The sequence below is a fragment of the Musca domestica genome, unplaced genomic scaffold (genome assembly GCF_030504385.1).
Source record: "Musca domestica strain aabys unplaced genomic scaffold, Musca_domestica.polishedcontigs.V.1.1 270, whole genome shotgun sequence".
NCBI lineage: Eukaryota > Metazoa > Arthropoda > Insecta > Diptera > Muscidae > Musca > Musca domestica.
The window spans coordinates 21,525-93,613 of record NW_026712287.1 but is presented as its reverse complement, the minus strand read 5'-3'; the positions used below and the strand labels follow the sequence as shown (position 1 = coordinate 93,613).

Genomic DNA, 72,089 nt, shown 5'->3' with positions numbered 1-72,089 from the left:
GCCTGTTAACTTAATTATTGGTAACTAACATTCATTTGAAGTAGTTTTCCCGTTCATTCATTCACCGTGGCCCTGTAATACCCATCGGCATAATTGCCCAGTAACTTCTCTTGAGGATTTGAATGACATCGAGCAATATATGGTGAAATGGAGCAGGAGAGCAGACCGATTTTGAGGTATATGGAATAACCTGTAACTTAAGTGTTAAAGTGTATATCTCTCTCTTTCTTTTTATCTTTTACAGGACTTTTGAGTCATTCCGGTTGTAACTCCTTGAATTACTCATGTCAGATTTTGATGATGTTGTAATCACGCTATCTTTCGAAGGAATTGAGATAGAAGGCTAAAATGTTGACACATGTGTTTTTTGCCAGTAGGTTCGTCAATGGGTCATATCGGTCCAGATTTTCGAACAGCCCCACATAACGGTGTCTTTCAATGTTCCGTATTTTGATGATTTTATCGACATTATAGATCGGAATTGTTTCAAATTTCGTATTGGAAGATGTTAGAAGGTACAACAACCAATGATAAAAAAAATGTTTTTACAGTTTAAAAGTTCGGCCTGGCGGAACTTAATTACGTTTTTGCTTGTATTATGAGGCTAAATTCGTCCCAAAATAATATCTGTCCAGATTGGATGAAATCTGGATATTGCAAAAGCTGAAAGAAGTATTTTCCAAAAAGCATGGTAGAATTAAGAAGATAAAGTCATGCAATCATATTTTTTCTTTTTTTTTCAAAATTGTCATTTGACAACATCTCATTGTCAAAATGCGTTGTATCCAGTGAAATTTTTATTTGAAATGACTTAACCTTCTTAATCTTATCATGATTTGCAATTGGTAAGAATATATATTTGGAAGAATACCATTATTTGGTTAAATGTTGGGTTAGCTTAAAGATATGGAGAAATTTAGATCGAGTTTGGACATGTTCAATATCGATCTACTCCTTCTGGTCAAAGCTTAGATGGGGGATGCGGAAACCACTCATAGCTAGGGAAACAAGATGATTATTATTATTAGATGATGTTTGAAATTGGAATACTTTTTCAGGCACCTTCCAAGTTCAAGAGTTCAAGTAAAGAAAGAAGACGATTTAGTCCAAACCTTCCATATTGTAATACTCATATCAAACATGGGCCACTTACGAAATGTTGAGACTAGCGATCTGTAACGAATAGCCTAATCGACTCAGCTCCTCGAGGCATCGTTCACCAAGTTGGGTATACGACCATTATATCTCTGTGTTAAAAAAAAACCGTTGAGCAGAAACCAATTTATACTACACGCCTCATAGTTGTGTGGGCCATGTTCGGTTATACATATGTCGACATTGTTTGTTCGCGCCGTGTCACTTTGGCGGTGCCACAAAAAAGACATTTTTGGTTGGTCATGCATACAACAAGAACAAATGCAAACAATATTTAAACCTAATACGATTTGCATAATTATGACGCATTTCCATTCCTCATTCCCACCATTCGCGACGGTTTGTGGCTAGCACAAGCATTAAATTATACGCGACGCTCTTTATGCAAATAATCAGCGAGTGTTCGAGCTCCATTGGAGGAGGAGTGCAGGGGTGTGTAGCAAAAATAACGCTGCGAAAGCGGAAGAGCTTTCGCTACCACTCCGAGCCTTATCCGCAGTGAATGGAAAATATGTTGGCAGCCAAACTAACAAAAATGACAGTCTGGTCGTGTTTGCTTGCACTCGTACTCACTCGTGATCCCATGTCTCGTGACACCAATGTGGCAGTCTGTGCTGCAGGATGTGTGTGTGTGTTTGTGTGCGAGAGTTTGTGCGGGTGTAAGCCGATATCCCATCGCTTACACACTTTGAGCATGAATGCATGCATAATAATAAAAAGGATAACAATATAATCAGCTTAATGAGTGCGTTTTAAGTCAGCTTTACACTTCCACCACACAACACAGACGCAGACACAGACACACACCCATACACACATGCACACACGCACACTCGTTCAAAAGTGTGAGCACACTCATGTCACTACGGTTTTTGTTGGTGTTGACGGTTTCGTGGTGAGCTTAACGATATCAACTTCAAAGTCTTACAATGAATGAATACTTTTGAACCCGCTGGATATTTGGCCGTACGTCTGTCTGTTTGTCTCCTGCAGTTCTTTGATGTTGGCACATTGTATGTTCATGTTTTGGTGCGAGTGCTGAAGCACGTTGCTGTGTGTGTGTGTTAGTACATGGGAAAATAATTCTGAGAGAACACATATGCTTTTGTTGCAACAAATCATTTAAAGAGCTGCACGTGATGAGAACTCCCTGTGAGCGATTGTTCATACCATTCATCTGGCTACGAAAGAAAAGCGACTTTCAATCAAAAGCGTTAAAATTAATTTCGATGGCATTTTGCATTTGCTATCAATACGAAATCGTTCAACTAACAAACAGTTTAAAAAACAAGCAACCAAAATGTGTTTAGCCACAACACTGTAACAGCAATACAGCCCCCAGTGGGCCGTTACGTGAATTGACATCACGTGCCTGCCCACTTCAAGTCAAATAATAAAGCACCTGTTTTCCAAAGAGACTAATAAAGATTAGATCGCGCTGATTAAAAACTACATTTTCTGTTGCTTTAGAAATAGGTGAATAACAACTAGGTTTTTGGCGGAAAGCAGACATTTATCAATTTGGAATGTCGAGCCGATATCATGTGTGCATTTGGGCAAATATAATTCACCTGGCCAGGCTGATAAGAATCACCACAGTATGAAGTTATTCCGAGTCTATGCAAAATAAGTCTCAAAATACTTTTGTCTTTATCGTGGACTTCAATGTCAAAATGAATGTGGTGTTTATCCCACTCTCAAGTATTTTCATAGACGACAAATAGACGAAAAAGGAGATTGACAACTCAACAAAATCAGACGTCGAAATTCAAATTGCAAAGCAAGAGAGAAGGACCAAAAAAGCAAGAGCGAAGGACAACAGAGAGGATATGGCGAAGATAATCAAATCAGAATTGAAAAACAATGCCAAATGTCATGGTGAGCACTGTCGGGCTGTTGCACGAATTCCCGGGTATTGAGTTTCAATGCAAGCGAAGAAAAAATCCACTCCCACCACAAAAAAAGGAATAAAGTCTCCTGTCGAAAATGACAGCCTCCGTCTGGTTAATGCATTCACAGTCAGTAACGAGCGTAAATATTAGACACTGCGTTGGGTGGGAATGGTTTGTTATAACAAGAACAACAACAAGGTCACTGTTATTTGACGTCTAGCCATGGCTGAGACGGGGTGTAAGATTGAATTGCATTTGTGCTGCGAATTTATGTGGTCCATAGGGCCGAGGAGTCTGTTCATTGTTAAACATTCTTTTTTTTGTTTTTGTAGTTTACCGGTGTCATCCTTGTACGCGCTCCGTTTTTTGTTGAGCTTTGTTGCTTAAAATCAATTTAAGTTGATTCTTTTGTTTCCAGTTTCGAGCTTCGATACACCCCGATACGCTCGACTTGGAAGGCATCTCGAAGATGCCAATCTAACCGATATACCAACAAGGCGCAAACAGCTCGGCATGCTATTAACATGGCAAGTAGATAGTTCGCTGTCTTCCGCTGTAGTTGTCGTCACCAGCAGTTCTCTTGATTTCATGTGCCCGCTCCTTCCATACTCACATATATTTGTGTGTAGTAGTAGTAGATGTCCTGTTGTGGAATTTTTATGAGCTGACATTGCAGCACTAGTCGCTACTTTAAATATGATGCCAAACACTCTTTCATTTGTCTCGTTGACATCACTCTGCCACCTACCTCATCCTAACATCAGCTGGCAGAATGTCCTTGGCATCACTACTTCAGGAGTTGACTAAGGACACCGATGTGTGTTTGTACCGATGTGCATAGAGCACAAAGAAAATATTACTCTTGCTTAGACAAGCGGCAGAGGCCAACAATTCCAAGCCCAGTACCGGCTGTTGCAACACTGAGTATCGTGATAGTCGCGTCGACACAACGCTCACTTTTACTCACAAACGTGGGGCAATACAAAAGGGTCCACTGGAAGGAATTTCATTACAACATACCGGACTAGAAGTAGGAACGAACAAGGGTAGCCGAGACAGTTATCCGGCTAGGAGTTCAGGTTAAATTGGAAAATTCCATTACATTCGTCCAAACATCCATCAACCCATTCTCTGTGCTGCTCTGGACGAAGGTTGTTTACACTGTCTTAACGCTTGCCGTCAACCACCAGGTATTAGTCACACAAATCAGGTGTGTCGACTCATCAACAAGCCAGACGAGTTTTTCACGACCAGCATAGAATGGATACCCCGCCTGATATCGTATCGATAACGAGCAATTATGGCCTGATAAGAACCCAGTTGGATAGATCGGTGGATGCCGTTTCGATTCAGCCAGTAAGTCCCTCCGTGTCAGTCTTATTTCAGTTCTGCACAAAAGGGCTGCAATAGCAAGCGATATCGGTAAGATGACAAACAGTGGAAATGTTTTCGCAATTTTGCTGTTTGTAGGCATTTTGGCTAATGGACAGGCTGCTGTACGCTGGAGTTGCGAGGCGAACGCCACTGGGCAGGCAATCGATGTGGAACAGGTAAATGTGGCAATAACTGACTCGACAGAGTCAAGTCTCTCTATTGAAGCGTCTTCGTGAATTTTAGTTGTCCGGTTCCTGGTACGAGGTTGCACGACTACCGCACAGCGATATTCCCGCCTGTGTGGAAGTTATTGCTCCCACTTCCATTGAGAAAGATATGTACACCTTGAAATTGGATTACATCAACAACGTGAACAAGGGTTGGAAACGGGTGCAGGAAAACATTGAATTTCCCTGGGACGCTAATACACAGAAAGGAAAGCTGAACCTAACGTACACTGGCGATGACACAAACGTCACGGTCAACTTCGTTTACATGGGCACCTTAAACAATCTGACATTGGTTTGTGGCTACGCTGGTTTAGCTCCAAGTGTCTCCTTGCTTCGAGTCTTAAGCAGAAATAGGACAGTGGAGTCCAGTATGCAGAGGGAACTGGAGACGTTAATGGCTGATTTCGGTGTTGATGCAGCTGAAATAACCTGGGTGGAACAGGGGTCAAAGTAAGTGAGGGGTCCTGCAACCCATTTCATTTTAGTGTAACCACTGCTTCCCCCATTTCCCCTTTTAGATGTAACAGTGGTCCCTCAGTGTCATCGTCCATTTTCGTTGTACTGCTGACAGCTGTGATGGTTTCCATGGAGAAAGTGCTCAACATCGACCATTAGACGGAGTAGAAACCATTTTAGTTGTAAGCCAACCTAAGTCGCAATTATGAGAAAATACTACGCCGGTGACTACGATAACGTTATCGATTACAATGTATGTAGGTATATAAGTCCCGCTATCATAGGAGTAAATCGCAGACACACTCAGACATCCATGCGAACAGCCAACCGCCCACCCATCCATCCCCATAACACGAACAACACAATAAAATGAAAATACAACAATACATTGAATGAATGAATGAATGTTTATTTGGATATCGTGAATAATGTTTGGAAGTAACAGCAGTACCAATAGATATCACCTGTGGCACGGTGAAGGCAGTGAAGGTTACCCACCAATTTGACATAGTTTCTCGAACATGAGCAGAGAACATCCCAACCGATGTACTCCCGCTACATATGGATAGAAAGAGTAGTGATACATGTTTACACCCATCTATGTATGGGGTCGAACATAATTCGGCAGGGAAATGTGACAAGAACAGTGATACCGGACTGTAGTTCATTCAGTTTAAAAATAGACACGGCGGTACTGCGGCATTTCCGAAAGATTTCTACGCATATGGGTCAGCTTTCGGAACAGCCTTTTACGCTTGTAAATACGTCTGTGATGAATGGCGCCACATGGGGAGCATGCGAAAACGTAGATAATTAAGTTTATGTGCCTTTGGTACATGAAGCACTATGTTACTGACATTTCGGGGGGTGTGAGTTCGCCGATATGGCGGCCAATAAACCGATACTAGCGTATGGAATTGTCGGGGTTCGAGATCTACAGAACAGTTTTAGAGCCGAAAATATTTGTTGCGCAAAGACGAATAATAATGAATATGAATATTGGACAACACAACATGTATACAGGCGATATTCAATATCAACTTGTTTTATTTTAAAAGACTCTGGCGGCCTGAATACATTTTTCAAAACAATTCTTTTGGTGGACAGCTAATCATGAGGTTGCGATCGTTGCCTTATCGGAGTTAAATGTTGTTGCTTAAGCCTTAAAAAATGCCGACATTTAATGGAACCCCATAAAAGGCATACCAGGTATTAAACCTGACCATTTTAAAACAACAAAATAAATATTGAATCGTAACAAATAAAAATCCAAAAACTGCTCTATTAGTTTTTATTTATGTATTTCTACCAATACTCGGCGTTATTAACAATTTAGAACAACTTATGTATGCGGCCAAGAATAAAGACGATTAATAGATAATATTTTAATGAATGTTTTTCCCACTTTGGCTCCCTAAAACGATTTGGTTGATTCCGAGGTGATTTTATGGCATCTGAGTAGCTTCATTTTGGAATACATTTTTCAATAACATTTTGTATATAAATGTAGCCAATATTGTTAAAAAATCATAATCATCATTGATCTATTCAAAGATTTCAGGACCCCATGAGACTTTGTCTGAGGAAAATTAAAGAAAAGTAACGCATTTTCATTTTTACAAATGTTTGTCGGTGGCAACCATGGTTAATTAAATGCAAACGCTTAAATGGAAAGAACGCAAAAACCATTGGTTAGAAGCTAAATGCGGATGTAGATTGCTAGAGTGTTTTATTTTTTAAATACCTTCACGAAATTTTCATTTTACTTTGAAACTATTTTGATTTAACAAAAACACCTATAAATTAAAAAAATATCAACTTATTAATAGCCGCTGATTGGGTTTATATGCCCACATTAAATGTCCTGATATCGCGATAAACGAATTCTGATAAGAATATTTCAACTATTTCCACTCCAAGAATAAAATCGGATAAAAGAGACGACGAAGTCTGTCAACAAAAAAACATCTGGGCAATCGAAAAACACAAAGTCTGCCGTCAGACGTGCGTTACAAGTGAGCGTGAAGACTCGAATACGAATGATTTTGTCGATGTAGCCGATTGCACTGGCCGAAATTATATTTTGATTGGCAACGCAAAAAACCATAGCAGTCGGCAACGTGTCATTGGGAGAATTTCAAATTCTCTCATTCGGCCGAATTTTAATGAATTCAAATTTAGAGAGAGAGAGAGGGAGCAATGGAAATGAATCGAAATGTTGCAATGAATTTGTGGGCCCTGCAACATGTTGAAATGGATACAAGTTGCCGATGTGGGATGCCGGAAATACCAATAGCGTTGAATTTATTAAAACATAAATAATAAGTGTATCTATCAAATAAAAGAAAATCATTTTCTTTTCGATCCATTTATTGTTGTTCCAAAACATTTTGAGCTGGGAAATAGAGGCATTTGCACACAATTTCTATATAATCAAATTTATCAATTCGACCGTTTCGACAAACATTTATTCAAAATTGTCCAAAGATTTTCTTTGCGCGTGTTATATGAGGGGACATACTCACAATTTTTTTCTGAGGGCACGGTACCCCTTACGAATTTGAATTGTCAATTTTAGACCAATTATGTTGAACCTGTGGCTGGGTATATTAGACAATTTTTATTTAGTTTAAATGTGTTCCAAAATGTATATCAAATAATTTCAACATGTTACGATCATTGATTTCAATACCTCAATTTCGATATTTTGTAATTGTGTAATCTCTCTCTAGTTTCTTTTGAAACTGTAAATTTCACAAACAATATTTCCGACGAAACAATCACATTTTATGGAATAACTTTTCAGAACTGCAAACGTGAGGCGAAAACAGAGAGTCCGTAATAAACCAGAGTCTGTAATCAGCACTGGATTTAATAGTTTAAAAACAAAGCGAAAACTACCGTGTATTCTTCAATATAATTGAGTGTTCAATGAAAATTTAGGTATCCATTCGAAATATTTCGGGATTTAATATTGGACATTATTTATGGATTTTAGCAAAGTTTTCTAAAAAATTGTTCAATTCCTTATCAAGAGTTCGTAATGGGTGGCACATCACTGTTTATATAGACCCCATAAACCGGTACCTCCAGATATTCAGTACTCTTATGATTTCGAAGGAAAGAATTCCCAACTGGGTACTTTATATTCGCGGTAAACACCATCTCGTGAAACAGAGCATAGCCTATATAGGTGTACATTGTCCTATTCCCTATAATGGTACTTCTTATTGTTTTTAGCCACCTTTTCCAATATAGTTATTTCAAATTTTGCATAGCATGGTCTGGAGATGAGGCTAAACTTATCTATTCTAAACCTATATATTGTTTTAAATTATAATTCATATAAGAAAAATATAGAGAAAATCTTTGTCAATTATTACCCATGGAGATAAAAGTAACCAAATCATTTTCACGATGTCGAGGATTAAGTATACAATAAATAATGTTTCATCATGCACAGTTAGGTATTGAAAGATGTGTCGCATAATCTCGACCTTAATATACGACATTTTTCCATCAAAAGATTGATGTGTGTTTTTTCTGCGACATCAAATTTTTTATCTTATGACATTGGTTGAGTTAATCAACGACGATATGATCTCATGTGACAGTCCCGCCATATTGGTAAAGTCTCTCTTATATGTATATCCTAATCTGGTTGTTCATATTCCCAGTCACCCCTTCGCATCCTCCGATAATGCCACATAATAACTTTTTGTATGTTCTAGTTACAATTAACGAATTCAACCCGGCCAACAACTTTTACTTCATCCTAAAAGTATACCATGTTTTGGTGCAAAGTAAGCAATAGCCGGATTACTTGTCTCATCTTGCCGCTGCACTGGTGCAATCGAAACCTAGAAGTCAACATAGTTTCACGGCTATGCGAGGCATGAATGCAACGCATTCATAAACAAAAACGCCTTTATAAGCAGCTTCCATGCCATAACGGCAGCCTGATGGAGGGTGTGAGGGAGGGTGCCAGTCCGTGCCAAAACAAAGGAAAACAACCGAAAAGAGCTAAACATTCCTGGGCGTTCTTGTTTTTCTTTGTACTAGTGCTGTACTCTCAATTCCTCAGTTGTTTTTTCGCTTGTCTTCTTGTTAAGCTTGAGATGTTGATAAGTTTTGCTAATTAACAAAAATTTCGTTCGCTAATTAAATTCTTCACTGAGTATAATGAGTGAACGGCGAGCAGGAATGGGCGTAGCGGTCGCAAGGCGAATCGAATCGCCCACGGCCAAGAAATGACTAGTGGCGAACACGGAACATGTCATGCTGACACAAACGGACACAGAAATATGGCAAGCTTCGAGAGGCAGCTGATGCTTTATCCTATCACTTGACTTAGTGTTGAGTAGCGGAGTGGAGTCGAGTCGAGCTGACTCAAAGAAGCAAACAAACAACGGCAACACCAAAATAACCGCCGCCCGCTTTCGCGTTGTTGCTTCATAAATCATATCCCTGCTTCCAGGGCGAGTTGTGCGGCATGGTCTTGGCTGGGCTGAGACGGATACTAACTGGAGAGCATTTCGTTTAATTATCAATTCAATTTGTACGGCTTTGTGCAAATGCGAAAGAGCAAACAAGCCATCCATCCAGCAAACAAACTTGGCAACAAAGTTTCCTTATTTTACAATTCTCAGCTACGTTTTTTCGTCCTCGTTGGCCTCGCAATAAGCTTTAAGTATTTTGCAAGCAATTCATTTGATGCCCCAAACACCAACCTCTCGTTTTCCGCCATTATCTTGGCCATTGAGATCCATTCATTGCTGCTAAGTTCCTCCTGCGAAACATTCTAAAACGAACTCGAAGCAGGGTAGGAAGAAAGCACAAAACGAAAGGAAAACGCACGAAATGAAAAACATTTCAACAACAATGCCCAAATTGCATTGTGCCCGCACCGAAATAAGGAAGCCAACCGACAATGCAATATTTGTGGCGATTGCAACAGGACCCTTGCAAATCCTTTAAATAACTTATCATCTAGAAGGGAACTAGCACTCGTAAATTGGCCAGCGTTTCCACCATTGCAACGGCAATAAATGCGAGCTGAGGCAAAACTATAAAAGATGGGTGGAAGCGTTATAGGCCAGAGGGAGAGAACGTTAACAATTTGCCACAAATCCTGCAACATTGACTGCAAGGACAACACGAGTTGTGCTGCTATGCCATTCACTTGGCTATTCTAACACATTGCAATACACAATCGATACAATACACAATAAAACATATTTTGTAATAAACTCTTCGAAATGAAAAGTGTCAGTGTTCAAAATAGGTGTCGCTGCCTTGAAACAAATTATTTAGGTGCATATGCGAACCTTTTGTATACCCTCAGACATATAGCTACAGTGGGTATATATACTATTTTATGAGGCAAAACGTTAATCGACAAAATAACGGGTTGGGCCCGGTGTCCCTTTGGACCAAATCCGTTCCAGACATTTCAAGTCGATCTAGCGGTGTCCGTCCGTCCGTCTGTCTGGCTGGTGCACACGATAACTCACCGATTCTCTCCCATTTACACACAACCCAATATTTCTACTAATACAAGACCTGGCGTGAATATAGAATATATCGGGGCACTCTTTCTGGTACCTCCCCCACAAAGGGTCAACATTTTTTATAACCAAAACCCTTATAAATGCGAATTAAGCATCTAATTCCCTGCAAATATAGAATTAATCGGTTCACCCCTTCTGGTAACTTCCCAACAAAAGATTTACATTTTGATTATTTATTCGCATAAAATTGGAGAAAGATGAAGTAGAGTACTTCGATAAAATATCAGAAATCAGGAGGAGCTATTATATGATAAGAATATCAAGGTTCGAAAATGAATATGATGATTCGATTACTCTCTTTACATTGAATACAGAAAATAAGTATGAACTAGAGATTGCAAAGACAATTGGGGGGAAAACTCAAATTTGGGTTCGTGCGAATTGCGGTATGATCGGTTATCTGAATCAATACCCAGAGAGAGATTAACATCACTTCTAGAAACTAACACTGCCCATGTAAACGCGCAAATAATGTAAAAGAAATCTTATTTTGTGTTGATAAAACTGGGCGACACCTTCGTCCTTCTTCACTACATACCACAGGTCTGGTAAAGCTCAACTTGAAAAGAAATAAACAATGAATAGTATGTATGTAGTCCCAATTAAGTGCGTAAAGATAAACGGAGGAAAACAATGTACTTTTCGGAGAGGGAGAGAGAGCGAAGGAAATATGATTTTTACCACATTCAACTTTCTTCTTTTCGTTAACTTTCCCCACCTGTTCATGGGCCCGTATATTGCATGCACAAAATTTGGTGGTTCACAAAAATACCAAGGGAGAAACATTTTCGTCGTAGCTGCCTTACGCACTTATACACTTCATACCGAAATACAATAAATCTAGGAGAAATTATAATCAAAATACTGAAATTCCAAATTAATTTCCATCCTTCCGAATGAAGATAAATTCTAATAAATGATCCTGTTGGGAGGCACACCATATTATGAAATCTCCCAACAGGTATGTTCATACACACACCCTCACACCCACACGACCATACATATCCAACACGAGTTTGCATTTATGCGCCATTAAATGAATATTAGATACGAACAACACTTAGCTTATCCAGTGAAAGCTAATGAAATAATTATTTGGAGATACGTTTGTGTGCTTTATGCACAGCAGATGGGGTAGGGGCATGAAGGGGATGCAAGTTCGAAAGGTAAACTTCGATCTGACTTACTTTGCCTCGGACAGTCGTAATCTTTGCATCATCCATCTCCAATCATACCTAAATGACCGAATCCACGTAATGTGTGCCCATTTAGGGTATTGGCAGGGGAGTACATCGGCCCATGTTTCGTTGTAGCCTCAATAAATGGATCCTGTACTATTGTTTGGTATCTGTAAAGTCCCAGAAAAAATTAGCAACCTATTTGGCCCTAAACTGACATGAAGACTTACTGAGAGTCTGACATACCGCATTTTGGCATTTTTTACAGCCGATTTGATTTAATATGGTGTGTTTCTGATATTTAGAAATTGTCAGCGCCATTTCTATGCTATTAATTGCAATTCGAATTCTAGTTCAAGTTCGTAATGCACGCTCACATCTCTTGCAAAAAAATCTACATAGGCACACGTTTGGGTATAGCATCCACATAATAATTCAGGGCGATCAAAATGTTGCTTATGGGGCGGAGGGGTATAAATATAAATATATTTACGCTTACTTATTCATAACAACTTGCAATGCCGGGTCCACTCTAATCAGTTATTATATTGGGTCTAGTTCAATGAAACCTCTACCCCTGAAAAGATGTGAAATATATTTTTTGGTACTTGGCTTCCTGGTCAGTTTTGACAATATTGTTCATGACGGAAGGAGGTTGTAATTAGTCGTGCATTAGAAATATTCGTTTGAAATAAGATGATATGGAGCCAGAAGGAATTTGACGGACACTAGCAATTAAATCGACAAACTTGGCTATGAGGGAATTCCTTGCCTAGTAGCCCTGCGCCCACAACATACCAACACATATACACTAGCTCACATTCACGGGCGCATCAATGGTACTCTTTAACGTGTACCAGGACTGAAAAATGTACGCATATTAAGTGATTAATGATACATTATCTCTGCCACTCTAGGAGCTGTTCGTGGTTATTATCCCACACAAGTGTGTGGCCTGTGGGTGGGTGGATGGGGGCCCGGTTGTGCGCGAGGGTGTGTGTGTATTCAACAAAGATGTACAGCTCAGTCCGTTGGCTTTGGAGGATTGTAATTATCCTTGATTAATTGTTTAACGACTGCGACGACGGTGGTTTAGGAGACAATCACCAGTTGAAATGGGCCGAACGCAGCTAAACGAGGCCATTGAATCGGGCGCCGTTGAAGCATGAAATAAATTAAACTCTGCCGAATATGGGCCACACATGGAATACTATTACATCACCCGCAGTGTAAATGGCAGCGTGAATGTGCATGTCTGTGGGAATTTTAACCAAAATTAATTGAGTCTCGTTCCGTGAAAGCAAAACAAATGTCAGCGGAATTTTAATAAACAGATGTTTTTTATCTTCCACCTAGACCTTGTCAACATGCCAGAAGTTGAGAGGACGAATGTCCTTATCAAAGAAAAAACCGCTCGAACTCATTGCAGAGCCCTGCTTTCGCACCTGCCATGCCGAGAAAAAGCACCTTGTTCAATTATTGTGCCGTTAATGGGGACCCATTCCCAACAACAAAACTTTCACACCTTCAACTCTGCAAATTCAATTGCGAGACGATAGCACAATCATCCGCACATTTCACAAAAACTCATTTCAGTTAACGGCCACACTAACCCACCAGACATTCGAAGAAAACAAATCAAAGATCCAGATTCTGAATCTGATTGAAAAAGTTTATTTAATTTTGAAAACAAACAAATAACCAGACGACAAAGCCAGCACCGCCATTTGGCCGCAAACAAATAATGAATTCGTTAAAAAAGAGAACTTCCGCCAAAGATGGGCTCACCGATAAAACAGACACATCTCTCGGTATTGCCCTGGATTTGTTTCGTAGGTGTGAAATCCCAATTGGGATCCTGAGGCACGAGGAATGTGCTGCTGCAACACAGCCAATCACATCACACAGGCAGTATGTCAATAGGGGACCGATTCCTTTGGCATTTGAAAATAAAATATATTTAAAATTAGTATTGGAGGCCTGACTTTAAGGCACTGTTTCTGTTCAAGGATAAGCAAGCAACAAGAAAATGGGGCAAGGTATAGCCACATTTTTTCTCCTAACCATGTTGGAAGCGAGAACATGTTTTCACCGCTTACAACATATGTAAATACGCTCACACCAAAGGCAGTATCCATAAAACCTCTTCTTGCAGTTACGTTTCGATGTGAATTGAGTCCCTGCCCTCACACTTTGCGAATGATCCGCCTGTTGGCCGCAAGAAGGTAAAATGAAGGAGGAAACAAATGAATTGAAAATAAATTCCAATTTGTTGGTTTTGGCCATAATAATTGCCACGCCTGAGGCATTCGTGGAGATGAACAACTGGATTCGTGATTCCATCTGCGTAGCTCCAAGCCATGGGAAGACGCAACAACGCAATTGAGTTGTTGGTCAGCTAACTGCTTGCCGCAGATTCACAGAAGGAAAAACCGTTTTCTTGACTGCTTTCGGGAGGCATGTACAGACGAAGCTCCTTCAATACTTTATCAGCCATCTCATATCCTCTCGAGGCAGATCAATTGTTTTGTGTGACATTGCACCATGCAAAGTGCCAAGAAAAAGCATTATTACGAGAAAGTACTTAGGCATTTTGATATGATTTATTATATATCGAAGGATACGACATGGTAACAAATCATTATGCTACGCTATATATATATGCTAGATTAATAATAATAACAATAATTAAGGAATAGGTAGGTGTTTGTCCAAAATTGTTTCAAATTATTGATATTGGAAAGGAATATTGATGCTGCTAAAAAGTTACTACTTCATTTAACAACTGGAATCAGAAAAGCATCTTTAACTCTGTTTACACACATTGAATATACTCACGTCACTCCTGTTTGGGGCGGCTAATCGAACAGCCGTACAGCGCAGGCTACATCAAGTTAAAATTCAAAAAGATATTTTCCGGAGATTAGCTCTGAGACAATTACTGCCCAAAATTGACACAAATCTGAAATGAAAACACTCCGAAAACACAAATCAAAACTGCTCTTATCTTGCTTAAATTAACTTAAGCTAAACGAAAAATAAAGTAAGCCTGGGAAACGCTTAGTGGGCATAATGCTTGCTTACTATCTCGGAGTAGTAGAGTAGACAACACACCTCAATAAAGTGAGAGTGTAAAGTTTCATACTGAAGGTATGGTAACATGACTAAAATCATACTATTAGTTGGATACAGAAGGTATACCAACTTGGGCAAATGTGTCCATCAGTTGCAGAACACACTGCAAATCGTCCTCTCCTATTTTAAAAGTAAATAACATATTTAAATTCGATTAAACAGAGGGGAGCATGGATGGATATCGTTTGCCCAGAAATAAAAACTTTGGACAAATAGAAAGCCTGTGGGGACCTATTGTCATCCCGAATGTACATGAAAATTTATGATATCAGATAAAAATGTTTCCCCGTGACACCTATTTAAAATTAACACCAGGATATCTAAATCTCAAATAAATCGATCACTTCCCTGTTTTGCTTCATAAGGAGGAAAATGCAGGCTAAATTGTGACTGTGTTATAAATCTAATTTCGATATATTTTCGGTGGCACTTCTCTTTGCATGTCACCGTCATTGGTGACGCACATTTTGCAACGTCATGGATGAGGCGGATTGGAAAACAAATGTGTAAATTCGATATGGGAATGTCATCCTAGTACCTTCTTATATTCGGTATTTTGACGAGTTTAGGTACAATACCCACCGAAATTGTTTGAGATGTCGCAATTTAAGTTCGTAATGGATACTACAGCCTATGACAGAAAATTATCTATGCTGGTCCAGGTCTTCGCACAGCTCCGATATAACGGTACCTCCGATACGATATTTTGATTATTTTAGTTACATTATTCACTGTTTATTTCAAGTTTCGAATTTGAATATGGTAATGGCTCATGACAAACAATGCCTATGTAGGTCCACGTCGTATAGACCCCAACAAAACAGCTATATTCGGTATTTTTAAAATTTTAACGGCATTTTTTTAAGGATTTAATTTTTTGAAAATCGTTTCAAATGGTGGAGGGTATTCAAAGTTCGACCCGGCCGAACTTACTGCTCTTGAACTTGTTTAATGTGTATTTGAATATGGTAATGGCTCATGACAAACAATGCCTATGTAGGTCCACGTCGTATAGACCCCAACAAAACAGCTATATTCGGTATTTTTAAAATTTGAACGGCATTTTTTAGGATTTTATTTTTTGAAAATCGTTTCAAATGGTGAAGGGTATTAGAACTTGTTTAATGTGTATTTGCTCCTGTGATAACCTATGAATTCACTGCACTCAAACACCAGCAGCAAGCTAAACCACGTTCGTAGCAAAAACAAACATGACCCATGAGCAGTGAAGGGAAATTATTATTGGAACAGTAAATGCCATGTTCAGTATTTGCCATTACAGCCCACCTAGTTGGAAGCCCGGCACCAATCTCAGAACAGAACTCTTGAGGGATGCGGGCCACCACACATTCCTCGGATCGTTGTGTTTCTTTTCAAATTCAGCTTCGTTTAGATGTGGCGGAAAATATATGGGATAAAGTTTTAATTACCCATAAAGATTCTCTTTGTTGCGAACTGCCATTTCGTGGCAACTTTGTCGACTGCAGTGTCGAAAGTGTTGTCGATAAAGGCACCAGCGGCAACAACAATTGCAACAGTAACAACAGCAGCAATGGCCAAAATGTTCACAAATATTTTTATCGGAAATTGAAACAAAGCGTGTGGGGTGGGCCTGCTCCCATGCACAGGTCGTGATGGCAACAAGCGCTTTCCATTGCATTCTGGCACTGCTGTGTTACCCGTTCCACTGTCTGTGGTTTCGCAAGTGGAAGTAGCAATGGGAAAAAGAATGTCTATGGCTGCAATCATTACCGAACCTTAAATGTGTTGTAATCAGAGCGCACGTACCCTCATTGATTTGAACCGGGGGTTTTGCATGTCCCTACAGGCAAGGTACAGTGTATTATGACACGTTATTATGCCCTCAGCCATATGGCCGCAGAGGTTATATATCATTTGACACGGCCAAAACGTGCCTCATCGAAATAACGTTTTAAGACTCCAGGTCCCTTTGAACGAAATCCATTTCAGGATATTTGAAGTCGACCTAGGGATGTCCGTCCGTATGTCTGTCTGTCCGTTTGGCGGGTGCACACGATAACTCTCAACGGGAACAACCGATTTGATCCAAACTTCGTACATCGTCATGTCACTGTCAAACTTTGATCGAGTTCGCAGATGGGCAATATCGGTTCACTCTTTCTAGTTCCTGCCCCACAAAACGTCAACATTTTGCAAATTATAACTCTTATAATATACGATTTTTAAACATTACAACATTTTTGACATAAAATATGGTGTGAAGATGGGATAACGGGTCAAAATTTTGAATAATTATCGAACATACCAAATCGAACAATATCCGATTTAGGTCCATATAGTACTTTTCGTACTATTTTACTACAAATTGTCACATGAACCTCATTATCTCTAACCCTGAAGTTCAAAATCCAAGTTTCGGTCGTCTAATACGAATGCTACTAACAATCCAGTGCTGCACAAGATTTAATATCATCTTTTGGTTTTAGTACACCCATATAAGGAATTTTGAAGACCAGCTGCCTTATTCAAGACCAACAAAGACCAACAAAAACCACACATCAAACTTCAAAATTGTTGAGCCATTATTCCGCCAAAAACTGATGGTACCAAATTTAATATAATTTGTGGCAAATTTCGTATAATTTGTGGCAATGGTATTGCGGATTTTGAAAGTTACCCTTTTTCCCAATAAAATGCAAATGCCTGCCTTGATGCATTCTTCATTGTTGGCACTTCTCCACTTTTTCAAAATCCTTCTGTACACCATTAAGGCTTTGCCATCATAGGCACGTACAAAAACTCGGAACAACAGCTCTTCCCTTCCCCTAATAATAATTGGAATCTTGTGCTTCTTTTCGTATCTTTTATATCGAAATTCACAAGAGTCTTAAGGCAGTTCTAAGATACGACTCAGACTTTGGCTCTTCGTTATCTTCCACGGCCAATAGTACAATATTTAGTATATTGAAGTCGTTTTTGTACCCCTCGAGTTTGAAATACCTAAAACTCCTTCTGTACTACTTTATTTTTGTGACAGACTCTGGCTGCTCCATCTTGATTGCCATTTAGGACAAGAGAATCGAATGCCGGTTAATATTCAATACTTATTGTCTCAATAGCTTGACCTGTTGTCACTTTATTTTTGGCTTTCGCATTTCGCCTTTGCAAAGCTGAAGTTTTTTGTCCATTCTGTTGAAGGAAATCCTTTTTGGAGTAAAATATATATTTCATTCGGAATTTATTGTTCTCGAAATAGTTGTTCAATCGAAATGAAACACAAAACATTCCACAAGTATCGCCTCCGCCCACCGCTCGTAAAGATAAGACTTCATGGCCCAAATCTTAAGCTTTATTGATGCCATGGCTTGCCCGGGACAACGCGATAGTGGCATTCAATTGGATGTGAAATATGACATTCCACATAAGAATTAAGGGCTCATAAGCTTGTAACATAGCTTGTGAATATCTATATCAATAATCTATAAGCTCGACACACGAACTTTGTGAATTGTAACATTCTACATAATCGTAAACTTAAAGACGTTTTTTTCGTACCTCCCATGGAAGTCTTAAGATGTAGGCAAGATGTGTTTACATCATTAGCCGTTTAGACCCAATGTTTCTGTGAACAAAATCTCTTCCAGGATTTGGCCAAAAGCCACTGTACCACTTGGGGTCCCATGGTATGGTCTGCTATCCAAAACGTATTAAATCGAAATATGCTTAGATGAAATCTCTTTCAGAACATTTTGGTACAGACATATCGTCGGCATATACTGCCACTTTCGAAGGAATTTCGCAATTCCGTCGATAAGTTACCGTCGATATTATACAAAGCGATCAGTATCCCAGTTTTGGTCCAAACTTACGTTTATTTCAAATACGGACCACATCTACCAGCTCGTTGTAGTACGAAAACAAATCTCTTACAAAGTAAAAAACGAACCGGCCGAAACGATCCTTAAATTGTTATGCATGTGGCCACTGTAAAACGAACCTCCCGTTTCCCTTTTCTGCCATTGGAGTCGTGATCACAGGACTCTAAAATTAATAAAACTTTAGTTTTTTTTTCGTATTAGGACATGTTGTGTCCCGTGTAAATCACCCTCTCTGTTTTGTCCAATTTTTAACGTCGGCAATTTTGTCATTAAAATCAATGAGTGTCAAAATTATTGAAATTCCTTGCGCGCCACAACCTCTACAGCGGATGATGGCTACTCAATAAGTTGGTTCCAATGGGTGGAATCGACTTCATCCACGGCATCCAAGATGGACTAAACATATCATTGTTTGTGCTTGAGACGCATTCGGTTGAACACAAAATCAAGATTGTTACAATGGCTGCCCACACCCATTGGCGAGCGGAAACTCAACTTGTGGCCCATAAAAAATCAAACGAACGGAAACCTGTGTATACGGCATCTGGTCTTCCGTTCGGATGTAGAAATTCCAATTGCAACACCCACATGCACACTTGGCTGGCCCGTATCCAAACGGAGTGGCTGCAAACTTTATCCAGTTGCAGATACCAAATCGGGGGCTTTCTTGTCAGGAGTAAGTGGTGAATTGTTGCTACATTATTCTGAGAAGTGAACATGCCGAAAAGTTCGACCATGAAACCGGAAACGAAAGGTAAGACTAAAAGTTTCCTCGACCGGATAGAACTCCTTCGATTGTCGAACGGGTGTGTATATGTGTGTGTGTGTATGTATGCAGGAAAAACGCATAGACTTTTTGCTATCAGTCTTTGGGTCGGTATTGAGACTCTGACAAAAATGGTTTCCTATCCATTTCGAATTGTGGTATTTGGGTACATCGGTACAAAGTATATTACAACGGGAGTTTGCAAATGCATAACAATGTTTGTGCGTGTGTGTGTGTATGACGGTCGGGTTCTTTGTGGTAATCTATAACTGAATTTTTCCATTTCATGAAATACATTCATTCACTAAACAACACACACACAGCCAAACACACGACAAACTCACACACAATGTGTCATAGCCAAATTCGCAGATGCATTGGTAACAGAGAGAGAGAGAGGGGGGGAGCCCTTGTCATTTTTTCAACTATATTTGGCTTCCAAAACTTTAGTTTTCGGCACAGAGAAAGCCTTTGATGAAATGTAAAAACTGTTCGAAAAAGTCAATGGATACTCCTCGGCTGACAGGAGTGGTGGCATTGGTGAAATGCTTGTGGTGTGATAGTTGGCCACAGGGTGGCAAGTCATGCTGCACATCCAGCATCCCATACGCCGGCAGCAAAATGCACCAATTGAATTTGAACAAATTCTGTTACTGGCTTTCAGAAACGAAACTGGAGGACTCTGTGCAAAGGGGCGTGAAGACTGAGGCAACCACAACGAATAGATTCTATCATTTTTTCAATATGGGTATATGCCACATAGCTTGGGAATGAACGTAGCTAATATAAAAAAATAAAATCGGAAACAGATCAATTTCCAATGAACAAATTGACAATGGCTTTTGTGTTTTTGGTTATGATGTGTAGCATGTATGTGTGCGTGTGTGTGTAAGTACGTATCTATGCATGCAAAAAAGTGCATTTTTGTATTACTTGATTTCCGATTTTAAAATCAAACAAAATGTTGTTATGGCAATAAAAAACGGTGAATATAGATTTCGAATTAATTTCAATAATTCGCTACTCCGTTTGAAAATCTTTTCCAGCAGTCATTGTCTTTTCTTTCTTGCCAAAGTCATCTTCAACGTAAAACAAACTTTCTTGCGTTTGGGCAACGTTCACATTTAAGCCCTCTCTGAATATAAACGCTAAAATCACGTGAGCCGAATAAACCATTATTAAAGATAAACAACTTCGCATGACAAAAATTACAAAATTAGGAATATTCAGTATCGATAAACGGCAAAAAATGTATGCATGTCCATCCGACAGTCTATCCATGTATTTCTATAAACAAAGTACAGGTTACATTTGTTTCGTCCAAGGATAAACCATAGAATCGGTCAAAATTTGGATATGGCTCCCATATTTATCTTCATCCGATTTGCCTTTCATTGCGCACCAAATGTATAATATTAGTCCAAATTGGATAAAATTTGGCACATATGACCAAATTAAGCCTAGAAACAAGTATAGCTATAGCCACCATATATAATATTCATCCGATTTGTTATTTTTGTCCTCCACAGTCGTAACATGCACTCCGTGACAACGATAATCCGGGAAAAAATATCAAATACAGCTCAGAAATACTTTTGCCAAATTTTATTGAAATCGGTTCAGTTTTGGTTATAGAGCCCATTCATATACATATATGTACTCGATTTCAAGTTTATCGCGCACCAAATGGTTATTTTATGGCCGAATTGAATGGATTTGGACACATACGAAGGAATTCAGCCTGGAAGAATATTTATCAACTTTGGTGAAAATCGGTTAAGATATAGCTATAGGTCCCATCTATATGTTTCATCCTATTTTGTATTTATGTCCCTCAAACCCATTAAATGCTCTCCACAACAAAAATATTTGGTCCCATCTATCAGATACCGTATATAAATACCTCTGCTAAATTTTATAGAGATCGTTTCATATTTGGATACAGCTCAAATACACCCATCAAAAGATACGGATTTACATCAATTTTGGTTCAGTGCATTAAATTTAGTGGAAATCGATTAAAAGGAGGATATAGTAAATTATATTGTGGGTAGCTCCAATAAATATGCAAATTGGTGTAGGGTGTCATAAAGTCATGACATACTCGTTCGGTACTGTTATGCTTTGTGAACGTTTTGTAACAAAAATGGCTATTTATAGCTCCCCTTGCTACAAGTGCCCTTCGTTTGGTTTGTGTCGATCCTCGCTCCCTGCCAGAAGATTCTCGATTTGTGCCCTTAATGCCACGATTAATATTCGTTCGGATATTATTTTCTATTAGAAAATTAGGCAAATCCCCGGCGAAGTTCGTACAACTTCACAGATATTCATATTTGTGTATCTAATCGTGCCGACTGCCTCAACTAACCTCGTCAGTAAATTGTCTTGGGCAATTCTCCACTCAATCGAAAGTGAGCGATGGCCTCCTGATAATTAATGAAACTTAAACCCCAACCCTCTAGCATTGCAGAGACTGCTTTAGGCCATAATTGTGCCCGGACCATTACCGCCATCGCCGTCGCCACCATCTTTTCCAGTCACAAACATCTTTTGCTAATCATTATAAATGAAAATTGATTGAATTCCATTAGGAATGCGAAATCTGTAATTGTCTCGAGTCCGATGATGTTATGTGCAAGTGGCAGTACTCGAACGCACACGCACGCACACCAAACCCGCCGTACAACAATACCAAGTGCAACTCCAATCCGCCCACTATTCGGAGAAGTTCGAAGAAGTTCTGCAGGTTTTATTCCAATTAGGCTACGCAATGACCTGCCATTGAGGAGAGAGAGAGAGCATCACGACATCATCTGGACTTGTCTTAATTTAGTCTTCACAGATTTGATATCCACAACACTTCCATCTGGCGTTGGCCAAAACTAAAGCTGTGGTCAATTGCGAAAGGGGTCGTTGAGTGCGACAATGCCGAGAACAAGATGAACGACTGGCATGGCCATGACAAATGTTTTTTAATTTCGGTGTTTCTTTTTTCCTTCTTCATCTTCTTTTCCTTGTTTATTATTATTAAAATGAACACGCTGCTCATGTTAAGTTATCAATCATGTCCTTTCCGCCTCTGCCGCTCCACGAAACAACCAACTTAATACGATTTGAATGGGATACATTTTGTCATATGCGTTGAAAACCACCGAAACTCACCGACACACCTTTGCCGTGGCATTTGAAAGGGCATAGAAATCAAGGTTACAACAGAGAAATCCGGGCTAAGGTAAACAAGCCTATTTGTTAAAGAATTCCCTAAAAGGTTCCAGCTCATTTCCTTTGACACACACACACACACACACATCTCCAACAACACACTGCCACCGAAAACAAACTGCGCGGAAGAACACAAGACAAATTGCACTTTGGTGGAGTGCTGGGAATGGAATTTCGCACCTACTTTTGGTCTAAACCACACAGACACACGTCGACTTACTGGCGAGTAGCGAGCGGCAGAGTGAGTCTGTTGCTGTAACCACGCAAAGTAGCTTATTTGTATTGACTTGGCTGGATGGTTGTGGCAAACGCACAACAAAGGCCATACAAAAGCCCCCAAAAGCAGAGCTGGATGGTGGGAGGGGAGAGGGTAGACCGAAGGAATGAATGAATGGATACGGAGTTTAGCCCTTGATACGTTGTAAAATTAAATGCCTAACATTGAACAAATCACCGGCAATCAATTCTAAATGAAGACCGAGTTTTGTTTCCCTGTCAGTATGGTAGTGTAAGTGTGTATGTGTGCGTATCCGTGTTTTTGATTGAAAGTATAACAACGTCTACATGAGTAGGTCCGGAGGCGAAATGTTTGGCTACTACTTCTACAGCTGCCAACACAGAAAATGGGTCCTATTGTGAATGCAGCAGCAAAAGGACGACAACCAACAATAAAACAAGAACGTGCCTTCGCCCGGACAACATTAATACGGCCCATCCCAGCCACTTGTCGTCTAAGGAAACGAAACCGAAACAATAATGTTTTGCTTGTAATGGAAAAATGATTGAATTTGTCATTGAATGAGTTCGGTAAACAACAGCTTCTTCACACCCGCAGAGCAATCGGAGGGGGTTGGGGGGAGCGGGGGAACACCCAGTAACGCCCTTCTCGTATTCGTATGAGAGAAAGTCAATTGGAGATTGTATCACAGTAGAAGATATGGCATCCGAAAATATTGAACGAAAACGGTACAATAGACTGTAATATCGAAAAATCTAGAGACCTTGGTGTTGGTGCGAACCACAAATTATTTGGGCATTTACTTTTTTTATACCCTCCACCGTACTATGGAGGATATATTGACTTTGTCATTCCGTTTGTAACTCCTTGGAAAGGTTCGTAAATGGGTCATGTCCGTCTACGTTTATATAGCCCCCTGCTCTTTTTCCGTATATCGCATGATATTAGCGACATTATTCAACGCAATTGTTTCAAATTTGGTATTTAAAGTTCGCAATGGGTATGACAAAAAATTACTTATGCAGACCCACGTCTTCATATAGCCCCTATATAACGGTTACTCCCAACGACACCTAATTTGTGAATTGAAGCCATGTAGCCAGGGCATTTAAAACACTTAAAAGAGGCCGTTAGGTGAATCTACATTGATATGTTTGCAGTGAGTGTTTACTCTAATTTAGAAATTACTATCGAGGACGAAAAATCAAAAATATATATGCCAGTGTATATGCCTTAACAAAGAAAATACGAATAAGCTTAAACAGTGGAAACTGGCAAATTTGTAGATTGACTGCCGTTGTAAGCCAACATCATTATCAATGTTTGGGCTTTTTCAAAGAGAAAAGGTAAACGTTTACAACTTATAGTATGTTCCCAAAAATATATAAAAAACACAAATACCCAGCAGCCAGCACCAGCAACGCGGTGCGGGTCAGCTAGTACTATACAGCATTTTTTGCTTACCTGCACAATCAAAAATTGCACGACATCTTGTGCAGCAATGCCCAAAATGCAGGTAGCCTCATTGAATTTATCTGCACAATGAAGCAGGTATCTTTAATTTTACTTACGTGCACAAAAAGTGCAGGTATCTTTAATTTTCTATTCGTGTACAACAAAGCAGCAATCTTTATTTTACTTACGTACGGTTAATAGCCATATGTATTTGAGCATCAGTGGTGTTTTATACAGCATAACCATCTTTTAGTGTGGGAGAGGAAGCGAGAATATGTTTTTAATGCATGCTCTTTTCTTGTGTTGTTATTGTTTTTGCGAATACAAAAACAAAAACGAAGTGGTAGTTTTTAGTGTCTTTTGCAATAAATTTTCTTGTGCAGATAAATACAACTCTTGTAACCAAATTAAAAAAAATTACCAAATTTTCGAGGCAGGAATGTCCAATGTGCAGCTATCGATTGGGCACTTAAACACAATTCAAATAAAGGGATTCAGAAAAAATGGCATAAAAAAAGTTTTTTGGTCCGCAAAGGCCAATGCGCAGCTAGTGTTGATGCAGGTAAATAGAAACCACTGTATATAAACCAATATTGTTACAAAATAACGAAAAAAAAAACTGAATTAGTTTTTCTCGAAAATAGTTTAGTACTTACCCAAATATTTAAAGGACTACTTTCAATGGCTGAATTCATTTTAAAAGGAGGTCAAGTAACCTAAATTTGTTCAAACTCAGCTTTTGTGTACATTCCCGGGGTACTTACCCTTTTAATCCAATTTACCTGGTATTTCCTCAACGGCTATTTCATAGCAACAGCTCAGGTTTTGGGCCCTTTAATTTGGTGCTGGCTTATTGACGTGCACCTATTCTTGAAAATTATCACCAAAAAAATACGTTCAACGGTGTCAAATCACAGGTCTCGGACATTGAACCATTGTTTCGTTAGCTATGTGACAGGTGCCTTGTGATTTGACATTTACTACAGACCCGGTTTACTAATCTAAGTTAGTGATATAACGACGTATTAATTAAAGATACTTTTCTAACGAAAACCTAAATAATTCAAAACAAGCTCCTCACACCCAGACACACTTTTTTGATACGAAATATACTGAACTTTTCCGATTGAGAAAACCCTATTAAAATAATATCGACTTTGTTTTTAACCTAACCCAATGTGAATGTTCCAATGAACTTCCTTCGATTATCACAATGGAATATTCCCCCTCCAATCTACGTTTGTCATAGCAATGACATACATACAGACATACAGAGTTCTACGTCAGCTGGCGGGGTGGTACTCTGGCGAGGGTGTTGGAATAAGTAATTTATTTGTAAAATTAGGTAATTCTCTATCACAAAATAACAAATAACGGTATAGATAGCGTTAATAGCTTCGAGTCGACGGCAACTCCACTCCACTCCGTCTCTCCGTACTGTCACAGCATCCAGGGGCTGGGAACTCAATCACGCACTGCCAGGTAAATGAATCTGATTCCCCGCCATGGAATATGAAATTAATATTTGCGAATCGCTCTTCCGTCAACATAATAAACAGGTTGTTTGTGTAACGCAAAGCAGTTGTAATTTATAAAAATGAAATATATTTTCAATTTTCCAGGCACAAAGAGCGACAGGCGAAATGGAAATGATGCCAGATTTATCAACAGCAGCGGCAACGGCGACAACGCAACACAAATGCGAAATCACTTTGGTGGGAAAATGAACAGATTTGTTTGCCACGTTTACAACATTGGTTGGGTGGCATTTAATCTTAGTTCTGAATGGTTGGATCGACCCTGTTCCCCAGCTCCTCCCGAATGGATTTTCACTTTCACTACTGCGGCTTGGTGTGATTCATGGAGAAGGATTTGTTCATCTACAATTCAATTCTGTTGAGCGCCCTCAACATTAGCTTTTAAATCGTCGTTTCGTCCTGAAATATGCGTGCGTGTGTGTGTCGGTATGAATGTATGAGGTGGCACGATTCACACTTGCCTGTACTTTGCGGAGGGGAAACTGAAGCAGGAGTGAGGTGCTGCAGCCGCTGCTATTTGCATTTGAACTCTAAAGAGATTTGTTGACAAAGAAATTTTAATAAATTCACCCTACAACATGAAGAAATGATTTCCCATTTCGTCCTGGCAAGAGTGGGTGCGTCTAAGCCCCGGGGAATGCGAGGAACATGTGGCAGAAATAAATGGAATAATTTTGGAAATTTAAATAAGTTTGAAGTTGTTTTTTTTTCTCTTACTCTCTCTCTCTCTCTCTCTCCCCCTCCAATAAATCGCTTGACTTGTGATTTATAAACCGCTTTCATAGGTAAACACCAAAGACTAGAGGCCTTGCTGCAATTCCAAACCTAAAAATGTGACGCGAAATCGTATTCATTAACTGCTCAGTGGAGCAAGAGGAAGTGTATTTGGCCACCAGATGTTGTATTTTGATGTATTACCGAATGAGCTTGATGATACAAATCAATAGCATTTGTTAACAAAAGTCCTTCATTAAAAAAAAGTGGCGACCATGCAACATAAAATTCAAATCCAACGTTTTCTATACATGCATCCAAAGGCCAAAGGTCTTTCAGGAAAGACTGAAAAAATCAATTTGCCAAAAAGAAAACGTTTTATAAAGTACCTGTCGGTTATGTCGACAGATATTTCGAAATATATCCCTTTATTGGGATGGTAGGTAGTGGGCCAATATTTTTCTATTTCATATATGATCTAAGTTGGATATAATTATGGCAACGTGCCATAATCGACTGCTTCCTCCCTTCATTTGAAATACTTCCACATATTTTTGGAAAATTTTGAGCTTTTTGGGGGATATTGGAGAAAGATTCGATCTATTAAAATTGAATACCCTCCACCATTTGGTACAAATTAAAAAAAATTTAAAAAAAAATGATAAAATCCATTAAAAATTCTTTTAAAATATTTAAAATATCTAATAAAGGAAGGTGCCGATATATGGGGGGATATACGATATTGTGGACCTATAAAGACAAATCTATGTCTGCGTGTAAAGTACTTACAAGGAACTCCTTGTTTGGTTTTTTAGATAATTCCATTGGAAAAAGTGGCTAAAATCATCAAAATACCGAATATAGGGGAGTACCGTTATATGGGGGATATACAATATTGCGGACCTATATAGACAATTCCGTTTCAGGGGTAAAGTGCTCACAAAGAACTCCGTGTGTGTATTTTTTGACAATACGATTGGAAAATGTGGCTCAAATTATCAAAATACCGAATATCGCGGGGTACTGTTATATGGGAGCTATACGTTATCGTTAACCTATATAGAGAATTCTCTGCCGGGGGGTAAAGTGCTCACAAAGAACCCCTTGTGTACAAAGAAACCCTTGTGACCATTCCTTTGAAAAATATGGCTAAAAACATCAAAATACCGAATATCGGGGGTACCGTTATATGAGGACTATAAGATATCGTGGACCTATATAGATAATTCTCTGCCGAGGTATAACGTACCCACAAGGTACACCTTGTGTGGATTTTCAGACAATTCCGATGGAAAAATGTGGGTAAAATCATAAAAATACCGAATATCGGGGGGTACCGTTATATGGGGGATATACGATATCGTGGACCTGTATAGACAATTCTCTCTCAGGGGGTAAAGCCCTCACAAGGAACTACTTGTGTCGATTTTAAAACAATTCCATTGAAAAATGTGGGTAAAATCATAAAAATACCGAATACCGTGGGGTACCGTTATATGGGCGCTATACGATATCGTGGACCTATATAGATAATTCTCTGCCGAGGTATAAAGTACCCACAAGGAACTCCTTGTGTGGATTTTCAGACAATTGCGTTGAAAAATGTGGCTAACATCATCCAAATACCGAATATCGGGGGTACCGTTATATGGGGGCTATACTATATCGTGGGCCGATATAGCCCATCTTCGAACTTGACCTGCCTGCAGACAAAAGAGAGATCTGTGCAAAATTTTAGCTTCCTATCTTAATTCGTTTAGACTGTAGCGTTATTACAACAGACGGACAGACGGACGAACGGACGGACAGGGCTAAATCGTCTTAGAATTTTACGCTGATCAAGAATATATATACTTTGTTGGGTCTAAAATGATTATTTCGATGAGTTACAAACGGAATGACGAACTTAATATACACTCCATACTTTTTTGGTGGAGGGTATAAAAATATTAGGATGTGCATTAATTTCTTATATCTACTTTTGAGGGATTAATATCGGTCCACTCTTTCTATATTTACATTACACCTTTCTATATTTACATTACACCTATCACAACTGAAAATGAGAGAATAGCCTTAAACAGCAACAGCAGAAACTGCAATCCTGCGTCCTCTTCCCCCTAAACGTTGGCTTGCGTAATGTCCTTTGGCCGAAGCAGATAATGATAAATTCGTTGGAAAGTTATTTCATTTCTTTGGAGCACTTTTTACGCTTGCCCAGAGCATTTAGTCGGTACTTAGCGAAATGAAAAATGAAGTTTAGTTAAATAATTTATTTTAGTGCAGTTTATTTGCGTCCATTTTGCAACATTCATTCCGGGCACCGAACGCAACTCCCAAAAACTAACCCAGCCACCCTGCTGCAAATGGCGCGCTCCGCTTGCAGCTGCACAAATAATTTGCACCGAAAATGTTATAAAATTTAATTACAGCATGTTGATGCGAAACGTATAATTGCTTTGCAAATCCACGGAGCAATGTGGCTGGCTCCATTGGCTGGAGCTCAGGTAAGCAGAGACAGGAAAAGCGTCGCGTTCGAATGAGCATTCGTTTCCTCTTTTTTCACTTTTAGGCTAACACCACCAGAGCAAATAAAGAACGACCAACAAATTTTATTGCCCAGCATTTAATACAATTTTTGTGGTCGACTTTTTTGGCGAACTTAGACGGCGAAGCAAATGAGGTTGCTGGGGAAGGCAATCGGAAGGCAGAGATCCTTGTTTGTTTTGCTCAAAACAGTTAACGTCACAATTTCTTTTGCTTATGCATATGTACGTACGTACGTACGCAAAGACATTTTCGAGTGCCCCCAACACGATCCATGCACAACGTGGTCATCTTTTTGCTCGGATAAATTCAATGGACCCTTTATTTCTTTAATTTTAAAGGATATGTCACTATTTGCATAGATTTTAGTTCAGTCTCGTATCCATGCAGTGGCTGCGTCCTTTTCTAGCCGGCACCCAGATGTTTTCGTCCACAACATGCCAACAACAACAACAACGGCAACAATTCATATTTATGTATTTTATGCTGCTACACCAGTTTGTTCTGATGTGCCTTTCGTTATTGTCATGGAAATTTCGGTTATAATTAAATTTTTATTCCATCCTTTGCTTTTCCGTTTCCTCGGTATTCGTTTTATTTTTTCTTCATTATTTACAAAGGATTTCTTCAAATAAAATCCTTTAATGTATTAAAGGATATATCCTTAAAACAGCCTCCGACAGTCTTATTCCAATACTCGAGTTTGTCCAATTTTCACGCTTTCCACCTTGACACAGTGTAGGAATTGGAAGAAAATAAAGTGGAAAACAATGCAATGGTGTAAAAACACTCATAAAAAATTGGGAATTAATCTTTTGAACGCAAAAGCGAATTTCACATAAAACTTATAACATTAAGTTCCATTCTGAAAGGTTTCGGCGAACAACCATCTTCCAGTGAGGACTAAGTGGTAGCTGTAGAGACCAAACATACGACCAGTAACTGATTAAATAGAAGTGTTAGAGATAGGACCTTATGGCTCCTACATGGTGCGTAAGTTTCGATCATTTTAAGTATTTCTTGTTCTCACAAAACTCAGGATAATTGTTATTTAAAAGACTGCTGAGGCAGTAACGACATCGTTATTTCCACTTTGAAACTACAGCATTTAATTGAAAACTTCCACACAGTGTTGAGAAGTTGATGGCAAGAGGGAATATACGATTGTCTGTCCGGTTGGCATTGAAGCGAGAAAGATATAAATAAAAAACGGACTTTCAACATCTAACCGCAAAAAAAAAAAACGGAAAAAAACATTAGATTTGTCGTTGGCTGTTTGTTTTGCTTTGCTTTTTTATTTTCTTTTTTTGTATTGTTTTGTGTTTTTTTTTTTTGGACTTGGCAAAAAGGATTTCTTCCATTGTTATTGCTGGTTGGTGTTTCAATTTTTAATTCAATTTTCGGACGAAAAGTATTGCGAACACAAAGGGAAGTCGCACAAACAACGAAACACACACACAAGTGAAAGTAAAACGAATTGAAGTGTGAAGCATCCGAAAAAGATAACACGGGAACAGAGTGTAAATTTGATTTGGATTTGATTAAAACTTCAAAAGGATTTTGAATAAATAAGGACATCATCATAACCAAACAGGAAACAAAGGAATCAAAAAAAAAACTGCACGGATTTGCTTTGGCAACACACAACCTTCAAAGCGCTTCAATGATTGAGGTTGATACGACCAAGTGTAGGAGGCGTCAATTTATCAAACCTTCAGAAAATTGGATTGGAATCCTCCGCAGCAGCTAGCAGCGATGGAAATTTGCATGGCAAAACAAAATTTAACACAGAACAATCTGTGATTGAAAACAGCTTTCTTTCGTTCGGTATTGGAGATGTTTTTTCTGTTGCGATCAGGTCTGAGTCTGAGTATAAACTGAAAGAAATCTTGTCTTAATATATATTCATAGACCAACACACATAAAACTTGGCGCAAAACCCGCTAGGGTTCAATACAAACTTTATCATGTCTCGTAAAAAACTTATGATAAAAGTATCCACCTACAAAAAAGTCGAGATAGAACTTTGAACTTCAAAGGAGACAACATTTCCGAACATCAGAGGGAATAAAAGTTTATAGTCAGAATCAAGAGAGGCGGTATCAGAGTTGTAGCTACGAAAAAGGAAAGAAGCCCCAAGCCAATTTCGACAATTATTTTAACACCCTACAAAGCTGCCCCGCGGCAAAAGGGATTAAATGTGTCTTCATGTAGTTGTTTTGTAGCACGAAAACAAAGGCGACAAAGGTCCATAGTTACCTTTTTTATGGCCTCCAGAGCAGTCGCCTAATGCATGTCCCTCTGTCGATGTGTTCTTTAATCCAAGGTCCGTCTGGCAATTCACGTTCACTAAGGATAACATTTGTTTGGAACAAGGATGAACTCTATTATCTCGCTTACTGGAGCCTATCTTCAAGTGTATCAAAGAGTCGGCCTAGGGCGACATTATTTGGAAGAAGTCATAGCCTTTGTAGAGAACCGCATCAGTTGCAAGTCTATTCGCATTCGAAAATAAGCAGCATGTTCATCGATACTCAAAGTCGGTCCATATAACCCACTGCCCATAGGACTTAATTGATTGGTTGGCAAAAAAAAAACATTTATCTTACTCCGACTCAACTGAAACACAGGGTCATTAGATATCAGTTTGTCTTTCTTCAAATTCGTTGCACAATAGCAACGTCACATTGGAACAAGAACAAAAAACAGGTAAACTTTCTTCCTTCAGTTCTCGTTTAATCTATTCTGCGAGTAAATACTGCATATCTGGTCAGTGTCCATTAATTTTATTCGTAAGAGTCCGAAATACAGCAAAAGGGAGGACTGACTACGGCTATTTGCTTGTAGCCGTAATTGATAATGGCACCAGATACAAAATAATACACTAGAAGCGACCGGCTCTGAGACAGATAGCAGCCACATTGACCCCTGTCACCATTTAGCAGCAGACGTCCGTTCCAAAGTCAAAAGGTTGAAAAGGAATTTGTCTTAATTTAGGATTTTATTACTTTGCCACTCCAGCATTCTTTGGTCGTTGTCGCTTTACGCTTCACTTTGTTGTGAACTCGTCACCTCTGCTCCCCATTTGCTACTCGGCCCATCAGGCCTGGACATCCAGCAATGCCAACCAACAAAATAGTTGACAACTGATATTGCTCCGACGACTGCAAACCAAGGAAAACAACAAAAAACTATTTCCCAACCAAAAAGAAAAAGGGGAAAACTTTGATAAATTGAATGATGTACTGAAGTTAAAAAGCTGATGATACTCCTCTTCCCCTGTTGCATCCGGAAGAGATAGTCACCGAAGTTGGTCAGGCTGTTAAGGCAGTTCCCTACCGGCGAATTGCTATAAATGTTTGACTTCAAAGTCACCACACACACGCACGCACACACACACACTCACACTGGCACAGAAGCTCCCACCTTCTGAAGTTCCCACGTCGACTGTTCAGTGTGGAGAACGTCCGAAAGTTTTCTGAGGTTATTTTGGAGTTTTCTTTATGGTCCTGTCATTTTAATCAGTTTGGCCGGCCCTTCCGAACCAAATCAAAATGAAGTTGTAAGTAATTGATAAAGTTCTAATTTGTAACAGAGCAAATGTTCTGGGCGGGTGACATGGCACACCTTTCGGTTTGCGCGCACAAGTCGTTTTGGATGACCGGCCGACCAGCCACTAGTTGGCATACACAGCAAAGCAAAAGAAAAACAAAAACAACATCATCGTCAACAACAACAACAAAAACCCATGTAAACTAATAAACAAATTAGTTTAGCCTAAATATTGGTCAAACCCCTGTTTTCATCGCTCAAATTGCCCGTAATGGCCACTACAAATTATGACCACGAATTAAGATGGACATGTTTATTAAATGCCAGCTATAATGCCGGAACACACATTGCCAGCCGGCAAAATCGTTCCGTCCTGAATGGTTTAATAAATGTCCTCATGTCGGCGTTTCTCTCCAATTCCATCTCTACCCCATCCCCTGTGGATATGCGGTGGCTACGGTGGCTGGCGGTTCAGTTTGTCGCCTTGTGTTGCAAGTGACATAAATGACTGTGAAACACGACATTTTCACACCAACAGCAGCAACAGCAACAAATATAGCTACATAGCTGCCATTTACGTAACTAACCCAGCTAGGCAAAGTCAAAACACAGAACTCCTAAAAATAGGCTATTTATTAAGTCATGTTCGGCGATATTAGACAATCATGTTGCTCTGTACATTAGGTGGGAACACTTTTTGTCATTTATTCGCCGATTTTCGTCAGTTCCAACCCGACTTACGATGCGAAAATGATTTTCATAATGGACTATTCTTGAGAATAGCCAAAAATTGTTAAAATGTGCGGTTTGTGACACCACTTCATGATAACATTAAGAACTTCATCGTTAGGGCCTTGAAATTGCACTGTGAGATATTCAAAATCGCTTTCTAATGTTGGTTCGCTTCAAAGGAAAGCTGCAGTTAAACAGACCCTCAGATCGACTCCCACTTAAATTAATTCGATATCTTATCCTCATTTCGGCATTGCTTAACATTTAACCGTTACCACCAAAGTCCAGACCGTTTGGTTTAAGTCTGTGACTGAGTGGAACCTTAAAAATCGAATCGAAACCCACTTCCCTCTCCCCTCTCGAAATCTCCTCTCCTCTAACCGTTGTCACCAAAGTCCAGACCATTTTGTTTAAGTCTGTGACTGAGTGGAACCTTAAAAATCGAATATCGAAAAGTACCGTTATATGAGAACAAGTAAGCAAAGGTTACAGTCGATCGGGGCCGACCATTTGATATCTTACAACACTACAATTTGCGGTAAAGTTTCTGCAGATCGGAAACCCTTTTGACTAGAATGATGATTCTCCTTGGAAACATTCCGATATCCACTTCTGAAAAAGCAAATATTAAACCTAATTGATCCTCTTTTCAAAAATCATCATAGATCAGATATTAGATCAGATCAATATATGCCAAAATCATACGATCTTTCATCGTCAAATAACTAATTCGCCCTTTCGGAAAGAACAGCAATTTCACGTTCAGAAAATGCATTCCATGCATATTAAAGATTCTATTTTCATCTCATTCTTGAAATAATGTCACATAGTCCTGCAAAAGTTCTATCTTGGCTTTCGGCAATATTTAAAAATTTAGATTCTCCGGTATGATTTTCTATATCACCTATATTTGGCTATAGTCTACAACGAAATCGGCGTCAGCGAATTTATGATTTCGTTAATTTTGGTATGTTTGCACACAAAATTGTCCTCCATGACCATCCAAATGGTCTAAATTCTTAAAGTCTAATGTTCTAAATTTTTAAAGTCAAATTGAATAAATCTTATGTGAAAAATATTCACATTTTTATACCTTCCACCATCTATGGAGGGTATATTAACTTTGTCATTCCGGTTGTAACTCCTCGAAATACTCATGTCAGACCCAACAAAGTATATATATTCTTGATCAGCGTAAAATTCTAAGTCGATTTAGCCATGTCCGTCTGTCTGTCTATTGTAATCACGCTATCTTTCGAACGAATTGAGATAGAAGGCTAAAATTTTGCACACGTTTTTATTTTTCCAGTAGGCAGGTTAAGTTCGTAAATGGTCCACGTTTTCATATAGCCCCCATATATAAGTACCTCCCGATATTCGGTATTTTGATGATTATAGCGACATTATTCACCGGAATTGTTTCAACTTTGGTATTTGAAGTTCGAAATGGATACTACAGCCTATGACAGAAAATTATCTGGGCAGGTCCACGTCTTCGTATAGCCCCCATATAACGGTACCTCCCGATATTCGGTATTGTCATGATTTTAGCGAAATTATTCACCGGAATTGTTTTACATTTGGTATTTGAAGTTCGTAATGAATACTACAGCATAAGGCAGAAATTTGTCGGTGCAGGTCCACGTCTTCGTATAGCCCCCGTATAACGGTACCTCCCCATATTCGGTATTTTGACGAGTTAAGGTACAATACCCACCGAAATTGTTTGAGATATCGTATTTGACGTTAGTAATGGATGCTATAGCCTGTGACAGAAAATTGTCTATGCTGGTCCAGGTCTTCGCACAGCTTCGATATAACGGTGCCTCCCTATATACGATATTTTGATGATTTTAGCTACAATGCTTATGTAGGTCCACGTCGTATAGACTTTTTAAGGATTTTATTTTTTGAAGATTTCCAAATGGTGGAGGGTATTCAAAGTTCGGCTTTTTAACTTTTTATTACCTTATTTTTATGCGATGTTTAATTATTATTCTTTTCCAGCCGTTCTTGATTTAGAAGCTCTATCAAACTTGGATACTAGCATCAATGCACCGGTCAGAGATGACCTTTTCGCAGTTTAATGGAAATGTTCGCATTTTTTACATAAAAGTTATGGTATATTTCACCCGCTAAATATTATTCGATGACCATCCATATTGGTACGTTTCTGTCTTCCATTCTGACCATAACATGCCAAATTTCGTGAGGATCCAGTCATTATTGCGATCTGCAGCGTGATTACAAATTAACATTGACAAACGGACAGACGGGCGGACATACATGGTAGATCGACTCGGCTCGGCGAGATAGGAAGATCGATATATAGTTTCCTATAGTTTTGGTCCAATCAAACTTCTTCTAACCTCTAACTTAAGGTGTTGTAGGGTATAACTATTCATAAAAAACCTACACTTAGATTCTTTAAAGGAGGAATTTTTCCCTGGAAGAATGTGAAAGACTAAATGCCAAGTACTGCAGGTGAAATGAGACCAAAAACACTGAATATCGAATTGTAGTAGTCACACCTCCTAAATTTACCATTCAATTGGCAAATTCATGTTTACAACAGAATGGTGGACAGAGTTGGATCGACCTACAATTCCCGCTGATCTTGAATGTAGTCATTGTAGGACTCGAAAACGATTACATTACCCTCAATGCTTTGGTTGAGGATAAAATTATATAACAATTAGGTTAGCATCGCAAAAAGAAACCTTCTGGTTCTGATCTCCTTTGAGGCCACCCTAACGTCAATGTGGCTGTTAATAAAACTATTTGCATGGCTAATGTTGTCGTCCAGAGTAACAGCTAAATAGAGTCACTTTATTTTGATGATGCACAAAAGGGCGACGGGGACAATGACAGCGACAGCGACATAAACAACAACGACAACAACAACCAATGAGCGGAAATTAAACTTGGCGTTTTAGCATTTCACTTGTGCTTCCTCATATGGCGTCATTCAATATATGTACGTGCTTCAAAAGTAGCAACAAGAACAGCAGAACAACAACGCGTACGTCCAAATAGAAATAAACGCTCCCCTTTCCCGGTTTCAATGTTACCCATACCCCCCTAATTTCAGTTAAAAACCACTGGCACTGCTGCAGGATCATTATCCAGTCCGCCACTGGCCACACTGACACACTTTCCATGGCTTAATGTGGTGTCATCGTTGCCCGCACATTAATACGTACACACGGAATGTATGCGCATACATATGCATACAAACTTACAAACGATTAGCGGCTAGCGGCTAGCGGCAAGGCAAATGGATGGAGGAATAATGGGTTTGACACAGCGACAACCTCTTGGCCAAGACCGTAGGCTGCCTTCCGACCACGCCAGACCGCGCTGGACAAGCACATGGACGTGTTTTGAAGAAATTAGCACCATATTAAATTACAAGATTGCCGTTAAGATACGACCAAAAACATTTGTAAAGTTTATCAAGTTGTTCCGCCGGCCATTTCATATTTATGAGGGTAAGCTATTGCTGATCCCTTCGCGGAAAAGGACATTTTGATAACTTCACGAAAGCTAAACAAGCACCCACCTCGGGTGCCTAAGAAATGAAAAACGACCTCACTCCAAAATGTTTCTTTTACCCAAGGCGAGAAGAAGGAAATTCAAATGCATATCCATATCCAACAGCTATGTGGAAATGCTTTTCGAGGAAGCTTTCAATTTTCTTCTTCCACAGATGCGATAAAAATGACCAATGTGCTCCGTCACATAAATCTTCATTTGAAAGTGGTCGGTCAAATAAATCTTTACCGTAATCACCGAGTTTTTGTTTACCTCTAGGATGATGGTGATGCCGCAACTACGCAGGACACAATTCTACACCCCCTCCCTCCCCCCATTTCTCTGCAACAAGCAAAACAATTTGGCACAATGCGATACGGCTGGCAAAAACCAACAACAAACCAAAAATCAATTTGAAGTAAAGCGAGCCAACTAAAGGGCTATCCGATCTAAGGTCTGAACTAGGTACTTAATTCGCATGTGAAACATTGTTTTTAAAATACTTTTGTCAAAACAACGACTTCTATGCTCTTTAAACTGTTTGACAAACTGTTCGACCTGTTTTAGTTTCTCAAGAAATCAATATTGAAAAATCTGGGTAATACGTTTGTCGCCTCATGGGGTTTAGCTGTCTTCCAATTGTTCACCTTGTCGCAAATTTCAATTCTGACAGAATGATTTATAGTTGCATGCTTGCATGGCCGTGCTGATTGTTCAGACAAGGCCACAGCCTACCAACAGAGAGATGGCATCCTCGAAATAGGCATTTGAGACCTTCCAAGGCATATATCCATGATCGATCATCTACTGAAATTGTGGAATGAAAATGCAATTTTGCATTAGCATTGACATTACTCCTAGAATGTTTGACATTGAAAGTGGTCAATATATTGGCAATCTGTGAATTATGTGGGAGAATGGGTTGGCCGATATCTATAATTTTGCACACCGGAACTTGCGTTAGTAAAAATATTGGGATATCTGAAATTTGAAGAGAATCTGATGCTTATTTCGTAAATTATGAGAGATTTAATAATTCAGTGACATGTTCACACCGGTTCTCGTGCTAATAAAATTATTGAAATAACGCCAATCGGACTTTTATTTCTCATTTGATAAGAGTTATAATAAATCCAAGTTTTGACCCTTTGTGGGGTAGACACTTGCTTGACTAGAGCGATATTGTACATTTCCGTACCTGACATACCACTGTCAAAATTATTGGGATTTGCAAAGTTTACACAAAATCGAATGATCTAGGTTTGATAATAATATTACGATGTACCAGGTTTGGACCGAATCGGATGATCCCCTCGAGAGTTATACTCAGCCGGACAGACAGACGGACGGATGGACAGCTCTAGATCGACTCTAAATTTTCTAAAAAGGGTCTTAAACCGTTTGCATGTTTTGGTCGTATTAAATGATATATATACACTCTGTAACCATATGGGTTATGGTATAAAAAATATATATTTGTGTATTTAATGTCAACCTTGGATTATTTTTTTAAATTACCATGTACCATGGTACCATGGTTCGATCTTTCTACTTACTTGTAGATGCCACGAGGGTCTTCATTCACTTTGTGCTAATTGCATAACCCATTGAGGTAGATGGCAGCGAGTTGGGACCAAAATCCAATGCAAAACCTAATAGAGGCACAGAAGCGAGAAAAAAAAACCAATAAATAGTGGCCACATAAGTGATTTATGGGCCATAGGATGTGTGATATGATTTCCATTTCGGCTGTCAAACTTCGAGGCCAAGTGAATGACATTCACATCCGTCGTGGACGGAGAAAGGCAAAGCGAAACAGGTGAAAATCTGTATCGTTTGCATGCATCACTCACACGCCACATGAAAAACGTTTCAGTGTTTGGTTAGGAAATACGTCAATACTTCGAAAATGCCAATGGACAATTGCACATGAGTAATCGGCAGTTGGCCGTCTTGACGACTTTCTGGATTAACTTTTTGGGATTCATCGCGACAAGGAAGATGTCAAAGTGGCGACTAAATCTTCATTTTTCTCCTTACTTGCCTTTTAGGGCCAGGAATTAATGGCTTCTACAACTTGAATTAATGGCCGCATTGACTCCGAAGCAGCCCGTATCAAGTAAAGAAAACGCCAGTCGCTGTTCAAGGGTTCGCTGCAAATTATGCAAATGACAGTATGGGAGTCGACTCATATTCCAACCAACTCCCTCTCACTTGGCCCCAAGATGTGTGAAGTAATTTGCCCCCATATTAATAAGCTTTGAAAAGTTTGTTCATTCGATTCGCAAACAACGCTCGAGCGTGAGTGGGTGTGTTTGTGTGCGTTTTTTTTTAATTTTGTTACCCACTTCAAAGGATAATTAAAGCATCTCCATTGCTTGGCGGCGGCAGCAGCAGCAGCAGCAGAATGCATAATTTTATGCGCGGGCTCTTTTTCAGCAACGAGAAACGAAAACTTTTTAATCAAATTTAATTGAAAACATTTTTTTCTCCTCGGGTCTCGTTTACCACGCAGAATGAATGAGTTCCTCCAATGCAGGGAATAGAATAAATATTGGGAAAAAGTATTGCGCTTCATTTTTTCGCTCTATTTTATTGATGGCACAGTTAGTGTTCGAAATTAGTTGCCGCATCATAGACAAACATATTTACAACGGGGCACAGTCGAGCAACAGTGAGGCTCAATATTGTGTTGATGGACTGAAGAAATGCCCGTAGTTTCTTTTTTCAACGATTTATCCGAAAACTAATCCAGTATCATAATAAACTTTGATTTATATCTTCAGTAATGGAAACCAAAAAATACCAAAAAGCATGGGGCCACGCTCGGCACCAGAAACATCATCAAAACGTACTCCACTCATTTAACCTAAAAATGGAATTTTCAATTTAGTTAGAAAATAAAATAAAGCGCCACAGTAAGCATTTTACAAGTTTGGGAAATTATAAAAAGACCAACGATCATAACTAAGCCCTTACGACTTACAGAATGGCTGAGAAAAAGAGATATCTCCAAAAGTGGAGGCCGAAGAGGCATTTAGATTTGCGTACTCTTCATACACCATAGGAACATGGGCTTTCAATATTTTATAGAAATAAATATGTGAGGACTATATGCTACCGATGTAGCCCATCTTCAAGCTTGACCTGTTTGCAAGCCAAAGACTAATCTGTGCAAAATTCTATCTTCCGATCTTAAATCGTTCTGACTTCAAGCTTGCCCTGTTTGCAGGCCAAAGACTGATCTGTGCAAAATTCTAGCTTCCGATCATTATTTGTTCTGACGCTAGCTTGATTACAACAGACGAAAGGACAGAGTATAGATCGTCTTAGAATTTTACGCTGATCAAAAATATATCTACTTTATAAGGCCTAAAATCATTATTTCGATGAGTTACAATCGGAATGACAAACTTAACTTTACCTTCCATACTTTGTATGTGGAGGGTATAAAAACACAAATGGAATTGCCAGAGTATTGCTAGAAGGAGTCATTTTTTCTATTTCCACTTCCATTCCCCTCACCTTTCTTTCCCACAAAAAGAGGATTGCTGAGCCAAATTAATCATTAAACAAACCGAACTAGAATAGTTTGGTACTAAATGCATTCAATTTCTTGGTGTCAAATTGCTCCCCTACCCCCTCTCCCTCACTCCTCTTCCACTTGAAATGCAGATAATATCAATAATGCACTTCATGAGTGCATCATCGATCGATGTTGTGGCATTTCCATTTCACTTTCCTTCGAATGCCAATGTTCGTCAACGTGTCCTGCATCCTGCTTAATTGTGATAAATCACATTTTAATGCCTTCATTTATGTTGCAGCACGCAGTGGCGAGTATATCAATGCGACATTTATCACAAGTGGCAAATAAACTCTGATCCATTGACTGACAGGCTGCTTGAATGTTGCGTGAGAGGGGCGGGGGCGGCGAATGTGTTACGGCTGTTGACAGGCAACAGTGGTGTTGACTGTCTGTCAATCGAGTCGAATCTTTTGGAACTTAATTAATTTTATAGCCGCCAAACAAAACAACAACAACAATCACAGCAGTGGAACAATGCATAAGGACAGCGCATTTTAGGATGCAATTAAATTTAATGATTTCAAACAGTTATGCATTTGTGAAGTAGGTTCCAATATGCAAAGGCGTTTGTGGAATATAGTAGGACACATTACGCACACACACACACACACTACGCCCTTTACCAAGCCAATACGTCACACACCGAGTTTGGAACTGGTTAGTTCTGATAAGTCTTACCTGCCAATTGCTATCCCCCCATTCCAGAATACGTTTAAATGCCGATTTCATAGAAGATAACCTGTTGATACCATCAACATTGTCTGTTCTTGTTTCAATTATAAAGGGATATTAAACGAGAATGTCGCACTATTTTGGGGTAAATTTGCTAGTATTGGTACCAGAAAGCATTGACTGCAAGTTTGAGCCTTCAAAGTATTCAATGGATAATTATTAATGAATGGGACTTAACTCCTTGCACCCGCAGAAGGCTCTAAATGAGGATTTTCCCTAGAACCAACCAAACAAGTGAAGAGCGAGTCAAGATCAAAATGCCGGACAACCTCAAGGTACCGAACGTACATCGAATGTTTTCTGCGAGGAGTTAAACTCTCCACTGGGGATTTAAAATGCTGAAACCTCAACTGATATGTACCATTTTACATGCCAAACATCCTAGGAGTAGTACCAATATATTGGGAGCTTTTCATTTTGTCCCCAAAGATTATTTTGGGGTCTTACTTCTTATGGTGAGGGTATAACGAGTGCAGCTATGAATATATATTTTGGAGGGTACAAACATATGGAAAGCTACGAATGGCACGAGATTTTCACATGCCCAGTTTATTTCGCAAACCTCTGACGTAGACATACCGTATGAGTTGTATAACAAGTTCAGGAGCGATCTAAATTTGACCTATTGCAAAGAGCAACATAGGTCGTAGACTGAGAGATTTTTATCCAACGACAGATTACATCGGATTTCCACCCTAGAAAGAAGGGTATATTAACTTTGTCATTCCGTTTGTAACATCCCTATATAATCGTCGTAGTCCCCATAAAGTACATATAGGGTAAGTGCGCCTAAGTTCGGCATGTCCCAGTAGTCGGCAGTTTTGAAATTTAAACTTAAAAAACTAAGAATAGAATTGACCAAATAATGAAATAATTGCAAAAACAACGTCAACAGTGTTCTCTGCTCTCTTTCTGTAAAAAAAACAATGAGCTCCAATCATTTATTACGAGAGAATAACAGTTTTCGTCAGTGAGTATCTTCCAACGCCTGCGATAGTGCTTGTTTGTAAAGAAAAAAATAGTGGTGGCGTCAACTTAATAATCGATTTAAGTAAATTAAATTTAATACTTTTGGAATCAGAAACATTGCATGATAGTAAATAACAGTCTAAAAATCATTTTATAACTTAAAAACATACAAATCAAGCATTTTTCTGTTATTTTATTTAATGCCGACATTAGGAACAGTTAAAAAGAGATTTGCCAGTAGTCGGCAGGGGGTGCCGATTACTAGAAAAATATCATTTTTGACCAATTTCGCCCAAAACTTGGGAAAAGTATTAAAAAATAATCCAAATCTACTCAAATAAAAAAAAAACAAAATAGTTTTGAGTCGGCAATTGTTTTGCTTGTGCTTTTTGACCAACTTTCTAAGTCAAGTAGGTTTTTTAAATCAGCTATTTGACGTTTTAGATAGCGGTGGCATTTTTGACAAAAAAAATAAAGTGGCTATCTAAAGGAAAAAGATCAATTTTTTTTCTCTTTTTATTTATTTGAATTGAAAATCCGTACGTTACTGAAGGGAACCATACTATTCTTGATTTTCTACCTATACAGGGTTGCCCATATTCGAGTTATGGCAACGCCATAACTTTTGACAGAGATGTCACATCGCTTAATGACATACCGCGTTTGAAGCGTCAGTTCAAGCAGATTTTTACCATGAACCAATACACGCCACGCAAGCGCTCTGAAATAGTTAAAATTTACAAGAAGTCAATTGTGAAAACTCAACGTGCTTTTAAAACATTAAAAAATATGAGAAGTGCGCCTTCTAAGAACACCATTAAGTGTTTATACGAAAAATTTTCGACTGGTAAGGCTCTTTCTAATCCGAAGAGGCCATATAAAAGTCGACCAAGGCGATCGGCCGAGAATATCGCTGCCGTACGAGCCAGTGTTGAGAGGTCCCCAAGAACATCCCAAAAACGCCGTTCTCAGCAGTTGGGCATGGCTCGGTCCATTTTACAACGGATTATTTCCATTGATTTGCATTTGTTCCCGTACAAAATTCAATTGACGCAAAGAATGTTCCCTGCGGACAAGCCTCGTCGATTGGAATGGGCAAAGGAATGATAATTAAATAAAACACTATTTAAAACGAAATTAATTTCAAATTCTGGATTAGACTGTGAATTAGTAATATAGTTTATACTATTTAAAATAAAAAAATATACAAAATAATATTTTTTTTACTGAAATACCATATGCCGACTACTGGCAAATAGACATGCCGAGCATTGGAAAATGGCGCCGACTACTGGCAAAAAACTACTATTTTAGTAAAAATAGTTAATTTTGCCAATTTAATAAAAACAAATTCAATTTTTGTTTACTAGTTCGAAAAGAAAACAAAATTTGGAATCTGAACAACTTTATTTTTGTGCAATTGAAAGATTTCACTCAGAATGTTGAAAGATTGAAAAATCGAAAATCCTAAAAGTATAATCAGCATTAAATTCTAAATCGATTTTTGACGTAGAGCGTCAAAATTTTGCAGAACAATTTGTATTGTGTCCAGGATGGTTGGTATTGAAAATGAGATATATCGGTCCACGTTTTGGTATAGTCCCCATATAACGTTACCCCCTCCTTTCATGATTTTTGCCACACTTTTTCATGGATTTGCCTATATAACGGTACCTGCCAATATTCGGTATTTTGATGACTTTTGCCGCAATTTTTCGCGGATTTGTCTAAAAAATGGTATTTGTGGCTCATAATAGGTTCTAGTATCGGTAGAGCAACATTGTATGCATAAGTCCACGTTTTGATATAGCCCCCATATAACGGTACCCCCCGATATTCGATATTTTGATAAAAATTGGTATTTGAAGTTCACAATGGGTTCTAGTCCGGTGGCAGAACATTGAATATTCAGTTCTACGTTTTCCTATAGCGCAAATATAACGATACCCACCGATATTCGGTATTTTGATAATCCTAATCACATTTACCCACGGATTTGTTTCAAATTTGGTGTTTAAGGAGATTTGTTAGATGACAATCCTTGAAGTATTAAAGTAAAGTTTTCGTATGGTCCCATATAACGGCCTCACTCACACCCTCTATTGTTATTTGATAAATTTAACTGCATTATCCAAACGGTCTTACTGGTAAACGAAGTTTAAAATGAAACAAGCTTGAATTCAGATACTTTTATATAAAAACGTTTCCTTTACCCAAAGGTGGGTGGTATTAAAAGTTCGGTCTGGCCGAACTTAATGTTTTTTTACATGATTTTGATTGACTTTTTTCATTCGGATTAACACCGGGCAATATGTACTTGAATCAACAAACCACGAATCTGCGAATCTGAATGACGGTTATGTTTCAGCATTTCATTTATCAAAAGTCGAATATTCAGTCAGCTTTACAACCTCACAAATATGCACGCAGGCAATGGCACGTCAGGAGGCAAGAGAAAGGAGATACAAGCGAGCAAATTACTGCTATCCTTCTGTGGCATTTGACGGCTGTAATACACAACAGCAATAGCAACGCACACAAGACGCAAATCTCATATTTTGACAGACACAAACACCCCGAAAACCGAAGAAAAAGGAGACAATCCAAGAATAAAACACAAACATGTTGTCCTTTTCGTCCTACACTTTGTTTGCCATTGTATTCAAATCTATGCGAAATTGTATTCTTGAACACTGGGTTGAATCGTTCGTAAATAAAACCAAAGCCAAAACGTGCCACATCGAAATAACGGTTTTAGTCCCTAGGTCTCTTTGGACCAAATCCGTTTCAGGACATTTGGAGTCGATCTAGCGATGTCCGTCCGTCTGTGTGTCTGTCTGGCTGGTGTGCACGATAACTCTCGAAGGGAGTATCCGATTTGATTATTGTAAAACTTAGATTGAGTTCGAAGATGGGCATGGTGTCAAAATTTTGAATAATTATAACTGTTATAAAATGTGATGTAAGTGTCCGATTGTCTTAAAACTACACACATCACTACTTCTGGTGCCTCCCCCACATAATAAAGGAGTGGGCCAATGTTGTCCATGTCGTATCTGACCTAAGTCTCACATAAATATGCCAGATTTGGCCTATATAGACTACTTCATTGCATGATAGAGGTTTACATGAGAATTGTAGTCATTTTTGGAAAACTAAGAAATGTTCGAATCACTTTAAGAATATTGGGATGGGCATATAACATTTATTTCCAAGTTTATGTGGATAATTAATCAAAATGTAAACCTTTTGTGGGGGTGATCCGATGAATTCAGCAATTGTCCATTATTGACATTATTGAAATGAAGACCTAACGAATTAATAAACAAAAATCCGTTCCGTCACAGTTGAATTGGTTCATCTGTTAATTTTTGTTGCCCCAACGAATTTCGGCAATATTGCCGTACCAAACGAGGATCAGTTCGTAGTTTTTTAGGCAACACGGTCGATGAAAAATACTGCAATGCTAAAACGTCAAAACTGAAGCTGTAGCCCTTTGGCCCACAATAACTTTCTTTGCATGAATGGATCTAGCTCTCTATTAAACGATTGCTCTAATAAGAAGATAATAATTTTATACCATATAATTGTGCTAATCCGCGTTTGTATTCTTCATTCATTTAATCATAAAATTCAAAATATTTACGTACAACTTACCACAACTTGGAATTCAGATCACAATCAAGAACTCAGATCTGATGAAATAAGAATAAGTTTCTGGAGAATATACACACATACATGTCAATGGTGATTGCGAGACACCCTACTTCACACATCCAACAGCACACACATGGTAGCAGTTGTGAAAAGTATTAGACCCAACCAAAGTTCTGCTAAAGTATTACATTTTTGCATTATGATAAGTTGTCTTGGTTACCGAAATGACAACATGAACAAAAACACAAGCAACAGCAACAACACTACAAAAGCTGAATTTGAAAGACTGACAGGAACCTTGGGGAACACCAGAGATCTTGGTCTGTTACTTACTTTAGTCATGTTGTCTTTTATTGTGCGAAAATAGTTTGAACAAGAAACCGGAAAAAAGGAAGACCTCTAACCCCCTTCTTTGATACAGTCGAGCTGACAAGGGAAACCAAACAAAACAACAACAACAAAAAGTCATCAGAAGAAAGAAGAATGGTGCTTACCCTACAATGCTGGGGTTTGGGGTGCAAAACAGTTTGGAAGGTGGATAAAGGATTACAACTTCTGCAACTTTTGATGTATGTCATTATGTACGAATGCGCCACGAGTGTATAAAAGGGTGTATATATGTATATGCGAATCAGAAAAGTTACATTTTACAACATTGGTAAATATTTTGACTCCACCATGCCCATCTTTACAGTTCAATGTCTTTGGTACCAATAATTCGGACCTTCAAGGTGCCAATAAATACGGTTGAAATCCCAAGTTACATCCAAACCTGATTGAGCTGAAACCTTTGAAATACCGAACTTATCTCCATAAATGCATACCTAGTCTCGCCTATAGGTTTCCATACGGAACCAATGCCACTGCCTATCAAGGTGCCACCTAATACACAAAATGTACGGGAAAGCAAACACGTCCACATTTCATGAGAACATCACTCCATATTTACCAGCCATGAGGAGGAATGACTGTTTATGGTTTGATGAGTGTTTTTGTCAGGCTTTTAAGGATATCCAAATGTATGCCAGCCTGTTGGCTACATCCTCCTGAAGTTTAGCAAAGTGTTTGGCGATGTATCTGTTGGTAGCAAAAGATATATATATATATATATATATATATATATATATATATATATATATATATATATATATATATATATATATATATATATATATATATATATATATATATATATATTTATATATATATATATATATATATATATATATATATATATATATAATAGCTGGCCCGGTCCGCGTTGCCGGCCCGTAGTTTTAGTCTTTAATGCAAATTTTGCATAGCATAATATTTCAAACGAACAAATTTTAATATAAATATTGATTCGACTAAATAGAAATAAATAACTATGGAAGGAGGGCAAAATAATTTCTGAATAGTCAAACTTAATTACGCTTTTACACCCATTACCATAGCACCTCAAATTGCGCATTAGAGTCCCCAAAAAGTCTATGTTCTTGTGCATAGTAAAATTCAATGACGATTAAACAATACCCGCGTTGTTGTCCGCCAATCGGTAAACATCACTATAGATCGGCGGGCCTGGGGACTGTACCAAAATATTTACGTATGTTGACATTTTCCTGTAAGATGGTTCTCTACTCACAAAGTAGCCTAAATACAGCAAATAATGGCCAAATCAGTTGAAAAACGTGGCCAAGACCACGGTCACAGCTGAAATCAGGGATACATTTATATAAGGGTTATACTAAAACGTGGCCCAACCAATATTCTCTTGGGGGTTACAATTTCAATAGAAAACAAAATTTTCTTTTCTGACCACCAATTAGATGTGAAAGTGGACTTGGGGTGACTTCGGTATTTTCCTGATTGTACATTGGACGGATTATTGTGACAGGAAAGTAGTAGTTCCACGCTTTGAAATGAGCCCCATTAGGCTTCTTCGGTACTTTTTGTTTGTTCAAATGTGTTCGCATCTTCCAGCTGAACCACGATGTCGGCCCTGGAGTTGAAAGGTAGATGTCAGTTAACATTGTATTTCCCACTTATTTCATTTTTTGGTGAAAATTTGTATATAGTGAAAAATTATTCTTTATTTTGTTCACAAAAAATTTCCTGAATTCAATTAGATAATACAAATTGAAAAAAAAAATTGACAAAAGAAGAATAACATATTGAAAAAATCTTCAACTTGTTCGCTGATTTTTTACAGCAAATGTTTAAAGATCCTTATATAGTTTGTCAATACAATGTACTTCTATTTTAAAATTCGATTCCATTAAATTATTTCGACATCATCTATTCCGTTTCGCCACCACATAATTCGGTACTACACTTCCATGTAACTCGCCATCAATTTCATCTCAATGAAATAAATTGGTATTAATATTTGAATTCAAAAATAAAATATAAAAAACACTACAAATGTACATTAAAAAAAGTAAGTCAAAAATAGAAAAAAAGCATGCAAAATAAAACATTACTATTGTACATTTCAAAAGTCTTTCATTGAAACTTTTGAAATGTACAATAGTAATGTTTTATTTTTCATGATTTTTTTTCTATTTTGACTTACTTTTTAATATGTTAATATATCATATTTTTACGCGATTTTTTTGGATATTATCCTTTTCGGAGAGGAGACAATTCCGAATTTGTATGGATCGTTAAAATCAGTCCAGCGGTTCTTAAGTTATAAGCGTAGTAACTAACACAACATTCTTTTATATATAGATAGATATAGATTAAAAAGTACTGACAACGACAGTTCCTCAGCCCCAAATAAATACTTAGAGGGGGATGGAAAGTCAACAGTATCTCGTGCAATAATTTTCAAACCGATATCACCTCTATATTGGCAAATATAAGGATTTTAGATAAATCAAAATTGTGGGCGCAAAAGTGAGCGTGGTCTATATTTTTTTCTTTAAAAACCTAACTCGGGGTATGACGAAAGTTTTTACAAAAAAAACAAGTAAGCAAAGGCTACAGTCGAGCGGGGCCGACCGTTGAATACCCTACAACACTATAATAAACGATACAGATTATATAGGCGAGATACTAAAAGAATTACACAAGATATTGTGACAAATAATAAAATAAAACCATCAGGTTTCGTTCTCTAATTTTCGAATAATAGCAACTTAAACTAATTTGCTCTTTTCCAATTTATTTGGAGATGTTGCACTCAAATGGTCTTCCTAGATCTGGAACCAATATTTCCCAAAGACCTATAATCTCTCAGAAGTGGCAAAAGATTAACATTTATTATAGGTTTTTGGCTGAAACACATCTATATGAGATACAGACATTTGACTATATTCTTCAACGAAATCAGCGTTAACGAAATAGTCAGAAGTGCGTCTTTCCTGTATTTGTGAATTCTCCAAAAAAACACTGGAATGGATATTTTCGTATTTTGTCTACAAAAGTTGGCAAACTAGTTCACACATTGAATATTTTTGGATGGCCATCCAAAACTATTTGGCTTTTGCAATGTCCGGTAACCTCCATTCAAATGCGCGTGAGGATCGGGCGATAATTACGACTTGCTGATAATTTTGCAGTTTTTTTGTCCATTTTAACCCCTAAATATATGGCCATTATCTACAAAAAGAGTAGGCTTCTATTCTGACCCTCATCTTATCCCCATGCAAAATTTCATAAGGATCGGGCCATAAATGCGATCTGTATATGATATCCTGATATCCTAACTACTTAGGTTTGTTAGCTGTAGAAATATTACCAAATGTTTAATTCAAAATAAAAATATGCCAAAAATATGACAAAATTGAAAAAATATGAGAAAATATTACAAAATCAATATTTTCATCTTTAGAGAGATATTTTTATGCGATTTTTTAGGCGTTTTTTCTTTCCTGCCAAGAGGCCATTCTGTATTAATGAGAACTGTCGAAATCAGTTCAGCCGTTCTCGACATATAAGAGATTTTTCAAGCATATCCTCTTTGATAGTCATATATATCGCACATATTTTGCTATATATCCGATTTGATGGATGTTAACATCAATGTAAAGATCAGAAGTAACCTTGACATGGCTTTGTGATTTCGCCAGGATTTAAAATATTCGCGGTTTAATGAAAAATTTTGAATTTTTTCAACACAAAGATATGGTCTATTTTACCCGCTAAATATTATCCGATGACCACTCAAATTGGTAGGCTTCTTCCCTGCCCTAAACTCTAGCTACATGCGAAATTCCGCGTCGATTGGTCTATAATTGCGACCTGTATAGCTACTGCAAAATCCGAATTTTTTTCAGTATTTGGTCCATTTCAACCCCTAAACATTTGGCGATCATCTCAAAAAGAAATAGGGTTCTATTCTGACCATAGCCCCACCTCCATTTTAAATTTCGTGAAGATCGGACCATAATTGCGACCTGTAGAGTGATTACAAATTAACATGGACAGACGGACAGACGGACAGACGGACGGACGGACATACATAGCTAGATCGACTCAGCTCGGCGAGCTAGGAAGATCCATATATACTTTCCTATATGGGAAACCAATATTTCGAGGTGTTACATAAATTCTGGCCCAATCAAACTTATAATACCCCCAACACATAGTGTTGTAGGGTATAAAAAAAAAAAAAAAATATATATATATATATATATATATATATATATATATATATATATATATATATATATATATATATATATATATACAGGGTGAGATAAAATAACTGCAACAAAGTCAAAAACAATAATTCTTACATTTTTTTTATTTTATTGAATGAAAGCAAATAAGTTTAGATTTGTTCCAATTGGTCATCTTTGGCAGGAATTATGGCCTTCAAACAGCCAATGAAACCGTCACACGCTCCCCAGATGTAGCTCTGCGGTATTTTGGTCCATTCCCGGCGAAACGCTTGCTTGACGTGCTTGACATTTTGGTATTTTTTAGTGCCTACCGCGATAAGATTCGGCATTTATTCTGATACCACGGTCGATTAATACGAGCGGAGAGCGACCATCGGCTATTATTACGGCCCACACCATCACCATGCCCGGCGCTTGAATTCTGGTGGCCAACCGAAGGTGCACATTTTCAGCTGACCTCTTTGGCAAGTAAAAGCAATCATTTTGTTTGTTTACAACTGATGGACAACGAATGTTTTCTCATCGGAGAAAACCAAATTCGGCAGTTCACCACTTTCTGCCAAGCGAAGCAACTCTTTAACTCTTTTGAGTCTATTTTCTTTCTGTTGCGGTGTAAGTTCTTCAACTTTTTGGAATTTCAATGGCTTTACGCCGAGCTCATTTTTCAATATTTGCCGAATGGAATATTGCGGTATGTTCAGCTCACGCACCATTTTTCCGCCACTGCGACGCGGGTTTCAATCAAGTCGCTTCTTTACTTTTCGAACCATTTCTGCTGATGTTGCCTTGAAGTCTGGCTACGCTACCAGTGTTCTGGAGTGTTCTAACGATAGCCACATGTGGTATTCCAGCCAAATATAAAGAAATCACACTATCACGCTTGAATTCCATCACGAATAACTTTTTTCTGGAAAAAAATGCCCACCAAAATGCTTTTGTACATTTGTAAACAATATAATGAGCTGTCACTGAAATAATTTTAACAACTGTCGGACGAGTGGCTTAGAAACGATAGCAGTCTGAAGTTGGTTGAAGTTTTTTCATCTCACCCTGTATATAAAAACTCAAATTAAAACAAATACGTTGGAATAAGGACGATTCGAGTGAAAGGAACTTTTTTTACAAAAATATGCCGTTAAATATAGTACGATGTTTACCCAACACCGGGGGACACTAACTTTACGCTTGCATACCAACAACAACCAATGACAACGCATGGATCATACACACGCACGCACTCACTCACTCACTCACTGACTCCCAAATTTGTGCCATCGGTAATTGTGTCAGCATCACATGTTCTCATCATTATTAACTTCTTTGGCGTTTTGTTTGTGACACTTCATTTCTTCTCGATTTCGTGCATTGCTTTGGATTTAAATTCTCTTTTTGCTCAGATGGTCGCTCGTTTCGGTCGTTCGGGCTGTCGTTTGTTCTGTTTCTGTGTTATTTATGGCAAACGTGACTTTATGATTAACTGCACGAACGCTCGAATAAAATTTTTATTTATGAAACCGATGTTTGTGACATACAAAACAGGCAACATTCAATTCGATTCCATCACTTTCAATTGGAAAAGCAACGAACGGCCGCCATAACCTCATACACACACACTCGCACACCCACATGTCAGAGCCATTAACGAAGGAAACAATGAAAAAACAACAACTTCTAACAAAACTCTAATTCAGAACTCAGTGATGTCGTTGATCATCAATTGATCCGGTTCGAAATGTTGGTTCAACCAGCTGAAATCGTAACGAAAATATTGATTTTTTTTAACAATGTCCGACACGTATCCTCTCTGTCTGACCCTGAAATATTCCCCAGAATATCCAGTTTGGGTTCCCTCAAAATAAACTGTAGCCAGTCTGGTATTGTGCTATCAATAGCATACCGATTGATAAAAAAAACCGGTTCCACAAATGATTGAAAATGTTCGCACACCTATTTGCCGACAACAATAGGAAGAAGGCAGCGCTTTATTGATGGGAGGACCACCACAACTGAACAATCGTTTCCTATCCAAATATCAATAGGATTTATGGCCAGCTATCCAACATAATTCGATGGGTTTGGTACTGAACAGTGGTAAACGATTGGATGTGCCTTAAAGGAAGACAATATATGGCTAGCCAAATATGCTTATATGTGTATGTATACATACATACATACATACACACACACACATATGTACGAGTGTCGCATAGACGAACATGAAGAGCAACTGTTACGTGCCTCACCGCATTATGGGCATTTCTAATTAACTTGGCCCAGGCACGCAAAGTGCATTAATTCAATCGCTTACAATCGGGCCAACACACATTCGCACGCACACATGTGCTTGTATCAGATTTTATGTTCTCTGGAAGCCCATAGAATATAAACGTTATAGCCAATTCGTCCACAAATGTTTCCGCATATCATCATCTGTAAAAGTTCACAAATTAATGCCATGGATTATTGGTGGGAAACAAAGTCACATCACAATGAGTAAGCGAAAGCGGGTGCCGAGCTTTATAATACACTCCTCGAAGTGATAATTAAAGTTATTAATTTTAGTTCAGTCCGCAGCACATTTTCATTGCAAAAGGACATACGTATTTAATTTGCTCCATTCAATGGTGCAATGAGAATTTCATTTAGCGCCCATACATACACATACATACATATATGCATACATACACATGCATCGGATGGGAGCCATGAATCACACAATTCATTGGCGTCCAGTTGACTGTCAACAAAACCCGAGTACAACCCGAGAAGTCGTCAGCTGAAAGGATGATGATGACCCTGACAGAATCTACTAATTTTGCAATTGATAAAGGAAGTGCAGGCTCTGCAACAGAGCAATCGTAGGTGTGTACAGGGTTGTTTATTTGAAAATCGTTATAAGCAAGTCCTCCGAGAGAGAGAAAGGCACGTTTTATTTATTCTCATCGAAATGTTAAAAAAGTGAAATTACAACATTCAGTGAAAACAATTCCGTTTGCGGGGAATTCGAAATATGTTCTACAAAATGTCTGAAATTTTTTTGAAAAAGACGCGCGTAGTGGGGTTCTCTAATTCATTTTTGAGTTACCGACAAATATCGGTAAAATGATAAAGCAAAGTTATGATTGAAAATTGCAAATTAAAGTTGACAGCGCTGTTGCTATCGGTAGGACTTAACGACTACTTGATTTTGGTCGCTAACAATATAACCGAACAATTTCGTTAATTACCGAAATTATAAGAGTTATAATTTTACCGATTTATGTCGGCAACTCAAAAAATGAGTTAGAGAATCGCACCACTGAGGGTACTTGCAAAACCTAAATGAACAAAAGTCTTCCAGTGTACTTGTGTAGACTCTAAATTTAGAAATTGTCACAAATTTCGAACAGCTCATTATTATTTTCTACATTTTTGGGTAAACAAATTAAACAAACAGTGGAAATTTCGGAAAATTAAGAAAGAAAATCAGAAGGAACTTTTGGAACACAGGACCCTTTTGGAACACACACTATGGGAATCCTCGTAGATTCTATTCATATAGCCTCCACTTTGACCCACATCCGGGGGCTGCAACGAGTATGAATAATTCAACCGTACTCGGATTGTATCGGACACTCAGTTTGAATCACTTCCCTCGTATCAGACATGTGTGTTTGAGAGCGTTCGATTTGTTCAGCAACATGAGTTGATCGAACACGTGAATTGAAATGAGCAATCACAACTGTGATTTGTACATCGTAATATTTTTGTCAAACTTGTAAACTCAAAAAAAATAATATTCAAACATTCTGAGTCGAAATTATTCATGTCCGTCCATCCGTCTATCCATTCATTTTTGTGAACAAAGTACAGTTCGCATTTATTACCCGATCCAGATGAAATTTTGCACAAATCATTTGTTTGGCCCAAGGACAAACCCATTTATTGTGCACCCAACGTGTAATATCAGCTCGAATAGTATGGAATTTTGCACATACAACCAAATTAGGCCTTAAAATAAGTATGCCAAATTTGATCAAAAACGGTTCAGATATACCAATAGCAAAATTCTATCGAGATCGGTTCAGATTTGGATATACCTCCCACATATAACTTCGTCTGATTTACCTTTTATTGTGCACCAAACGTCTAATATTTGCACTTACGACTAGAAGCTAGTATGTCAAATTTGGTGAAGACCGGTTCAGATATAGCTATAGCTCCCATATATATTGTTCATCCGGTTTGTTATATTTGTTACCCACAGCCGTAATATGCACTCCGTAACAACGATATTCAGGGAAATATATGAAATACAGCTCAGAAATATCTTTGCCAAATTTTATCACGATCGGTGCAGATTTGGATATAGCTCCCATATATATATCAAATGGGCAATACAAGTCCGAATTTAAAAGATACAAATGCTTCGGCATATTTAATCTTTTGAACTTTAAATTATAATTGTAATCATGGCGTGTATGAATGAATTCTCCTGTAAAAACTTTTGATTGTTATGTGGAGCTCTTCTAAATTAGCAAAGTGGTGTAGGGTATCATAAAGTCGGACAAGACTTTCTTTACTGGTTCTACTTATGAAATGCTTAATAAAATAACAATCGTGATTTCGCTTAGATACCAACCTTTGTGTTTTAATCAAATTACTCACTTTGCAAGGAAGAATCAAACCGAATCATCATCAGAATCATACTCAACTATTTGATTGCAAAAACAAAGCTTCAATCAATTCGTGTTTGCTCACAACTGAAATCAACCTGTTACATCTGAGCGGCTGATTGAGTTTGATAGGATTTCTACTAAGTTAGAATATTGAGAAAAGTTATGGGTCAGTCTACACCTGACATCGTTTAGCTGCTGCCAAAATATGCATCCATTTAAAGTATTTCTAGCTGAGATTCAAAATGATTGGGTGACTATTTAGAATTGTGTCTTAATGCATAATTAAATTCCACGTTAAACCGTCTCGGCCCATTTCCATTTTCATTGGCATATTCCCTTCTCTCTTTATTCCATTCGCAGTCGAGAAAAATGTGCAAACACAGATTGTTTTTGTTTTCTTCTTCTTCTTTACACAGACGCTTTATTGTAGCCATAAAAATAATGACCAACTATTTCTAAAGAAACGATTTCCACTGTAAATCTATGTAAGTATTATCGATAATATGTGACTTTGCAAGAGCTGCTAGAAAATAGTAAGAAAACCTCAAAACTGACTTCCGGTTACCTTCCGTATGCAACCACAACAATGGAAAATGAAGAATGGGTTTTCTCAGTACAGATTAAATATTAAATAAAATATATTAACATAATAGGATTTGAATATGTAAAATGGATCTGTTGTGCGGACACAGCAGCCACAGCCGGCCAAATGCAAGGGCTCTAATGCTGGCTATGCAAACTTGGCAATAGTGGGATTACGTTCTGCCGCCCCCAAGCTCCAACACATGTCATTTGAGAAGAGTTTATTTTTTTTTTTTTTTTGGTATTTTGAATTATATCAAAGGTCCGGTGCGTCCTTTCTAAGCTGATTACCATCAAGTGATTGGCAACTCCTTATGGTTTCAGCAAAGGGAGCGGAGTTGGGCTGATTTGATTTGGGGTAATATTGACGTAGACGCCTCCGTTGAGTTACGGTGGTTACCACATACACAGTGCATGTGTGTGTGCGTGTGCGTGGGGCACCACTACTTTGTTTCTGTCCTACTAACGTGTCCTCGAACAGCAATAACAACAAACAATCATAACATTAAATAAACATGATGCTGGCCACCAATCTAATGGATATTTTGTGTAGTTTAGCCATAAAAGAGATGGCAAAAACCAAACAAAGCTGTAACACTATCAACTTTTGTTTAAAATATTAAACACAAAACTTTGCAAAGGCCAAACCAGTCCGTTATTGTAAAAAACGACAAACAGCAACAGCGACAAGCCCTCCGACGAACTTTGGCAACAGACAGCATGGAAAATAGATTATAATGCCACGATAGGAAAACAAACATTGTATGTGTGCGTCGGTTCGATTACATATGTATGCACATATATACATATGTGTGTGTGTGCGAATATACAAATTAAATATTAATACATATATATGCGTATATGTGTGTGTGTGTGTGTGTGTGTGTGTTTGTGTGTGTGTATACAAATCTTACTCACTGCTATGCCATTAATGCCTGCTGCCGGACCGACAGACAATGCTTTGTCGACCAATTTAATGACGGTCAATGGAGCAGATGGCAAGGAAATACTGAAGTACTTGCTACCAAACCACGCTCTCCACAACGAAAGTGGAATCGAATGAAGATGCAACAAATGATGAAGGCTATTAAAGGAACGTGTTCCATTCAAATGACCCAACATCCATTTGAGGGAAATAGGGTCACGAATAAATTCAACTACTCCAAGTCGATTTGATTGCTACGTTACCGGCTAAACCAGCAACCCTAGAGACGTCCAGCATATCGGAAAAGTCATGTAATCGTATCTCCAGTGTTGGTGTTCACTGCTGCCTTTATTCTGACATTTGAATATGACACCAAATCGCACACCTCTTTCTTAATTTTATCTTCAAGGGAGCTGTCATAACGGTACAGTTTGTTCCGGTGTGCCGTACTGATTAAAAAGTCATTAGCTACTTATCTGCGCTGGTAACTCATTATGTAAAAAAAAATTCCAGGGGTCGGGATGAAATGTTATATAGGGGTCATAGCGAAATGTTTAAAGATGTGGCCCGTCTTCGAACTTGCGTTGATTGTAACCTAACGTTGAAGTGTACAACATTTCTCTAATAATAAAACAATAAGAAACGGGCGTATTGATGTCTTTTCCATTATTTTACTCGCGCTCTTATTCGGAACCTCGATTTTCGTAATCAATGCTTGCTTCTTTAAAATATTTAAGAGAAATAGTCTCCTTTTGGTAGAAAAATACAGGTAGATGCATCAATGCTTGGGAAAATTTATATGTGAACAATTTTACAAATGCCTTTTCAAAAAAAAAAGATTTGTTCTCTAAAAGATGTCATTCGGAGGTTGTTAGGGTCAAGTTTCCTTCTTGAAAATTTTGAATGGAAAATTATTTAAATTTGTAAAAAATTTTAAAAAAGGTAATATCATCTCTTTTGTTTAACAATTTTTACAAACTTCAATAATTTTCCATTCAAAAATTTTAATTTCAAATTTGGTTTGACAGTTAGTTATGGATTGCAGTAACCTTGAACTGCGATAGTTTGAAAAAAAAAACTTTGCTTCCTGTCATAACAATTATGCTTTTATAAAGATGTTAAGCAAGTTAGCCAAGGAACTTAACCCTAACATAAGCATTCGGGGTCGAGACCACGTATTTTACAGTATTCCAGCCTATTCTAAATTTCAAATATTCAGACAATTTTTGAAATCAGACGTTTTCTTAAAAGTAAAAGTAGGTTTACATACACATCTAAATAAATGTTCAATTTATTCTGGTTGGTTAATTGTCACAGTTAACCTGGCTAAACATTGTGCATGTAAACCCACTATAAGTGTCAATCTTGGCTGCCAATCTATATTCCAAGATCAATAATAGATTTGTCTGGTTACTTTTCCTGCAGGGATTGTCCAGCAGTTTCTTTCTGAAAGAGTAAGGAAGCTCTGAAAAGTAAACAAACGGATTCCCTGCAGAAACTTCCAATCAACCAGCTGAGTTTTCAAAACAAATAATTTATCCGTAACTAAGAGAAATGAAGCACGTGAAATTGACAAGTAAAAAAGCACCGGGCTTGCCGAACTTTTCATACCACCCACCATTTGGAAGGAACTTGAAATATTTAAACGATTCCCGTCTATAAAGTCACTTAAATCATCAAAAACCGAATATTGAGAGGTACCATTGTATGGGGGCTATACGAAAACGTAGACTGCCTACTGGCAAAATGCAATATTACAACAGACAGGCAGACGTGCATCGCTAGATCGATTTAGAATGTTACGCTCACACAGAACTCAATGAAAGGACTGTCAAAATTTCTCTCTCGAATCGCTCTCTTTTGCACGAATTGTTACGAATTTCTGAGGTAATCAGGCACACCTAATTTCAGCATGCCAGCGCAAACAAATACTAATTGCACTTGGAGCGAAGAACACAGGATCGACAAAGAGTTAACAAACGTTAGCAAGTTTTGTTAATCTGGTGTAATACCATGTTTACTATTTGTAGGGTTAACCTACCTTAAGAGGATTTATTTGAAGTAGAAGAAATGAATGTGACAATTTTAATACAAACCAGTGGGTTGACCCATCGATAGGTAAAGGTACTGTAGAACCTCATAAATTGGGCCATAAATTCTAGGAAGACTTTAGTTGATGGCTTATTGAACTCAAACGTGTAACGACAATAAAATTGATCAAATATTCTGAGCTGATCATTCCGATCGCCCGTCAACGATAATGAACGACAACATTCGTAAACCAGATAGAGAACGACAACTAGCCATGGATGGCTTTGCTCTTCAAATCTGTCAAATTGTCTTCTTCATTTAATAGTTGATGAATAGCTATTGTGTTTCGACGCCTCCATTAATATCTTTTGAATTGGCATAGATGTAAGCGCTAGTGTTTGTTCGCGCGTATGTGTGCGTTTCTGCCAATTTAGTCCAATGAACACCGTCAATAATTATGGCATGTCTACCAGTGATACAAATCTTTAATCACTTCCGACATTATTCAATGAAGAGCTATTATCCACTTGGAGAACGTCAGAATGCTTAGCTAGATTTTGTTTTTTTTTTTTCATAGAATTCCACTAGAATTGGAAACAAATGATCGAACACACATTATTGTTTAAAACATTAGAAGCGAAACAAAGCAAGATACTGAGGGCCCATTAACTACTTTGTTTTGGCTAATGCCTCAATCCATATGCTTATCTTTCACATCGGCACACACGAAGTCCACAACACACTCCACACTTCTATATAAATCCGGTCAGTATAAATATTCATGGAACTTTCAGTTCCATGGATCATTCCTAGTTAATTCTGTAGATATGCATGTATGTACGCCGAGATCTCATTCTCAGCGGAGCAATTTCATTCATCCCAACTGGGCAATGAAAGCTTTCGACAGATCCAGAATTCAATGTTGTTGAAATTCATTAAACTCTTATGAGCTTGTATTTTTGTTACAGAATCACCCTACAGAAAAGGTGAGAAAAGGTGGATAGGTGAGAGGTGAGTATGTGGTAGATACTTTGCATACTCATGTTAGTTTCTAACTTGTATCAGTTGCTAATGAGGGCGATAAAAGGTTAGCGGCACGGCTCTCTTTCTTTTTCGAATAAATCATTCATTAGCATAAATATTAGAGACAGTGTGTCGTCTAAGAGCCACGCGACTTTCGGCCGACTATTCAATAACAAAGGTTTTTTCTTCTTCTTCCTCTTTCGCAATTTGGAATTGTTTACACTGAGAGAACTTCCAGCGTCTGAGTAAAAGCCTTTAAATAAAATATTTTTTGGGAGCCATTCGTACTGATAACCCAATCTCTTTTTTCGCAGATCTTTCCTTCAATGTTTAAACCAGAGCCTATTATCTATCTATTAGGTCACCCGGCTAGACTAACCGACTTCCTCCGAATCGTCAAAATGCATGCTAATTGGGAAGTAAACGTACGAAAATATAAAAAGTAAAAAAGCCGCTAAGCAGCTAATACCCTCCACCATTTGGAAGGAACTTAATCATTTTCAAAAAAAAAAAAAAAAACTTCCGTAAACTACCATTTATATGGCAACTGTTATATGGAGACTATACAAAGACGTGGACCAGCTTACGAAATTTTTTGTCATGGGCTATAGTACCCATTACGAACTTTAAATACGAAATTTGTTACAATTCCATTGAATAATGTCGCACAAATCATAAAAATACTGAGTATTTTGAGGTTCCGTCATATGGGGGCTATACGAAAACATGAGCCGACATGGCCCATTTACGAACCTAACCTGCCTGCTGGTAAACTATGCATATATGCACAATTTTAGCTTTTTATCTCAATTCGTTCGAAAGATAGTGTGATTACAACAGACAGACAGACAGACGGGCATCGCTAGATCGTCTTAGAATTTTACGCTGATCCAGAATATACTTTGTAGGGTCTATTATAAATATTTCGAAAATGTTGGAGGGTATAAAAAATGACAGAATGACATGTGACCGACATTGATTTAAAGCAGCTTGTTAATGCACCCTAATTTGAACTAAACATTCTGCATCCACTCGTTGTGGTCTGTAATTGAAATTTCTAATACGACTTATGTTTTGTTAACTGTCATGGTAGATGAAAACGGGTATATGCATAAGTATCAAATTGTCAAATTGTTGTCAAAATAGGTCTTATTGGCTGACCTTCTATAGGTCTTTGCTACTGTCGTATTATCGTACTACGCCAACTGCCTAGCTTTAAATCTAAGAAATAATAGCATTGTAAAGTTATATATTTGTCGATGTCACCACGTAATTATCACTTATCTTTTATTATGGAACAATTTTCGACTGACAAATATCCGACAGTTCATGTCATATTTTAACCTTTTAGAATTGAGTGGCTTCGGTATTTTCAACCACGAAAAAAAATGTTGCATTCAATTATTTATTCTTTTAAATAGTTGTACGATCCATTCCAATGTAAAGATGTTGTTGAAAAATTCGTAAAGGAAACAAAACACAATAAGACTTCAGTAAAGAGTTGCATTTTTGACTTAAACTAACCCTTCTGGCTGTGGCATGATTGGAAAGAAGACGAGTGGGATGTTCGACCTATGAACAGACGACCAATGAGATTGCCAATCGTCGTCTTCATTGACAACGATAAATTTGGCCAGTGTACTTCAATACCAGCCATTAAGCAAATGTCGATCAGATACAACGACAGTGTTCACAAGTCAATGAACTTGTTATCTTCCCAAATATTCGAATTTAAATGATCATCTTGCGGTCTTTGTCCATGCGAGAAATGAATAGCTCTTCATTTGGTATTTTGTTGTCTTCTTTGCTTTTCTTTTGTGGTAAAAAAGTGGGTAGTGATTATCTTCATATCCATCATCAGACCGATATAGCCGCGATAGCTTAAAAATGATTACGACTCAAGCGATCTTCTTCCAGTAAACAGAGCACCTCCCACCATTGAATTTAAATACAAAGCCAGCTGATTAAAACACGAAGCATTTTGAGATTTATTTTTGATATCAGAATATCGAAAAATATGACACATGCTTAGAGATTGGATCTAGGAGACGACACGACTCGCACTGCCGTAATCGGTGGCGGCTTTGCTACATTTTAGGGCCACCTTGTAACCCATATTCCCATTATATTATTGTTCGAAGTGACGACAACGACCCTTAACAAGCTTCCCAACAAAGTCTTCATTCCACCAATTGCTCCATCTTCAGTCTGTCCGACAGTCACTGCAACACTTTAGGCACCGAAACAGCACGAAAACAAATCAACCAACAAAACAAAACAATAGAACAGTTTATTGACCCATTGCTTGCTGTGGATCGTTATTTTAATGCGTTCTGATATTACTTCCGACTTTGGCTTGGAGTTGCGATGATACCAGCCAACATTCAACCGAACACATTCTCGGAGATGAATGCCGAAATCATTGGCCAAAACAATGGCAGTGTTCACAAGAAGGGTATCGAAACAAGAAGCAATCATTTGCGGCACTATTTTTAACACCAGCATAATAGGTGTTCGACAAATCGCAGAATTTGTGTATAAATCCGCCAGGCCATGGAGCATTTCATCAGACAGCCATTGGAGTTCTACGACGAATAACGAGTGCTCAAGTCGCATAACATGGTAAGAAGATTAAGCAGCGCAACGGCAATGTTCGACCTTTCACCTATTCATCGCCTTTTGTTTTCTACAGAAACTTTTAGTGGTTGGATTTGCTCTGGCTGCTTTGGCATCTGCCCAATATGCACCAAGCACAGAATATTTACCTCCAGCATTACCAGAGGCTAGCCAGTCATTGGACATTGAGACTCCCTCAAGTGAATATTTAGCTCCTGCCGCTGTTGTCGGAGAGCAAACTGTTCTGGCCGATGATGGTTATCGCTACAAGACCGTACGTCGCCTTCGTCATCGTCAAAGACGCGATGTTAGCGAGTTGTCCCAATATTTGCCACCTGCACAAGAAGCAACTATTGAAGTTGCTGCTCCTTCCAATGAATATTAGCTCCTGCCGCTGTTGCCGAAGAACAAACTGTTCTAGCCGATGATGGTTACCGCTACAAGACCGTACGTCGCCTTCGTCACCGTCAAAGACGCGATGTTAGCGAGTTGTCCCAATATTTGCCACCTGCGCAAGAAGCAACAATTGAAGTTTCTACTCCTTCCAATGAATATTTAGCTCCTGCCGCTGTTGCCGAAGAACAAACTGTTCTGGCCGATGATGGTTACCGCTACAAGACCGTACGTCGCCTTCGTCACCGTCAAAGACGCGATGTTAGCGAGTTGTCCCAATATTTGCCACCTGCACAAGAAGCAACTATTGAAGTTTCTGCTCCTTCGAATGAATATTTAGCTCCTGCCGCTGTTACCGAAGAACAAACTGTTCTGGCCGATGATGGTTATCGCTACAAGACCGTACGTCGCCTTCGTCACCGTCAAAGACGCGATGTTAGCGAGTTGTCTCAATATTTGCCACCTGCACAAGAAGCAACTATTGAAGTTGCTACTCCTTCGAATGAATATTTAGCTCCTGCCGCTGTTGCCGAAGAACAAACTGTTCTGGCCGATGATGGTTATCGCTACAAGGCCGTTAAGAAACTCAAAGTTCGTCGTCATTAGTGTTATTGTTGGAACGTTCTGTTTTGTTAGTGTCTTATGCTCTTTACTCACGACTGATTTTTTGGAAATAAATGTTTAATAAAATCGAATGTGTAAATTTTTAAACTAGCCCCAGATTACATGGTAGAATTAAGAACGTAACCTCGTGCAATCATATGTTTATAATTTTTTCAGAAATATAAAATATCTGATTGGCAAAATGTACGTCCATAAATCCATAGTGGACTTTCAAAGGCGAAGTTGAAAGTTACGAAAATTGTTTTGTCCGCAGATCTTAGCGACTACATTTGCTCTGTTCCAGAAGTTCAAGAATATAAAATAAATTATACTGCGATAACGGATTTGTCCTTTATTATATCGCAAAAATTTGTAGTGAAACTGGAAGATTCTTGCAGGTTCTGAAACCTTTTTTTATCTTCGTCGCTAACTTATCGACAACTTTTGTAATTTACGGAAAATATAAGCAATTGAAAAATTACTGCTGTCGATTATTGTCGTTGACTAGTTAGAGCATCGCGCTACTGTAATTATCGATAACGCCAATTTTTCAAGTGCTAATCATTAAAGAAATTAAAAAACAAAAACGTCGGTAAGTTATCGCCGAAAACGAAGTAGTGATAAGATCTACCAATGGAAATAGTTTTATTTTTAATTTTCATATGATACTCTTGCGTATGAAATTTACACATTCTGGTCGGAAAGTACCGAAAGACTTACAGAAGATGAGAACCAGTTCTCTATGCAGTAAAATTTGACAAGGAAAATCACGAACAAGTAAAAAAAAAACATTAAGTTTGGCCAGGCCGAACTTTTAATACCCTCCACCCATTGGGTATAGAAAACATTTTTAAATAAAAGTATCTGAATTCAAATTGTCCCACTTTGAACTACAAACACCAGTAAGACCTTTTGGATAGTGCAGTAAAAGTTTTGAAAAAAAAAATTATAAAGTGAGGGAAGTATATATGTATGTGTAGTATATATGTATATATATATATATATATATATATATATATATATATATATATATATATATATATATATATATATATATATATATATATATATATATATATATATATATATATATACATATATATATTATATATATCATATATCATATCTATGCAGACCCTCTCCATGTTACAAACCAATGCACAAAGACATACGTTATGTGGAAGCTATACGAAAACCTGGGCCGATATTTCATTTTCTATACCAAGTATCCTAAAAGCAATACAAATTGTTGTACAATTTCTTGAAGCTCTACGTCAAATAATGAAGGCTGTATCGTATATATATATATATATATATATATATATATATATATATATATATATATATATATATATATATATATCATATCTATGCAGACCCTCGCCATGTTACAAACCAATGCACAAAGACATAATACCCTGACCTCAGTGTGCGGTATGCAGAGTGCAGACTATGGAAGAAGGAAACATAAAATAAATCAAATGTTTTTTCCACTTCCACGTGGACTTTTAGTCGTCAAACATATTCTGGGACCGACAATGTACGTTAAGTACGTTAGTTTGTAAGTGGGTACGGCGGACAAAAATTGTGATACGAAAAATCAATTTTTTGAAAGTTTCTGTTGCAAGAATTTAACAATTCTAATTCGATAGCCGATGTACCCCGGTGGTTCTGGAACACAGCATTTATGCATGTGTCCTCATTCCAATTGCCTCCGTCAAGTCTTTCTGTGGCGTCAGATAATAATGAAATCCAACGAGTAGAATCATATTCTACTACAAATTGAGAAATTGGAATACTTACCCATACATACATACATACTTATGTGCCACGCACGTGTGATCTGCTTATTAAACAACAACAGACGGATATGTGTGTGTATGAATGTTTATGGAACTTAAAAACGAACTTCAATCAAACATTCTATACTGACGCAATGTTTGGAGTTGCGCATAGAACAATTTAATCATTTCCTTATTTTGTAACAAGCCGAACCAATCGCTCAAATCACCTCAGCCCATCCAAACTCGGCTTCAAGTGTTCTTGTTTCAATTGGAATGGCAGATGGCCATTTCTATGTGCCGGCAGAAACCACTTTAAAAATGTCGTCTTCTGAAGATGTTGTTCTATCAAATCGCTCAAACCTCTGAATGAATCGAACGAGAAATAAGTCAAGAAAGAAGAGGTGAATGTGTAGCACCAACCAGCCAGCGTACGATGGTCCGCTCGCATTGTTTGGAAATGCTAATGCGTATAACGTTGGCTCGTTCATAAACAGTGCCATTGTTTTGTTGTTGCTGTTGTTGTTTTTTTTATTCTTTGCTCTCATGTTTGTCTTTAGCTCTTATTTGGCAAGAGGACAGGTCATCTGGAGGGGATAGTGTGTTTCTATATAAAGATCTTTGCGAATAGATTTCATTATCAATCGTCTTTTAGCATTTGAAGGTGGCATTTCAAAAGCGAAATGGTAGCTACAACAATCAAAACGTGCTTGAAAATTTTGGACTAAACTATTTTGTTTTGACAATTACAGAAGCTGACTTTCGTTTTCCTAGCTGTTATTTTGGGGACGGCTTGTGCCGCTTTGGTCTCGACCAATGAATACTTGCCTCCTCTGGAGGATTCGTCACCTACTAGCAATGTTGATTTGCAATCAATAAGCGAGTCAAGTCCTTTGGCAGATGACGGCTATCGTTACAAGACAGTGAAACGTTTGCGGTTGCGCCAAAGGCGTGATGTCAATGAACTACCCGCCAACGAATACTTGCCCCCTGCACAGGAAACTCAAGTCGTCGAAGAAGTTCCTGCCCCAGCCGAAGAATCGGCCGTATTAGCCGATGATGGTTACCGTTACAAAACTGTGAAGCGTATCCGTTATCGTCACCGTCGTGATGTAAGCGAATTGCCAGCCAACGAATACTTGCCCCCTGCACAAGAAACTCAAGTCGTCGAAGAAGTCCCTGCCCCAGCCGAAGAATCGACCGTATTAGCCGATGATGGCTATCGTTACAAGACTGTGAAGCGTATCCGTTATCGTCATCGTCGTGATGTAAACGAATTGCCCGCCAACGAATACTTGCCCCCTGCACAAGAAGCTCAAGTCGTCGAAGAAGTTCCTGCCCCAGCCGAAGAATCGGCCGTATTAGCCGATGATGGCTATCGTTACAAGACTGTGAAGCGTATCCGTTATCGTCATCGTCGTGATGTAAACGAATTGCCCGCCAACGAATACTTGCCCCCTGCACAAGAAACTCAAGTCGTCGAAGAAGTTCCTGCCCCAGCCGAAGAATCGGCCGTGCTAGCCGATGATGGTTATCGTTACAAAACTGTGAAGCGTATCCGTTATCGTCATCGTCGTGATGTAAACGAATTGCCCGCCAACGAATACTTACCACCTCAACAACCAGCCCCATTTGTAGCCGATATCCCAGTGGCTTCAACTGCCGATTTCGAGAGCGAAAAGACCCAAGACACTGCCGTATTAGCCGACGACGGTTACCGTTACAAGACTGTGAAGCGTATTCGTTATCGTCAGCGACGTGATGTCAACGAATTGCCCTCCAACGAATACTTGCCGCCTGTCCAGGAAAATCAGTTGGCTGAGGAAGTCGCTCCTCTCGAAAACTCCTCCATATTAGCCAATGATGGCTACCGCTACAAGACTGCTAAACGCGTTGTTTACAGACGTCGTTTCTAAATACCGAACTCTCTTTTATAACATAGACCTAACCAAATGTACATTTTCGACACGCTAATGAATGAAATAATCAAAATATTAATTGAAACAATATACGTATGTGTTTATTTATTAGTCTCTGGCCAAAAACGAAGGGCTTCACTGATCCGCTCAAGGTTAATGTTTCTATATTCAATTTTAATATCTGGGTAAAAGTGTTTGGTAAGCAGAAGTGGTCCCCATTCCTCAGCATTCCTTTCAAATGTAAGACATTGTTGTTGTTATTATTTGCGACGCCATACCACAAACTTATTTTTGATCAGGGTAGGGATATGACTAAAGGTAGGACGGGTGTTATTATGGGAAACGGGACCAAGTTTGGGAATAGTCCATACAATATTTAGCGATATCAAGCATTTGACTAGGGTTTCGATGATTCAGATTGCAACAACAAAATAGCTCCAATGGTCCGATCTCTACCATCTTTATAACTGATCTTGATGTGCTAAATCTGACTCGAATCGGATGTTAATTTAGTGTTTTATGAGCTTCATGGATGTTCAAAACTTTGACCATCATCACACCAGACCTTGGATTAATAAAAATATTGTGATGTATGTAATTTCAAGACAGTCGGATTCTTACACCACATTTTATAAGAGTTAAAACTATTCCAAATTTTGACCCTTTGTGGGAAAGGTACTTGATATGGTGGACCGGTATTGTCCGTTTTCATACCTGGGCAAACACAGATGTTAATATTATGATTTGCAGGTGGAACAAAATCGGATTATCCTTTCTCTTTCTGTGTAAGAAAATTATTTTCTTTGAAAATGTTGACTCCCATCGAGAGTTATCGTGCGCACCAGCCAGCCAGCCAGGCAGACTGACTTGAAATGTCCTGAAACGGATTTGGTCCCAAGAGACCTAGGGTCTAAAGCCATTATTTCGATGAGACATGCTTTGGTCATATCAAGTGATTATACCCTCTTTAGCCATATGGCTGATGGTATAATAACTATTGCCATCTACCGAAACAGCACGACTAGGAAATGTCCTATCGTATTAGAATTTGTGTCTTTGAATTACGTTTAACTTTCAGCGCCATCTAGCAGAACATAGCACCGATACCATCATATAAATATAATAACGAATCGAAGGCGCAAATATAAAAAGATAGTTGTTACCTTATGTCGGTAGATGGCGCTGGTAGTATGGAAAAATTATTACCCCACATTATGATAGCATGACTATGTTTTATTTACATTTTATGATAATATTAGAAAACGTTGTATTTCAACAACTTCATTCTAAAAAAAACCAGAGCTCAGATTTGCTCATATTCAATCGGGAGCGAAATTTCCTCGTGAGCTGGATTACTCAAAGTGTGGGAGTTTTTTACGGGGTCTATTTTCCACTCTTTCGTTTTGTGTGGGAGCACTCCTGAGCCACTCGAGTTGAATCATCATTCAAAACAGATGGAGTGTTTACTCTAAGTGTAAACATGAGTATAACGTTTTTTGTTTGGTGATTTGTGTGTGCAACAGCAACCCGGTTTTGAGAACTTTGAGAACGCGTTCACTCTGCTTTGACCTTGATACTTTCATGCATTCCTCTCCTCACCTGTAGACATAAATATTGGAAGACTTGAAGGAAATGCTAGAAATGAACATTGGAGGCAAAACAGATGCATTCCGCTTCCTGCCTGAATCCTCTGATATAATATGAATAAACCAGCCGATGACTTAAGCCATTGTGTCAATACGTCTACCTATATTCTTCTACCATGGGTAGAATCAAATTTAACTCATGTCCAGTGAAAATATCCTACTCTGCATTTTTCTGTCAAATTTAACTTTAAAACAGGTTCGCATATCTGATTGGTGTAAATACCTACAATAAATTTATAAATAAAAATGTTGCCAATGAGATGTTCTCAAAAATATGTAATTTTTTTATATTTTATGTATTTTTTTTTTTTTTCAATGTTTTAATTTTTTTAATTTTACGTGCCCACTTTTAATAGTGTTAGAATGTTCTGTTGATTCTAGTTTACCTTTTTTCGAGTTTAGTTTCACTACCTATTCAATATACCTTGATTGGGTCGGCTTTAGGCTTTAAGGTCGTAAAACAATTTATAGATCCCTATTTCAAAGAGACGGAGAGAACTTTATGTATTCGGTGTTGCTGCGCTGCTTCTGGTCATGCTGACGAGCGTACAAACTTTGCGGCTACAAGCAGCAGCGGCCGACAACAGAAATGAAAGAACTAACTTTTACGGCACATCTTTCTTTTTGTCAATTGAGAGGCGAACGCCGACGTCAATTGTTTGAAAAAAAGAGGAAGGAACGGAATCGAAAATTTGTGTTGTTGGTGGCAGTTGATATTTTAAAAGGTGATAAAAATTTTAAATGAATAATTGTTTTAAAAAAAGTAATGATCTGTAGAGTGATACGTATTTCAATAGCATAACGAATTGAAGTTCAAAGTGAAAAATGCAAAGCAAAAAACCGCATAAAAGATCAAAAAATGTGCAGAGATTTCCGCATTGACATTTGTTGTTAGTGCAATGTGAGAATAAAAAAGAATTATAATTTCAATGAAAACACGCAATGGATAAAAAGACCTCAACAATTCTAGAATTATTCCTCTATTCAAATTATTTATATACGAACATATCTCGCTGATGAGCGTTAAGGCGCCACCACCATCTGTGAAATATCGTTGACCTTTATTTGACATTTATCAAGAACGAATATTTTATGTAGAGATACAAAATGTGAAGAAAAGAAAATTGAAGCTCTTGGTGGGGTTCGGGTATATTGTGTGCGAACGTAATCAGCAGCAGCGGGTTCTTGCCAGTGCTGAGCTATTGCAGGTTGGGGGGATGAAAATGCAAAATATTCTTCCTGAAATTTTGCTGGCCTCTGTTCTTGTTGGCGGCGAAAGTCAAGGTAAAACGACACAGCATAATCAGTACAGCGCATCACGATGGTGACAATTTGTTTACAAATACAAGACAAAAACACTTAAAATTGTAACGGCATTTGTAGAAAAACAAATGACACAACAAGAGACTGCCGTCGACAATGTATAGATCTTCAATTGAGAGAAGCACTCTCTTTTAGGTCAGAACCCATTAGGTAAGGCCTTGCAGCAAACCAATGTCAAGGTATGCAGGAATGATACGTTGGCCAGGTTCGCCCATTTTCCTGCACTGAGCTCACTCTCGAATGAGTTCCACATTGGTAGTTGGGCGTACGGCATTCATTGTCGCTCTTTCTATACCCGTCTTTTTCGTTGAGAATTGCCAAAATACCTACATAGGTATAATGATAAGGTACATATAGCCGACCAACTACGAGCTAAACCAACTGAAGGCTAAGACTCGCACTCAAATGGAAACAGTGGTACTATTCCGTAATATGGAAAGCAAAAGTAAAAACTTAAGTCATACTATTTTTTATCATTGCAAAGAGAAAAGGAAAAGATTTGAAAACAAATAACAGTAAAGAAATTTGACATTTAAGTAAAATAATAATGAATTAAATTAGGTTTGAGCCTCCAAAATACGGTGTATTGATCAATACCGCAATATTAGGGGCCACATTCTTTTGGTTGTTTACAATCAGACAAATACGGTTTTGGGTAATTTTTCATAACCTGCATGCAATCAGCTGCTGAAAATGAATCAAAACACGCCAGAAACGTATGAGATTGCAGACATAACATTAGCCGACAAGAATGTACTAAAATATAAATAAAAATCAAATTTCTCTTTCAATTCTCTCCCTTTGAGTTTTATCAAAAAATTTGCGTTGCGCACAAATATACCCAAATACTCATAATCGCCTTCAAATGAACCAAAGTTCGAAAACTTTTGTAAAATATTCAATTGGTTCGACAAAAAAAAATCAAATATTAACATGTTTTCAACATGCATGGCCAAGAACTTTAGTAGCATGACCTATTTAAGGACGGATATGACAATTTTAATCAAAATCCAGTGGGTTAACCCATTTATATGTAAATGTAAACTTAAGTTGACGGTACACAAGCAGCTTGACATCATGTCTAGGCATATTAATGTCAAATTATAAAAGGAAGATTTTCCCTTTACGATATCGAAACAAGTAAAAAAGCTGTAAGTTAGGCCGGGCCGAACTTTTAATACCCTCCACCATTTGGTACAAATTTGGCAATTTCCAAAAAAAACAGGTAGAAAAGCAGTAAGTTCGGCCGGGCCGAACTTTGAATACCCTCCACCATTTGGAACGAATTAGAAAATATTCAAAAAATAAAATAAAAAAATGTCAAAACAAGGAACTCCTTGTGTGGATTTTCAGATAATTCCATTGGGAAATGTGGCTAAAATCATAAAAATCCCGAATATCGGGGGTACCGTTATATGGGGGCTAAAATCATCAAAATACCGAATAACGGGGGTACCGTTATATGGGGGCTATACGATATCGTTAACCTATATAGAGAACTTTATGTCAGGGGTAAAGTGCTCACAAAGAACCCCTTGTGTGGAATTTCAGACAATTCCGTTGAAAAATGTGGCTGAAATCATTAAATACCGAATATCAGAGGGTACCGTTATATGGGGGATATACGATATCGTGGATCTATACAGACAACTCTCTTTCAGGGAGTAAAGTACTCACAAAGAACTCCTTGTGTGGATTATCAGACAATTCCGTTGAAAAATGTGGGTAAAATCATCAAAATACCGAATATAGGGGAGTACCGTTATATGGGGGATATTGTGGACCTATATAGACAATTCCGTTTCAGGGGTAAAGTGCTCACAAAGAACTCCGTGTGTGGATTTTCAGACAATACGATTGGAAAATGTGGGTAAAATCATC

General features: G+C 38.2%; 2 protein-coding genes across 2 annotated transcripts; both read left to right on the top strand.

The window, feature by feature from the left end:
- Positions 1–4,405: 4,405 nt before the first annotated feature.
- Positions 4,406–5,495, top strand: LOC101900805 (Lipocalin-like protein). The gene is made up of 3 exons (XM_005187886.4): positions 4,406–4,597; positions 4,665–5,101; positions 5,170–5,495. Exons 1-3 carry the CDS (start codon positions 4,475–4,477, stop codon positions 5,264–5,266), a joined length of 657 nt encoding a protein of 218 aa, XP_005187943.2. The 5' UTR covers positions 4,406–4,474; the 3' UTR covers positions 5,267–5,495.
- A 23,765-nt stretch (positions 5,496–29,260) lies between these two features.
- On the top strand, positions 29,261–67,286 carry LOC101890273 (uncharacterized). Its single transcript, XM_059124265.1, is given in 7 exon segments — positions 29,261–29,290; positions 29,356–29,466; positions 62,620–62,925; positions 62,928–63,527; positions 63,658–63,665; positions 65,985–66,006; positions 66,073–67,286. Coding segments are annotated over 7 exon segments (2,241 nt in total). The 3' UTR covers positions 67,237–67,286.
- The last annotated feature ends 4,803 nt before the right edge of the window (positions 67,287–72,089 follow it).

Bases quoted from the DNA above. Each gene is read 5' to 3' on its own strand.
- LOC101900805 (XM_005187886.4), top strand. From the start codon at position 4,475: ATGACAAACAGTGGAAATGTTTTCGCAATTTTGCTGTTTGTAGGCATT. The intron at 4,598-4,664 runs GTAAATGTGGCA...CGTGAATTTTAG, and splicing joins AGGCAATCGATGTGGAACAG to TTGTCCGGTTCCTGGTACGA. The intron at 5,102-5,169 runs GTAAGTGAGGGG...TTCCCCTTTTAG, and splicing joins TGGGTGGAACAGGGGTCAAA to ATGTAACAGTGGTCCCTCAG.